Genomic DNA, 72,089 nt, shown 5'->3' with positions numbered 1-72,089 from the left:
GCTCCATTCGTAGAAAGCAAGTCCATACCAAGAATAATGTCAAACGCAGGCATCGGTAGCACAATCAAATCTGCATGTACCACATTTTTCTACAATCGAAGTTCCAAACTCTTCACTATCTGCGAGGTAAACATCTGATCGCCGGAAGGAATCGAAATTTTGAATCCCAAATCCATGGCCTCTGGTATGATCCCTAGTCGCTTGAAAAATGTCTCAAATATAAACGAATGTGTAGCTCTGGAATCTAGCAGGGCATACGTGGATACACCTAAAATAAATATCCTTCATGCGAAAAAACATGCCATCAAATCCCATCATGTTCAGAGTTAAGGAAATTTTCTATCATTAGTTACCCAAAATCCTCGAAACTCTACATTTTAGTCCTAGAGCCCAATTAGAAATAATTATTAAACTAGTGGGCTTGAGTAGAATCAAGTAAGATTTAAATGGTCTCAAATATGTTTGAGATATTTAAATTAAAGTCCATAAACCTTGTAATTGTTACAAGCCCAAACAAATTGCATGCTTGGAATGTGAAGAGTTGGAGGCAACTTTTGAGTTGATGTCATGGCATTCACATGCAACTTTTTGCTTCAACTTTTTCCACAACCAAGAAAGTTTCCTCCCCTTCTCTCCTACACCTAAGGGCCTAAATTTTCAAGCAATATTCCCTTCAATTTTGTTCTTCAATTGTTGAAGAAAAACATTCCCTTCTTAAAGAAAAATTCCTTACATTTTCTAGTGCAAGTGTAAGGTGGATCTTCCTTGTTGGTGGTGGGCTTAATTTTTGCGCAAAGTGTGCTCTTGGAAGCTTGAAGACTTGTCTTGCCATTTAAGATCTTATTTGTCTGACAACTAAGTTGGAGCCATCATCAATCTTTTAAGATTAATAGGTAATTTTCTAAAACACCCTATGAATGTCATTTTGTGTTTTATTGTATTTGCTACACACTATAGTTTAGGGTGCTCGATTTTCTTGCTAGAAAAATAATTTTGAAACTTCCATTGCGCAAGCAAGCACCTTAATCGATCCCCTTTCAGTATCAACCCTCTCCTCGGAAGTCCGTATATCATCCAAAAAGGTAGATGGGTTTGACAAAATGGGGGAAGAATAAAGAAAAGAAGATCAGCAAAAGTAACCTACATAGAGACCTACTCAACCAACTGAAGTATTTGGCAGAATTTTTGAAGATTATTTTAGTCAGTTAGAAGATTATTTTATTCTTTAATTCTTTTACGAATCTGTACATTGAAAGAGTTATCAATAAAAGATTATTTTATCTACAATGAGTTCAATTGATCAGTTCATCTTTTCTAAGTTTTGTCAAACACCAAAAGGAGGAAATTGTTGGAAACTGAATTTCGTAAGTTTGACAAACTAAGTATTTAATAGATTGAACTAACTGATCAATAAGACTGACAGTAACTGATCTAATATACGCAAACTATCGGTTGCCTACAACTGAAGATTAATGTGAAGACAATCAAAGGCAACTGAACTAGCTGACTTAACTACGCAGACAACTGACTAATCATTGGAAACTGATCAGGTTCTACAAATAGTTGTGAGCTTATCAGCTATAGCCTATCAGCTGATCTTTCAGTTGTACAAGTCATCAGTGAAAAGCACATAGCTCAACCACCGACAGATTGTACAAAGAACAGCAGGAACACCGCATTTCAGAAATGCTACAGTGTATGACAAACAGATGAATGTTGACGTGGCAAACAACGGAGAAAAAGATTCAAATCACATTCATTGTTACCGTTGGAAGCAAAGTCTATAAAAAGCAGAGAAGAGCAGATAAAAAAAAGAACACTATTCTATTAACTGAGTTGTTGCTATGCTGAAATCTTTGTAAGATTTCTATTCATATTCTAAGGATTTCAAAGCTCACGCTCATCATATACACTCATAGCATTCAAGGCTATACTTCGAGCTTATTAGCACAAACTGTTATTGTTGTAATAATCGATTTTGAAAATATCAGTTGTGCTAAGTTATTTCAGTTCAGTTGAGTACTGTAAAATGTGTTGTGCCTAAGAGTTTCAGTTTGGCATTGTTAAGTCCAAGACTGAAGTGGGTATGTACAACTGTTTGTATTGATCAAAGTCTTTTAGTGAACATCCTATCTTCGAGATAGAAGGGGTGACGTAGAAGTGATCGAAATCTCAGAACATCCGTAAAATTTTGTGTGTTCTTATTTCAGTTTTTATTCTATCTATCAGTCAGTTTATTTTCGGACTATTACTGTTAACTGATTGATGTCGACTGACAAGATTCCCGAGTTTCAGTTTATCACTAAACTGACTCATCAATATTCGAAAAGGTTGTGAAAACTGTCAGTGTTTATTCAACCCTTCCCCCTTCTAAACACTCTTTCACCCCCTAACCAATCCTATCAAAGGAAAATTGTATTTCTTTAGTGGGCACGTAGAGTCCAATTAGCCAATTATAATCCTGAATAATATCAGCCAATTATAATTTCTAAAAGGTAGAATCCAATTGCATCCTTATTCAACCTCCGTGTGTTTTGCCTCACGTTTAATAAGGACCCAATAAGACATTTATTTTCACACGTCAAACCGACACATCAATATTGAATTGTAGTGGACGGTCACCATGAGTTCTCACAATAATATGAGCTAAATTCATGGGAGTTCCACTCAATTCACATCATATGTTCGGTGGAAGTCACAGCTTTCCGGCGTCTAGACCTCCCAAATAATATGAGCCAGACACTGTCCGCGGGTAGCATTCAACATGCAACCACATTTGATGGAAGACAAGAATAAATTAAACTCTTTTAGTTTTTACTTTTGTGGTTTGATATAAATTTTGAATCTTATTCAAAATTAGGGATTTAAATTTTAAAATTGTCTCATCATTTTAATTTAAAATCGCGTGCCACGAGTTTGTATGTTTGCCGAATTCATGCAACTATATTATTTAATAATATACATACATGCATACTACCATATATCGCATATATATCTGATTAGTGCAATTTATTGCACTTTTATTACTTGTATTTAACTTGGAATTTTGTGATTCTTGAGCAGGTTTTATGTGATTTGTTGTTGTTTTTGTTGTTGTAGTTTGGAAGCTTAGGATGAGAGTTTGGAGTATTAAAATTTTGAATTTAAAAGTGCAAAAGATGCAAAAATACAGAAGCTACAGCGCACCCGCGGTGAAGCACCGCACCCACGACGGAAAACATACTGCACCCGCGCTCACACACCAGTAGCTGCACCGCACCCGCGATGACTTCCTAACCGCACATGCGGTCCTTTCAAGACAGAATCCGAAAAATCTGTATTTTGGTGTGCTACGCATGGAAGTCCAAGATTTTGGTGTGCTGCGAATTGGGGCTTGTCTGGGACTATAAAATTCATCATTTACTTACCATATAGGGTATTGGGGAGCCAAGGGAAGAGTGGAGGCTGCTGCTAGAAGATTGAAGACCCAAGTTCATCAAGTTTTTGAAAAATCTTTTGCACAACTCCAGGGATGGAATCAGCATTTCAAACTCTTGTTCTAAGTTCTTCTTTCTTTTGTTTTTTTCATTTGATATGTCTTTTTTAGAACCATGTTCTGTTGTTTTGCTTTTGTTATTATGAACTAATTTTTATTTCTAGAGAAAAGATGGAACAAAACTAGAAACCATGTATTGGAATTTATGAACTAAGCTATTTAAGCCTTCATATTGTTCATTTGTATTTTTCTAATCTTAATGCTTTCAATTTATTGGCCATAATTTGATGATTTATATGTTTACAATTTATCAATCGGAAGAGGAAATAATAAACAAAAAAAGGGTAAATATGTCAATGGTATTTATAGAGTTTGGAAGGGCCTATAATTCTATCGAAGCCCATAGAAAATCTAGTGCTTGATGTGTTATTTAATTGTAGATTGTTGATAAGGATGTCGCAATCCATTTTTAGATAACTAACATCTACTTATCACTCGCGAGAGGGAATAGATAATTATAGGATTCTTGGCTAATGAATATTAAGGATTTTTATAACATAGCTGCAAGAAATTACACATGGTGAACGGTTGCGTGAAATCGGACCTCTAGATCTTTTATTTCATTGTTATTTGCTAAAATTTTGTAACGCCCTTGACTAATTTCATAAAATAACAGCGGAATTTTAAAAATTTTACTTAAAGGAAAGAAGGATTTAAAATTTCTTGACATGAATATATTTTCAATATATATATATATATATATATATATACAATCAAAAGTATATACGGAATCAGTAAAGTGTTGTATCAAAACACAAAATATCATTTTTAATCATGTCAAAATGCCAACAAAATATCTTTCTTCCTTCCATCTTCTTGTACATATGACCTCGGCTCCAATCAACGTCCTGGCTCGTCAGTCTTATCTGCATCACATGAAATAACTGGAATGAGTATAAAACTCAGCAAGTGGAACTCTTACATAACAATCTATACATATCATACTCTGTAAAACATGACTTTGAAATCATTAAATATCATCTAACTCTTAAAACATGAATAACATAGTATAACATTACAATAACGATGGTATTTCTCTTTTCTCTGGTGGATTGATATCTAAACAGTATCTCTGTCTCTGTACCTATATCCCATCGATGTAACTCGATTACTCTGTTGGGATATAAGCCTATGGTCGTTGATCAACTAATTGCATGCAATCTCTGACTATCTATTTATCAATCCGATAAAACATTTGAACTCTCTCTTGGACATTAAAACAAACACTTTGAATACTCTTTTCATTTATATTCCCTTTTACACAATTGAGACATATAAAAGCCTCTAATATACAACAAAGTGTATCCATACATAACATGAATCAAGTGGAAGGGAATAGCATGTTAAAACCATTGAAATACAATACATATACTTCATGTGAGCACAAGAAATGAATTCCACTTACAACCAATGGAAAGTTTGATTCTAATCTCTTGGAATAAATCCTACAACAATAAACCATGTATTGAACCATTAACAACTTAATAATCAAATAACCATACCATAAAACCCATAAAACCAACACAATCATAAATTCCATAATTTCCCCCAACACCATAATCCAAGAATAACTAAAACCACAAGATTATCTTAGCTCATTAAATCCAAAATGATCTTGCTCTCACTTCAATAACCCAACTAGAAGCTTGAATCAAAGGAACAAAAGAAAGAAATGAGAACCCTAGCTCTCCCTTGAGTTGAAGAACCGAGAAGAATGGAGAAGAATGAGGGAAAATGAGCAAACACTTGTATTTAATCACTTAAAACTTCAAAACACGACTTCACTGTTCACGCACCGTAGGTGCGCTAGTCCTTTCACCGCGGGTGCGCTACGTAGGTTGAACCACATCCAAAAGTCCGAAAGAAACGACTGCGGGTGCGCTGCGTTTTATACCGCGGGTGCGATAGCCCTACTGCCCACTCACCGCGGGTGCGGTAGCTTTCCTGGCGTGGGTGCAGTGTCCCCTGAAGCCAACAATATACTTTGCAACTAGAATCGAATCGCAACGTCGCTTCTCCTCATATTTTTGCAACACTCTCAACAAGAAAGTTGCACCTCTATGTCTTATCTAACCACTACGGTTGGCCTCATACCAATTGGCTCAACATACAAATATCATGAATTTAATCGTAACGCCGCTACAATATAACTACACGTCATCTAAAATCAACAATACTATAAATCATAAATCGAAATTCTTAACATCAAAACTATACTTTAACTTGACCAAATAGTCCATAAACATAAGAAATCTTAAACCGTACCATTTACCAGGCTTGGATATTACAAATTTGGTGTTAAATTTAAATCCATTTTCAATTTATTTATTCTTGAAAGCAAATATTTTAATTGATTATTCTAAATAAATTCAAGACTTTTTTAAAAACAAGAACTGGTATACGTTTATATAAACACTCCTCGTGGGATCGACACTTGTCCTCAAAAATATATTTTACTATAACTTGACGTCGTGCACTTGCGATCAATCAAAAAAATACGCAACAAGTTTTTGGCGCCGTTGCCGGGGAGTGTTTATTTTAAATTTATATTAGTATTATTACCAATTAGTCTAGATTTTAATTTAGAGCTGTTTTTATTGTATTACATTAAAAATTGATTTGTTTCTTATCTTTGTTTGACAGTGCATGCGAAGATCGAAAAATCTTGACTTTTTTATCTTTGATCCTGAGATCGAAAGAACCGCAAGAAGAATAAGAAAGGCGAGAAGAGAAGAGATTCAAGCAATGGCTGACAACAGAGATAATGAAAATCACCCCCTGCAATACCCATCAGAGATCATTTTAGGCATGTACTAAATGCTCATTATTCGGGCATAGCACGAGGGACTATTAATGCAGACAACTTTGAGCTCAAGCCTGCATTGATAAACATGGTTCAATATAACCAGTTTAGGGGAGCCGCTACTGCAGATCCTCATCTACATCTCAGAACATTCCTTGAAATCACTGACACGGTAAAAATAAATGGTGTTTCTGATGATATAATTCGATTGCGATTGTTTCCTTTTTCTCTTAAGGACCAAGCAAGAGGATGACTCCAATCGCTTCCTTTGGGAAGTATCACTACATGGCAGGAGTTAGCAACTAAATTCCTTGCTAAATATTTTCCACCTGCGAAGTCTGCACAGTTGAAAATTGAGATAAGTACTTTTAGGCAGACTGACTTTGAGCAATTATATGAGGCATGAGAACGGTATAAGGAGTTGTTGAGGAGGTGTCCAAACCATGCTTTTGAAGATTGGGTAATGATTGAATTGTTTTACAATGGTTTGAATGGACAAACAAGAGGCACTGTGGATGCAGCAGCTGGTGGCACAATATTTGCCAAATCACCTGATCAAGCATATGATTTTCTTGAACAGATGACCATTAACAGCTATCAGTGGCCGTCTGAGGAGATAGGAGTAAAGAAGACAGCTGGAGTTTATGCCATAGATCCTATTACATCACTCACCACACAAGTTTTAGCTTTAACAACTCAAATTGCAGCTATGAATAAGGCTAGTACAGCAGAGGTTGAAAATGCATCGGTTGTTAATGAAGAACCACATATTCCCGGTGAGGCTCATTATATCAACAATAGGAATTTTGGTGGCTACGGAGGATATCGAGGTAACCCTCCCCCTAACACTTATCATCTTGGTTTGAGAAATCAAGAGAATTTTTCATATGCTAATAATAAGAATGTGTTGAATCCTCCACCGGGGTTCAATACATCGAAGGGGGAAGGAAAGCCTTCACTTGAGGATCTAGTTGGAACATTTGTTGCTGAATCTAGTAAAAGGATGGCTAGAACTGAATCTCGTCTTGATGGCATGGAAACTCACATGGGAAATATGGGTGCCACAATGAAATCAGTGGAGACACAGATTGGACAATTGTCAAATGCATTGAGAGATCAAAATAGAGGTCAATTCCCAAGTAATACCGAAGTAAATCCAAAGGAGCAATGCAAAGCTGTAACTTTGAGAAGTGGAAGAGAACTTGAGGTTGAAAAATCCAAAGAGAATGAGGAAAATGAGAAAAGAGTTGAAGAGCATGAGTGTGAAAATGGAAAAGAGAACGAGGTTGAGGAGTCTCGGATTGAAACTGAAGTTGAACGGATTCCTATACTGAAACCGAATCTTCCATACCTACAGAGATTTAAGAAGAAGGTTATTGATGATCAATTTGCAAAATTTTTGGAGATTTTCAAGAAGATTCACATCAACATTCCATTTGCTGATTCTTTGGAGAAAATGTCAAACTATGCAAAGTTCATCAAAGATGTGATGTCAAAGAAGAGGAAGTTGTAGGAGCTCGAGACAGTGAAGTTGACCGAAGAGTGTAGCGCTATTCTCCAAAAAAAGCTACCACAAAAACTAAAAGATCCAGGGAGTTTTACTATTCCTTGCATTATTGGTGGTACTCATGTTAATAAAGCTTTATTTGATCTTGGAACGAGTATTAATCTTATGCCATTTTCTATTTATAGGGACTTGGAGATTGGGGAGGTAAAACCAACCACTATAACTTTGCAACTTGCAGATAGGTCACTCATCTATCCTTGTGGAATTGTTGAAGATGTTTTGGTAAAGGTTGACAAGTTTATCTTCCCTGTTGATTTTGTAATACTTGATATGGAGGAAGATCAAGATGCTCCATTGATTTTTGGGCGACCCTTCTTAGCCACTGGAAAAGCATTAATAGATGTACACAAAGGAGAACTCACCTTGAGAGTTGGTGGGGAAGCTGTGATATTCAACATCTATAAGGCTATTAAAGGTAACGAATAGGTGAGTACTTATAAAAGCATTGATATAATTGACTCTTGTGTTGCTGAGATTGGTATAGGTCATACAGTAGAAGATACATTAGAAATATGCCTTTCTAGAACTGTCGTTAGATTTGATTATGATGATTGGAAATTGAGAGAGCAACTTTTAGCTCTTGAGGAGTTGCCAAAGGGGAAGGAAGCCGCACAGGAGAAGTTGTAAGAAGAAAAGTGTTCAGAGATAATACCTTCATCCCCTGTTTTGAAGGAATTGCCAAGCCATCTTTGCTATGCTTTCTTGGGTGAGAAGTCGACGTATCCGGTAATTATCTCTTCCTCTCTTACTTTAGATGAAAAAGAGAAATTATTGAGAGTGTTGAGGAAATTTAAAACTGTATTTGGGTGGTCGATTTCTGATATCAAGGGGATTAGTCCCACCATATGCATGCATAGGATTTTAATGGATGAGTCATACGCTCCTTATGTGGATCATCAGAGGAGGCTAAATCTAGCCATGAAGGAGGTAGTGAAAAATGAAGTGTTGAAATTGTTAAATGCTGGAGTTATATATGCTATTTCTGACAGCAGTTGGGTGTCTCCTGTGCAAGTGGTGCCTAAAAAGTGTGGAATGACTGTGGTAAAGAATGAAACTAATGAACTAATATCTACTCGTACCGTGACTGGATGACGAGTATGTATTGATTATAGGAAGTTGAATAATGCCACACGTAAAGATCATTTTTCATTACAATTTATTGATCAAATGCTTGATAGACTTGCTGGTTATTGTCACTTTTTAGATGGTTATTCAGGTTATAACCAGATTGCTATAGCACCGGAGGATCAAGAGAAGACAATATTCACGTTCCCCTATGGCACGTTTGCTTTTAGGAGAATGCCTTTTGGGTTATGCAATGCACCTGCTACTTTTCAGAGGTGTATGATGGCCATATTTGCAGACATGGTGGAAGACATCATGAAAGTCTTCATGGATGATTTCTCAGTATTTGGCTCTTTATTTGATCACTGTTTACATAACCTTTCGTTTTGCAGAAATGTCAAGAAAAGAACTTAGTTCTTAATTGGGAGAAGTGTAATTTTATGATCCAAGAGGGTATTGTTCTTGGACATAAAGTGTCTTCTAAGGGATTAGAGGTAGACAGAGCCAAAGTGGTTGCTATTGAAAAGCTTCCACCACCAAAGAATATCAAAGGGATAAGGAGTTTCTCAGGACATGCCGGGTTTTATCGTAGATTTATCGAAGATTTTTCTAAGATTACTAAATCTTTGTGTAATTTTCTTGAAAAAAAATCCACATTTTTTTTTATGATGATTGTCTGCAGGCATTTGAGAAGATCAAGAAGGCATTGGTGACAGCACCAATCATGATAGTACTAGATTGAAAGGAACCCTTCGAGTTGATGTGCGATGCTAGTGATTATGCAGTAGGCGTGGTGTTGGGCCAAAGGCATGATAAATTTTTTAGATCAATCTACTATGCAAGTCGAACCATGAATGCTACACAGCAAAATTACACAACTACTGAAAAGGAGATGCTAGCAGTAGTGTTTGCATTTGACAAGTTTAAATCCTACTTGGTTGGCACAAAGATAATTGTTTTCACTTACCATGCAGCTATTTGATACTTATTTGCCAAGAAGGATGCAAAACCACACTTGATAAGGTGGATTTTATTGCTCAAAGAGTTTGATTTTGAAGTAAAGGATAGGAAGGGGTGTGAAAATAAGTGGCCGACCACTTGTCACGGCTCGAACTTGAATATAAAAAAGATGAAGGAACCATAAAAGAAGCATTTCCAGATGAACAGCTGTTTGAGGTAAATTCTATACCCCCTTCGTTTGCTGATATAGCTAACTTCTTGTCTTGTGGTACTCTCTCTCCAGATTTGACTTATCATCAAAAGAAGAAATTCTTTATACGCCGGGACGTAATTTTTATCGATGTTGATTTTTCAACAAAAATACGAACGTATTGGCAACTCGGTTAATAAATTCACAAACTTTATTAAAAAAAATTATTTAATTAAATACTAATGGGCTTTTTGGGCCTAATTAGCTTTCCTAATGGACCTAAACTTTTTTTAGAGGTTGTAATTATTATTTAAACTCAAAATTACCCATAACTCTCACACAACCACACGCCCACCTCCCCTACAAGCTCAAAACTCTTCCCTTCACACAAAATCACATGGCACACACATATTTTCTCAAGGGAAAGTTTCAAATTATCAAGAGAAAAGAATCAAGGTTCTTCAAGGAAATTCAAGACATCGTCTTCGTGCCATCGTTCTTCGATTCGTCGACGTTTATTCGTGCGTTAAATACGCAAAGGCACGCCATATTCTTTCCTTCAAACATCCATCACACAATATTATTTTGTTTTATTGAGTTTTTGCATGAAAAACAAGTGCATCATGAAACAATTTCGTTTTTGTGTCATGTGTTAATTTTAAGTCTTGAATTTGATGCAAAAATCATGTTTAATTTGTTAAGGGAATTCCATGAATTAGGATATGATCAAGCATGTTTTTACACGAGTTAGGGTCCTAAGAACACAACTAATATGCTGCACAACATGAAAAATAAAAGACGATACCACCTTTCTATTGCTTGTGTTCGAAGGACTCGGGTTGATGGGGGTTTGTGGCTTGGCGTGGCTGGGGCTGGACCATGGCTGGGCTAGGGTAATGTATGAGTCAAGAGAAGAGTCCTAGACATGCTAGGACTCAAGACCAGGGCTGGGGAGAAGTCCTAGCAAGCTAGGACTCCCACCCGGGAAGCTTCAAGGGGATCGCGCAGGGTGCAGCTCGCGCAGGGAAGGAAGTTGCTCGGCCAGGGGGCTTTGGGCTGGGCTGGGCTAGGTCCTTAGGGTCCTAAGAGGGTTCACAAGGGTCTGGGCAGGGGCTGGTGCGACTTGGGTGGGTGCTGGCTCGAGGAAAAAGATGGAACAGTGAGAGAGCTCATGTGACGCGAGGCTGCTGTCTTGTTCGGATAGTTTTCTGCTCGCGTCTAGGGGCTTGGGCTGGTCTGGGTAGGGTCTGAGCGTGGTCCAGGGTCGGTTAGGGTCATCGTGGTTCGGTGGTGGCCCGACTGGAAGAGCCCTAGGCTAGCTAGGAGTCCTAATGCAACTAGAAAACCTCACACGCACACATGCATGCAATTGGGTCAGTTTCCAGCAGGGTTTGAGCGAGATAAGGCTAAGTTCTATGGGGCAGGGTTGGTCAGGATGGTGCCTAGATGGGTTGGCTCGGGTTTGGCTTGAGGTGGCTTGGGCTTGGCTTGAGTATTTTGGGAGATGGCTCGGGGTGTTCGAATATGTGTCAATTTCGAGATTTTAAAGACTAAAATTAGAACCATTGGTCCACTGGTGTGGGCCATGGCTCACAATGGTAGGATAAATAATAAAAAATGTTATGTTTAAAATATGGGATCAAAATAATGAGTTTTGGATTTATTCGGAATTTAATCGCCTCACGAAGCGTTAATTAATGAATTAATTGAAACTCCTAGATTTAAGCTTAATAAAATTATGAAAAATTATATTTAAGCTCAAATAATTATTAAAAGTTTAAGTTTTTAATTTGGAAATTTTATATTAAGGTTTGGTTTAATTCGGGATTAAAACGCATTAATACGTTATATTTAATTATTAATTTAAAAGTCCTCGATTAAACTAAATAAAATATGAGAAAATTCAAATAAACTTAAATAATTATTTGGAACACGTTACAGTCAATAAAATTAAGAAAATGTCAAAAACGTGAAATTTTACGTCTATGGGCAAAACGGTAATTTTACACCCAAAAATTAGTAAACGTCATGGCAATGTCCTGAATGTTGTTTTATATGCTAATATTATTATTTTAAATGTTTATGGACGTTTTTATGATTTAATATGCCAAAATTTTTATTTTAAAATGTTTATGGATTTTTATATTTTAAAATGTTGATTTTAAATGTTTATGTAATTGTTATGATTTAATATGTCAAAATGTTATTTTAAATGTTATGATTTAATATGTTAAAATGTTCATTTTAAATATTTATGGATTTTATGATTTAATATGTTATGATTTATTATTTTAAATGTTTATGGGTTTTATGATTAAACGAAAACGTTAAAAAACATGTTGCATGCTTGGTTTAAAAGAAAAATGTTATATGCATGTTTAATTTTTATGAAGTGAAGAAAATACGAAATGTTGAAGGAAGTGAAGTAATTGTGACTAATACGATGATATGTTGGAGATATCGTGAGGGAGAAGGTCCCAGTGGGAGCCCAACGATTGTATTTCCATTTATACGAATACGAATACGATGATATGTCAATATGTTAAGGCCAAGGCCCAGTTGATGGGTGAGAGTGTCGCTGGTTTCCCCGCCTCCTAGTACTGTGGTTACATGTTGATGGATCAATCGCCCAATTCGAATACGAATACAAAAGTCACAATTAACTATCTGAATTCAACGAAAACGAATACGAATATTAATATGAATATGTTGATACGAATATGGATACGGATACGAATATGAATATGAATACCTTGATATGGATATGAATATGAATACGTTGATATGGATGTTTTTGTTTTAAGTTTATGCATCTTCATGAAAATATTTACGAAAATATTTATATTTAAAGTTTATGCATCTTTATGAAAAGGATATTTTAAGTAAAAGTATTTTCACTGTTGTATGTGATATGTATATGTAGTATTTGTTATCAAGAATATGTTTTGTTGAGTCTTTAGACTCACTGGGTGTGATTGATGCGGGTGATTATGATAATTATGTTAATGGATGTCTTGATAGTTGACCTGACTGAACTGAAGGTGCACATAACCCGAGATTCGATGCTAGTTTTCCGCACTAGTTATGATTTATGGTTTTAAGTGATGTTAAAGATATTTTTACGACGATTTATTTATGAGTGGTTTTTGAGATGTTATAGTATGGGTTATACTTTTCAAATAATACTTTTAGGTTTGGTAAAACGTTTGATGATTTTATGATTTAAATTATTTTTCTTTGGATTTTTAAATGTTAGTTGGTTGTTTTATTTTAAAAATGGTGTCAAGGTATTTTAATATATATATATATATATATATATATATATGTATGTATATTTCGAATTATCAAGATTAAGGAGGAAAAAAAATTTTCTAGTACTTTTTAAGAAAACGAATAGTGGACGTTTCAGAGGAGATGGAGGCTTTTCGAAAATTTGTGTCATATAGAGGCTAGGTTTTTTGTCACCTATTTAAACCAAGCCTTCATGACTTAATTATCATAATATTAACATTGGGCCCCTTAATTAACATTAATTGGCTTGATTAATTAATTTGACTAGTCCAACTAGTTTAATCAATTAATCAAGGTCCATTAAGAACTTTAATTATTTAGTATGTTGGACTTGTACTCCTACAAGCCCATTAAACATATTTTTCATCATATTTAATTTAATATTTAATAAACTCAACTTTTGAGTTTAATAAATTTTAATCATCAAATTTTATAAATTCAACTCCTTGAATTTATTATCTTCAAATTTCATAAATTCAACTTCTTAAATTTACTATCTCATAAATTCAACTCCTTGAATTTATTTTCTCAAAATTTAATTATTATAAATTCAACACATTGAATTTTTGAATTTATTTTCTCAAAATTTAATTATCATAAATTCAACACATTGAATTTACTATATCATAATATAAATTCTACTTCTTGAATTTATTCTCTCCACGGGAACAAATGATCCAGTGCTTGTGTGACCCTCAATGATTCAGGGATATAGCTAGCCGTTGGTTCACAACTATTTGTGATTCAGGACATAATCTTTTATTCGAGCTTACCCTAATTTGCCACATTCTATGTATCAACAATTGATCATGAGATTGTCAGAAATCATATTTCTGATTAAACCCATCGAATCACGGTAAGATCGTCTAGTAGCGTTGTCCCATGATTCTCTAGGTATAACTGATAGAGTCTGCAAGAACCAGTCGATTATGATTAACGTACAGTACGGTCCCTTCATCTCATATATCCCGATCGAATCTGCAACCATTGGTTCATCGAGGGTTGCATAATAATTCCATAAATATGTGACACATATTTGAGAATAAATAGTGGCATCTCATGTACAATTGGAGAACTCCTTCTCTAACGTATATCTCATACTCTAGCCAGATATTCCATGCACTATTATTTCATCAGATCACATGGGATATTTACACCAGTAGGTGAGCGGTGAATTCCCGATTACAATGCACTGGCTCCTACATGTGTCGCAATTGTACCCAATCTCGCCACCTGATGACCCTTCAGGAGTCGGTAAACGAGTCGAAGCACATCCCTAGCATATAGAGACTCGGTGTTGTCCCGAGTCGTAAGGACTAATGGTGTAAAATCATACCACGAACTTATCCTCTCGATGAATGATAACCACATGAAAAGTCTGAGGGAGGGTAGTTCGGTATAATCATCATATGACTACTCATCTGCATGTTTGGACATCTCTATGCCCTTACCCAGAAACGCGGTACACAACATAACAGATGATAGTCTCGAGTTCAAGCGACATTTATCCACGTTTTAGGCAGCTGAATCGGCTAGGAACGAATTTAGATCATACAGTGTTTACAAATGAGTTTCAACATCGAATTACGATTCATTTATATTAAAGTATAATCAAGGTTATTATATATGTTGTTCACATGGGTATACAGATAAAAAAGTAACAAACTATGAAATAATGAATTATATTAAAATAAAGCTTGTTTATTACAACTGAGTCAATAAATTCTCTAGCCAACAGTTGGCTTGCAGGGCATCTACTCTAACAATATGTATGTACAAAATGTATTATGTAAAGTCCATTGAATAAAACAAGGAATAAATTAAACTGCAAACATTAGCATTGACAAAATTTTATACGCAAAAAATAGTAAATTAAATAGTGTTACGTTCATGTACTACTTTTAACCTATAATATATGTATATATTTTGACATAGGAAAACAAGTATATGTGTGCAACATCATATACAATGGTCTCTGTACAAAATGAACAAGGCAAACATGTCGTATTTTCGGTATTTCATTTGCGAGAAGATATAGGTTTTTGTATTGAATCTCATGTATATACGGACAACTGAAGATTTAGAAATGGTGATGACAAATAATAAAGTGGATAAAGTAAAATAAGTTAACAGGTATCACATTTGAACAATAAATACTTTATTCAGATTATTAAAGCGCAAGCAGAAACAAAGTATTCAAGGACAACCAAAAATCACCATCGGATATACTTTGACATCGAGTGCATCGTTGATGTCTTAGATTTCTGCTTGAAAAAAACCTTGTATGGTGTAGAGCGAAAAATCAACGGTCCACAAACCTGAAAATTTTTTATTTCAAAAACACAAAGGCGTGGAAATGGATGAACAGAAAATGAATAATTAAACATGTTTGTTCTTCTGCACATGTAGAACAAATCGGAAACTTTTAAAAAAAATCGTGTAAGATTTATTTGTAACCCATCACCTTAATCGCCTTTAACAGATCTACATCTGTTCTGCCTCAGATGTCATGAGATCTAACAAATGGCAAGAAGCAACGTCAAGTGACAGAGTAGTTGGGTAGATCTGTACTTTGAGTCAAAAATAGGTAGCCTGATATGTATAGTGGCAGGGGTGAATTTGGAAAATAAATATTGTAGTAGTATTTACCCGGAAAAAATAAATAGAACCAAACATAAATGAAGTTTAATGACTAGTACTAAATGTCCATGTACTAAACTTTCTTATCCCTTATATTATCTTTCAATTATTAATCTCATTCTACATATCAAGCGGTGTCTATGTTATGTATAATCATCAATCTTTGGATATAACTTACTAACAGTTTATCGGATAAATCGGTATGAGCTGCATGAGCTAGTTTTAAAATAGTCGATATGCACGGCTAATTTCAAATTCATTGTAGACAGACTTTTCAACAAACAACTATTATACTCGGAAAACTTCATCCACAATTATCGTCGTTTCATTCAACAAACAACTAATATAATTACACGCGAAACAAAGATTCAGTATACTTTTTCGGATTTCTCAATTCAATTCAATATTTTTGCTCGCAATTGTAGTAATAAAACAATAAATCATTACAAAATCACAAAAATGTGATTATTCACCTGTAATATTGATATCGGCTTCTTTTGGTGCCTTGGCGGTGATGGAGAGAGCATGCAAGCCGGAGTTCATCTCATCGGAGAGGAGGTCATACATCATAAGGTGTCGTTTGATGACACTTTTCCCTTCTGAATCGGTCAACACAATTTTGACGTTGAAATGACTCCCATTAGCTCTGCCGGCCATTTATTTAACGGCGGAGTGATCGGCGTGCCGGTAGGAAACATCCACCACCTCGAGAGCGGCAGCCTGGAGCACCGTTTCAAGCTTCGTCTTGATTCTACTCGCCCTCGACATCAGCGATCGCGAACCGGTTCCGGTTCAAAGTTAAAATACTTAGAGCAAATCCAAACACAAGACTGGTTCGACTATTAATAAACCGGTTCCGGTTCGGGTCGAACCGGTTCCGAACTCTAATTTGTTATATTTTAATATATAATTAAAATTAATAATATTAATGGAAAATTTTTTATTTAGTATTTTAATTGCAAATAATTGTGATTACATAAAAAAACTATAACAAAATAACTTAAACATTTTTTTTACAATTGAACATCTAAAATTCATCATGATTTATTAAAATATATTTTGAATACTCTGGATATTCGTCGGAGCTTGAGCTTTGAAATTCGTTGATCGTCCCAGCGGTCCTATTCTTTTTTTCTATTGCGAACCAATCTTGTAGGAATGTTAGCATGCTAAGTGTTTCTGGTTTAATGTAGTTCTTTGTTCACCGATAATTCCTCCACATACTGAAAATGCTGATTCAGAAGCAACACTTGAACTTTGAACGGCTAGGATATCTCTTGCAATTGTCGCTAACACTGGATACAGTTGAGAATTTACTTTCCACCAATCTAAAACATCAAAATTATCTGTAGTCTCAATATATTGGCTTAAGAAAATTTGGATATCATTGTAATTTTTCGTTTTCACTGATTTTTCTTTAAACTTTAGTTGTTTTAAACTTTGAAAAAAATTTAATGCTCCATTTTTGCCTTTCTCTGTAGGTGTCTCCTCCGCCTGTCGACTTGGTTCACACTGTTCAGTAGCATACAAGTCAAACAATTTTTGAACAGAACACATTATTGACTTCTTTTGATCGTCAACATTCTTCTCCAAAAATTTAGAGTGATATTCAAAAAACATGTCTAGCCCACCTTGACTTTGATTAGGATCAAGTAATGTTTCTATACCATGCACAATTGGAATTTTGTCCCAATATTTTAAAAATGTGTTTTCTATATTTGAAACAAAGTCATGCATAACATCACCACGAAATTCAATAAATCTATAAAGCATATTGAAAATTAAAGGTAGAAACATGGTTGAAGTAGGATAGTTAGTACCAGAAAATTTTTCGGTTGCTTATATAATAATTTCTAACAATGAAACACATTTACTCAAAATATTCCAATCATCATCGGTTAACATTAAAGACTCTATCAGAATATTATTGTAATATGGAGTAACTAAATCTTTAAAACTTAACAAAGTGTGAAGCAAATAATATAAAGAATTTCATCTACTTTCAACAGGAAGAGGAAATTTTTTAAATTTAATCTCGTTTGTTTCCACTAGTGTTTTTCAATCACGTCCATGTTTTCTTTCACGTAATAATTTTCCGCATACTTTGAATTTTTCTATTACATTAGCCATTTGTTCATCGCATGCACATTTTACACATAAGTTAATAATATGACATACGCATCTAACATTAAGCAAATTACCATCTAAAATTTGTTTTAATGAATCTTTAAGATATTTAATCGCAAGAGTATTGGCGCTAGCATTATCTAATGTGGTCGACATTATTTTATTTTGTATCCTATAAATCTTAACAACATTTAACACATATCTAGCTATAGTATATGCTTTGTGTGTTGATTATAAATGATCTAAAGCTAAAAATTTTTTTCGCATAGTCCAAGTTTCATCTATCCAATAACATGTAACAACAAGATAAGATTCATATTTCAAATTAGTCCAAATATCAGTTGTTACTCTACAAGAAAATATTTGAAAAATATGATATTAGTATCTCTTTATATTCCTTATACATATCAAAACAATATTTCTTAAGTGTGTGTCTAGAAATATTATGAAAATAAGGTTGAATAGGACTAGTAAATTCAACAAAACCTTCTTGTTCAGCTATTATAAAAAGTTGACAACATTTTGTAACAAATTTAACGATAATTTTTCGAAATATTTCTTTTGTAATCGTGGAAGCTTTTCCAGATGAAAGATTAATTTTTTTGTTGAGTTGTTTCTCTACCAAATGGTTATAGAGTATCATGGTCAAGCTTATGTACCTTGACTAAATGTTTTTTCAAAGTACCGGTACCATCGAAACCACCACCTGTTTTATAAGTATATCTATTTTTGCAAATTCTACACACAAAAAAATAGTCGTTTGTACCAGATTTTTTTTCAATGTCGAAGTAATCCCAAACTTTGCTTCACTTTGCTCAACCCGTCGTCGTGCTCGTCAGAATGTTTCTTCCTCCGGCGGACAATGATGATCGAAAATTCCCACCACCTTCGTTGGGAAGTTCCGCAACATGTTCTTCGTGACTGAGTTCAAAGTCTTCAAAATCAGAAATGTAGGCAAAATCTTCACCAGAATCTAAATTGCAGTTTGAAGACGACGCCATTGAAAATATATTTTGTAAATATATATAATGAATAATATCAAATAACAATTGTGTAGAAAATATTAATAATTTGATATTGAGTGCAAAGAAATAGGATCTGATTTTTGAGTGAATTAGGGATTGAAAACAAACACATATTTATAATGATGGAAAAAATTACAATTTTACCCCAAAATTAATTGCTATTTGGCCCATTAAATTAGGGGCCAAATTGCAATTATTTTTTATTTTTATTATTTTTTTAGCCAACAGATATAACATTTATCATTTATTTCATTTTTTTATTTTTTAAAAAAATTCGAACCAAAACCGGATCGGATCCGGTTCTGGTTTAGATTTTCGGATCCGTTTCCGAACCTAATTTGGTCGGTGTTTTTAATTGAACCGGTTCACTACATTTATATGCGGTTTTGGATCGGTTCTAGAACCGGTTCGAACAAACCGGATCCGGTTCCGGTTTTTTCGAATCGGTTCCAAGTCGATTCTGGGTCGAACCGACCTAATAAGCATGCCTACTCCAGAGGCCTCTTTTTGTTGAGGATCGGGTTGAGTTTAGAAGGGGAGTTGAATAAACTCAATGGCCAACTTAATAAATTCTTTCGAATGATGTGCTAAAATCCTGTTAGAGATTTTAACGATTCTTGTTCAAGTATAAAGACCAGCAGATCACAAGATAATGTGCGAAAAACGATCTGTTGGTTAGTGGGTGAAAAATGATAAAGCCGAAAAGCAGTAGATAGCACAAGGTTTGTTTCAGGAAGTTCGAAGATGAATCTTCTACGTCTCCCCTTCTTCTGTTTCCAGAAGGTATCACTAAAAGACTTTGGTGAATACAGCACAACAATTGTACACACCCACTTCAACAGGACTTACCCTTTGCCTATTGAAACTCTTAGCTTTACAACTCAATTTCTTGAATGATCTTAAATTCTGGAAAAGACTCTTTTGCAGTTACAAATTCTTCTATCAATGAAATAATGAAGTGAATAGCTTGAGAAGATATAACGAAAATAGCTAGCACAATATGATCTCAATGATCAAGAGTATGCAATGAAGCATGTGCTGCTTTTTCAGTGTTTGAGCTCTTTAGATAACTGAAAGTTCTAACAATGCTCGAATGATGTTTTTCAATTCAGATTTTTGTTCAATGCTACATATTTCTTCACGAAATCCTTCATCTCCATATATAGGCTCTATTCAACGTTCAAAAACTGAACGGTTCTTTTCTTTTTGGTGGTTCAGCTTTATTGCTTAAAATGGACCCTGCAGAATACATCAAAAGTAATCAGTCGAAGTTCATACCAAAAATGGTATACCGTCTTAAATGTTCTTGTATAGCATTTAATGGCATTTAATGAAGCAATAAATGCTGGTATCACGTTAATAGATCAACGGTAATATTTAGAGACTTTGAGATACGCAAGATTCTGTTAGTGTATATTTCGAATTTTATATCCTTCTAGTTCTGGTTTTAGCTAAGAAATTATTTAAGCAGGTTTTAGCGTGATACAAGTACTTCTGGTTTACAACATCTACTGGTTCTACTGGTTTTGTACTAATCCAACATCTACTGGTTCTACTGGTTTTGTACTTAATCCAACATCTACTGGTTTTTCCTTAGCATCTCCACAATAAATTTAATTCTAACAATTTCCCCCTTTGTGGTGATGCCAAAACCTAGATGTTCTGTGTTAGTAAAATAGAGATAAGAACGGATTAGATAATCAAAACAATTTATATCCAGAGAAAATCACATAAAGCATAAATATAAAAGAGACACAAAGAAAACAAAGAAAAATTAGTTTGTTCCAATATCCCTGAAGATGGCTTAATCTGGATTTGGATTTCTTCCAGTTGGTCTGCTGCTACTTGCTCCAATTCTATCGTCTTCCCCCTTTTTGGCATCATCAAGAAGGACCCTAGCAAGTAATTCATCCATTCTCCCAGATAAGTTGTGAATGCCATTTGTCAGCATCTCCAGATAAGGAGTCTGATTAGAAACTCGATCATTAATAGCAGTGAGCGTTTGAGATTGAGAATCAATCTTGGCATCCATCAGGTCCATGGTGGTGGAGATTGATCGAAACATTTCATCATGCTCGGTGATCCTGGTAAATATATGAGATTGAGCAAGCGCGATCTGACTGAAACTTTTGGATATGGCCTGTCGAAAGACGATGGTCTCAGCATGCATTTTACTCAGAGATTCCGCAGTGTTCTGTATTTCCTTAGACATGCGTTCTGGGAAGAATTGAGCATCATGAAATTCGGCGGCATTTTCATAAGATATCCGCTTGACAAAGTCTGAAAGATTTACAAGATCCCTTTGGAGAGCATCAATTTGGAATTCTAGATCAAATGGTTCCATAGCTGGGGAAGGAGTCCTTGCTTGCAATCTTTGTCTAATTTCCTCCATTCGTGCAATGCGCTCAGTAGACTGCAAAGAAGGAATAGAGAATGGTGCAGCTTCTGCTTGAGTCGTAACAGCTGGTTCTGGTTCAGCAGAAGGTCCTTCTGAAGCAGTAGAATGTTCTGTTGGCCCTTCGTCTGGTTGCTGCAAAACAGCAGCAGGTACAGATACAGCTTGTGGCTCAACAAAGAGGGTGAAGTATTCAACAAAATTGCCATATCAGCTTGGTGAGCTTCTGAAAAATGCTCAAGTGCTAGAAGAGACGATGAAGCAGTAGTCATAACAGTAGCACTGGCAGCAGCAGTTGCAGTAGCAGTAGCAGATTCTGGAGAAGGATCAGTAGTAGTAGGAATAGCTTGAAGCAATTCATCTTGTGCTGTTTGGGTCGGCATAATCGATTCGATTACCTCATCAACAGAGGCCAGATCATGTACAGAGATCAGAGATGAAGATTAAGTAGGAACTTCTACTGGTACAGGAGTACTAGAAACCTTGACTTCAGGAGAAGCTTTGGTCGGTTCCTCAACTGTCTGATTCTTCAAAATTGCGGAGACAGAAGTGAGACTGAACTTTGGAGGCCGAGAAAAGACCTTTTCCTTATCAGCAATTTGTTCAGAAAGAATTGTCAGCTGCTCCGACAAAATTTGAATGAAATTCTGGTCATGAAAAGCAGTAGGACTTGCAAAGTCAAAATTTGACTTTAAGGTTTTCAGAACAGTGTCCATCTTCTGCATTTTGAATTTTTCCAGAATGTAATTGCGACGATTCATAGCTTCTATCACATTTCGTGTCCCGGCAGCATCAAAAACCTTTTTCTCATTTTCTACTGTTTGAGCATAAACACCAGTAGTTTTCAAAAATGTGATTGGGTGGTAGACTCGTACCTTAAGTCAATCGTCAAAAAATTTCATATCTTCTCTGGTTGAGATCTCAACTTCTTCCAGATGTAGATTTATTGCTGTTTGAATTGTTGATATTGCCACCGGTGACTGAGACAACTCAGTAATCTTTTCTTTCCCTTTTTCAGAAGTAGCAGGGACTACTGGTTTAAAAGCAGAAGAACCAGTAGCAGATTCTCTAATGACCACACCAGAAGTTGGTCGGAAGCTTTGAGCGGTGAGGGCCCTGATTCAATAGGTTTGGCTTTGGTGGATGAAACAACAGATGGAAAAACTTGGCGGAGAGGAACATTCTCCAGTTCAGACAGAACCGCTGTTTTCTTGATGCGGATTGTTGTGCGAGGCTTCTTCTTAGCTGGGGTGGAAGGCAGTGAAGCTTGCTGAGTGGGTGCTGCTGATTCTCCAGATTCTGTTTTGTCAGAATCAGACAAGACCACAACTCTTTTTCGTTTAATTTTCTTCTGCCCCTCAATTTGAGATTCTCCAATCTCCTTCTTAATGGCCACAAACTCACCGACGGTTAGCTTTGGCCTTAAAGCAAGCACGCTATCAGCATCAGTCATTGTTACCGAAGAGCCATCCTCTTCTGCTGTTTCAGGAAAACCAGCATCTTTCAACATTTTACTGATTTGTACAGCAAATCCAGTACTTTTCCTGAGAATCATATCCTTCATAATGCGAAACAGAAAACGACTCCAATCCACTTTCTTTTCTGAAGTGATGGCCACCATCACTTGAACCTTTTCTTTGGTCAGTTTGTCGAATGTTCCAGCCTTAACCAACAAGGCTTTTGCCACGATATCAGCGAGTACCTGGTACTCAATTTTCAGTAGTTTCTTGAAGCAGGAGGGTGAAAGTTCTTCTCCAGTGGCTGAAAAATTTGTCAAGGCGATGGACATGTCTTCCTTTGAAATGTCCAAGAGCTCGGAAAGGCCAGAAATCGGTAGGAAGAAAGTGGAACCCAGAAGTGCGGCATCAATAGAGATCGATGCATCTCCCTGTGCATAGGTAATTGCATCTCCCTGTGCATAGGTAATCTTGCCTTCCACAACTTCTGCTTTGGCATAGAAATCCAGAAGAACAGACTTGTAGATAACAGCAGGCGATTCCAAGAATATTCGAAGCCCAGACTTTTCCAATGATTTAAACATCTTGACAAGATTCTCATCCTTAATAGTGAGAACAGAAGCAAAATTCACCTGATAAGCATTCAACGTATATGCTGCGGCCATTTCTAAATTTGAAAGAGAATAGAAGTATGTTAGCAGTAGATGCGAAAAAGCAGTAGAGAGAAGGAAATAATCCGAGTTCGTAAAGCGTAGTAAAAAAATGAACAGTTAAAGCAAAATATACAGCCATCAGTGAACATAGGGACACGTGTCGATATGTTAGAAGAGAGAGAGGCAACAGTGTCAGTTACTCTACTCATTTTAAAATATTTTAAAAATTGGCGGGCTGTCCAAGGCGGTTGCTAAATAAACAGAAGCTGATTTGTCATTTTATGATAATATCTACTGGAAGTGGATAAGATGCTGAAACAAATCCAGCACTTCAACAACTTCTGGTAGGTATACTGTTTTATCGAAAGGACAATTCAGTTTCTAATATAAATGCCATAAAGATGTTCCCCCTCAATTAATGCAGTAGTAATGGATATTAAATACTAAACGACTCTTGGCAATCTTTCAATTTAAACCGTTGAATTTGAACAGTCGCAAGGATCCTTATCTCCTTTGAATATCACTATAAATACCTGTAAGGGTTAAACAAGGTTAAGTAAACATAAAAATCAAATGAAAGAAGAGGTAACAACTGATCCGGAAGCGGAAGCAGAAGCAAGAATGTTCAGAAGACAGCTTGCTGCGATTTCTAAGAAGATGTTGGAAAAAGTTGTTCTGCACATAATGATCCTTGGATCATACTCCTGGAGTTGTAATATTAACAATCAAAAAGATTGTTTGCTTTCATTGAGATTGATATGTAGCATCGATCCCGTCCAGAAGCATGCTAATGCAATAAGAGAGTGCTGGTGGATCGATAATGCTCATATCATCTATAATGCCCTGTAAAGTATCCGATTATACATTAGTGCTGACAAGACCCAAGCTTGCTAGATTCTTTGCAAGACCTAAGCTTGCTGGATTCTTTTCGAAAAAGACTCTCCTTCTTCTGCTGAAGTACTTTGCAAAAAAATACTACAAGCTGCTGATATTACTGAAAACATAAGCTTGATTAATCTAGAATTTTAGAAGACGTTTCGATTGTCTTGAGATTTCTGTAACTTTTGCTTTGTTTAATGTACTGGAAAATTTCTAATAAAATTTCAGTTGAAGTACTTGATGTTCCTTTATTCCTTTCTGCAAACAACTCAATGTTAGAAGAATAAAATGAATAAATGATTAAGTTCAGAAGGAAGTAAGTCGTCTTATGATAGCTTCTACTGGAAACTGAAGAAAGCCTTGTTTTGTTAATGAGACAAAATACCTTCTGCATCTGACACAAAATCACAGAAGATCAGAATAAATTTCTACCTAAATTAGTGCAATTATTAAATGAAAATACTTGGTAACTGAACCGATGATAGCTTGATATGGGATGTTTCATATATATATCTACTGTAGTCAAGACTTTCTCGAGCTTTGGTGCCTGATTTTCATCTATAAATATGAACATGGGGTAAACCAGATAATCATTCTTTAAGAAAAATGGCAAGAGATAATAGTCCTGATTTGGCTGATGAGTTCATGAGGGAGGTGACCGCTGCAAGAAAGAAAGCAATAGAAGACAAAGTGCTAAAGAAGACACTTGCTACCTGGACTAAAATCCAGGAGCTTAAGTCCTCTTTCGAGAGTGGGCGAGCATCTTCCACCAAGGAGTTGTTAATGATGAAGAAATATTTTCGACGTCTCCATAGTGCTGATAGTGCAGACGTCGTCTCTGATGATGGCGTCTACCTTCTCATGCTCTTAAAGGAACAAAAGACTCTGAAAAAGATTGCTTTTTCAGAGGAGTTTCTATGTACCTCTACTGGAGAGCTGACCAATTGGTTGGCATTCTGGAGAGTTTACGTTAAAACATAAGTGAGAAATGTACGCCCCCGCTTCTATTATTTTTAATGAAATTTTATGTCTACTGATTATCTCTATCGTTCAGCTTTTTCCTTCTGCAACATTAAAAAATGAATAATCACAGAGGAAAAGTTAAGCCATAATATCAGATGATGATAAATAATCAAGTTAAATCTATTAATCCAAGTGTATTTCGAAAGTAAGAAAATTTATTCTCAGGCAGAGGTTTTGTAAAAATGTCTGCTGCTTGCTGATCAGTAGGAATGTATTCTAGACGAATGTTCTTCTTTTGCACATGATCTCTGATAAAATGATGTCTGATATCAATGTGCTTAGTTCTGGAATGGAGTACTGGATTATGTGATATAGCAATTGCACTGGTATTGTCACAAAATATTTGTGATTTAGAGGCTTGAACTCCATAGTCTTTGAGTTGTTGCTGTATCCAAAGTATTTGAGAACAACAGCTTCCAGCAGCCAGATATTCAGCTTCTGCAGTAGACGTGGCTATGGAAGTCTGCTTTTTGCTAAACTAGGAGATCAACCTATCACCAAGAAATTGACAAAAACCACTTGTGCTTTTTCTATCCAGTTTACATCCTGCATAATCAGCATCTGAGTATCCAATAAGATTAAACGACGAGTCCTTGGGATACCAGAGGCCTACATTTTGAGTACCCTTAAGATATTTTAAAATTCTTTTACCAGCAATGTAATGTGATTGTTTAGGGTTTGATTGAAATCTAGCACAAATGCAAACAGCAAACATTACATCTTGTCTACTGGCAGTAAGGTATAACAATGAACCAATCAAACCACGATACTGAGTTACCTTTATTGAAATTTCCCCTTCATCTTTATCAAGTTTAGTAGATGAACTCATAGGAGTGGAAGCAGCAGCACATGCTTCCATCCCAAACTTTTTCAGTAGTTCCTTTGTATACTTAGTTTGGTTTATGAAGATTCCAGTATCAAGTTGCTTGATTTGAAGTCCTAAGAAAAATGTTAATTCTCCCATCATGCTCATCTCGAACTGGTCCTGCATTAACTTAGCAAAATTTGCACATAATTTGGGGTTAATTGACCCAAATATGATATCATTAACATAAATTTGAACTAACAATATGTGTTTGTTTTTGGCTAAGGTAAACAAAGTCTTATCTACAGTACCAACGGTGAAACCATGATTAATGAGAAATTGTGAAAGTGTGTCGTACCAAGCCCTAGGTGCTTGTTTCAGACCATACAATGCTTTATATAATTTAAAAACATGATTTGGTAACAAATGATTAGAAAAACCTGGAGGCTGTTCAACATAGACTTCCTCTTGTAGTAGACCATTAAGAAACGCACTCTTTACATCCATTTGATATACTTTGAAGTTTTTGAAAGCAGCAAAGGCTGAGAATATTCTGATAGCTTCGAGCCTAGCTACTGGTGCAAAGGTTTCATCATAGTCTATTCCTTCTTCTTGTCTGAATCCTTGTGCAACCAGTCTTGCTTTGTTTCTTACAACTGTTCCTTCCTCATTTAGTTTGTTTCTGAATACCCACCGAGTTCCAATGACAGCTTGGGGAGAAGGTCTAGGTACTAGAAACCAAACTTTATTCATCTCAAATTGATTCAGCTCTTCTTTCATAGCTTCTATCCAACTGGGATCCAGAAGAGCTTCTTCAATCTTCTTTGATTTATCTTGAGAAATAAAAGCAGCATGCATGTATTCATTTATCATCTGTCTTCTAGTCATTAGTGGAGCTGCTGGATTTCAAATTACCAAAGATGGAGGATGAGATTTTCTCCAAATAAAAGGATTTAGATTGTCTTCATATAAAGCAGTAGATTGTTTTGGAGTATCGACTGCTAGTTCTGGAATGTCAGCTGCTGGTTCTGGAGTATCAGCTGCTGGTTCTGGAGTATCAGCTGCTGGTTCTGGAATGTGAATGTCTGGTTCTGGATTTTGAATATCTTTGACACTTGCTTCTGCATCATCTTCACTGTCTAATTCCAGATAAACGCTATCTAATCTTTTACTTAAATTAGATATGTTAGTAATCTCGGGAACACTGTTGTCTTCATCAAAGACAACATGAATAGATTCTTCAACATTAAGAGTTTTATTATTGAAAATTCTAAAAGCCTTACTAACTGCTGAATATCCAAGAAATAAACCAGTGTCAGATTTTGAATCAAAAGCAGCTAAATGATTTTTGCCATTATTGTGCACAAAGCATCTACAACCGAAAACATGAAAGTAAGATACGTTCGGTTTACTTCCTTTCCATATTTCATACGGAGTCTGATTGTTTCTCTTGTTGATCATCGTTTTGTTTTGTGTGTAGCAAGCTGTATTAATAGCTTCTGCCCAGAAGCGCTGAGAGATGTCTGCATCTGCTAGCATTGTTCTAGCAGCTTCTTTAAGTGTTCTATTTCTCCTCTCAGCTACTCCATTTTGTTGAGGCATCCTGGCAGCTGAATATTCATGATGAATGCCCTGTTCATCTAGATATATCTCAAGAATCTTGTTAGTAAATTCAGTACCTCGATCACTTCTGATTCTAATGACAGAAACTGATTTTTCATTTTGAATCTTTTTCAGAAGTTTGATCAGGAGGTTACTGGTTTGATCTTTTCCAGCAAGAAAAATTACCTAAGTAAATTTAGAGAAATCATCAACAACAACAAGGGTGTATCTCATTCCTCCTAAGCTTATGATAGGGATTGGACCAAATAAGTCCATGTGTAATAATTCTAAACATCTTGAGGATTATTTGCTGCCTTTATTTTTGAAGCTAGATCTTACTTGCTTACCAAGTTGACATGCAGAACATACATGATTCTTAATAAATTTTATGTCTGGCAATCCATCGACTAAGTTCTGCTTTTTGAGATTGTTGATAGATTTAAAATTTAGATGATTCAATCTTTTGTGCCACAACCAGTGTTTATTACTTAGAGATGCAACTAAACATGTAGGAGCAATGATATGATCTATGTTCCATGAGATTTTATAGGTGTTGCCTTTTCTTACTCCGGTTATAACAGTAGAATCATCAGCATTTTTAACTGTGCAAGTGTGCTTCTGGAATGCTACTGAAAATCCATTATCACATAATTGACTAATACTGATCAAGTTATAACAAAGATTTTCAACTAAGAGCACATCCTTAATAGTGATGTTACCATGGATAATCTTACCCTTACCCACGGTTTTACCTTTTGAGTTATCCCCAAAGGTTATCTCTGGTCCAGCACAACTTACTACTTCTGATAGTAGACTTTTCTGTCCAGTCATATGTCTTGAACATCCACTGTCCAAATACCATGTTGAGCTACTGATCTTGGTTTTCTTCACCTGTTTCTGCAAGCACAAATTTTAGTATCTCGTACCCAATCTATTTGGGTCCAAGCCTTATTAGTCCCTTTGGAACCCACATTTGTACAATTTTTATACGTCGGTTATCCATGGAGGTGTGTGCAACAGAGGGTATGTTGTTTCTAACGTTGTGCATCTTAGTATGTTGTTCTTCCTTTCTATTTCTGTTGTCTAGCCTGTATCTCTTCTGAACAGGTCTAGAATTGTAGTACTGGTAGTTTTTAACCTTCATAGGAGGTTGTCTTCCTGAGTTGAATCCTCTTCTGATTCTAGAACTCTTGTCAACTTTTTCCTCAGGTTCAACATAACCCAGACCATAATGCATCCTTTTGTTCATCTGATTTACATTCCTTTCTACTGAAACAGTAGGTACTTCTGGTTTCTGTACCACACTGGATTTCACAAAGTGAATATACTTCCCTTTGCACAAATCCAGTTTTGGCTTAGTATTCGTTTCAGAAGTGCCTTCATTATTACAAAATCCGAGACCACTCCTATCTCCAGATTGTTTTTGTAATTCTTGCATTTTTTCCAGTGAAATAGAGGACTTGTTCCAAACATTTACCAGTAGTGATAACTTCTGGTTTTCAGAAAGCATCTTCTGGTATTCTGCTTTTGCTCTTTCATTCTCCGTTTTTAATTTACTCATCTCAACTTGTAAATCATTAGAGCTGTCTACTTGCAAGCAAGTTAACTTACTGTTCTGATCTTTTAAGTCCTGATTTTCGATCTTAACTTCCTCGAATGATTGAGAAAGTCTAGAATACTCTTCTACCATGTCGTGTAATGCTTTGACTAACTCAGTGCGTGTAAATTCATCATAATCAAAGTCAAATACCTCTCCATATGTCGAGGTTGAATCAGTATTTGCCATCAGACATTTGATCTCATCTTCATCACTTTCACTCGAATGGCTTTCAGAACCAGAAGATTCAGAACTTGAGTCTGCCCATTTGGACTTACTTTCTTCTGCAATCATTGCCTTCATGTCTCTTCTGGTCTTTTATCATTGCGTTTGACACCCTTCTTCCTCTGGTCATCCTTCTTTGGTTTTGGACAATCAGCAATGAAGTGTCCAACTTTTCCACAGTTAAATCATGCCATATCACTAGGTGATGATTCCTTTTTGAAATTGCGGTTGGGACTTTGAAATGTTCTATGATTCTTTCTCATTAATCTTGAAAACTTCTTAACAAAAATGACATTGCGTCATTGCTTATCTGTTCAGCACTTCTCTCAGAAGTATTCTCTAAAGCAGTAGCAGAAGATGAGCTTGGAGCAACTGTAGTAGTAGAGTTAACAGTAGCTGCGAGAGCTTTGGTTGGTGGATTTGCTAAGGGCTCTTCTCACTTCGAACTTCAAGTTCAAACTCATATGCCTTTAAATCCGAGAACAAGTCGTGTAGTTCTAACTTGTTGAGATCCTTGGAAGCTCTCATTGCCATTGTTTTGACGTCCCATTCTCTGGGTAGGCCTCTCATTATCTTTAATGCAATTTCTCTATTGCCAAAGTCTTTCCCAAGAGCTGAGAGTTCATTGACGAGGCTGCTGAATCGTTCATCAAATTCATTCATAGTTTCTCCAGCCCTCATCTTCATATTCTCAAACTTCTGCATGGCTACAGACAGTTTGTTTTCTTTTGTTTCTTCGTTTCCTTCACAGATCTGAATTAATTTTTCCCAAATTTCCTTGGCACTATGGCACGTCTTGATTTTGCTGAAGGTATTTTTGTCGAGTGTCTTGTATAAAATGTCCTTCGCAACGTTGTCAAGATTGGCTTTCTCCTTGTCCTCACTTGTCCATTCATATCTTGGTTTTTCAAGCATCTGAGGTGCACCTTCGGTGATAGCAATAGCTGGATTTGGCTTTAAGATCTTTAATGGACCATCAGTGATGACATACCACATGTCATCATCTTGAGCCGCAAGATGAGCGTGCATTCTGATTTTCCAATCATCGAAATCTTCTTTTGAGAACATTGGAACTTTGCTGAAATAAGACATGTCTATTAAATATTTTTCAGAACAAGAATAACTCTGCTCTGATACCACTTGTTGGGGATCGGGTTGAGTTTAGAAGGGGGGTTTGAATAAACTCAATGGCCAACTTAATAAATTCTTTCGAATGATGTGCTAAAATCCTGTTAGAGATTTTAACGATTCTTGTTCAAGTATAAAGACCAGCAGATCACAAGATAATGTGCGGAAAACGATCTGTTGGTTAGTGGGTTAAAAATGATAAAGCCGAAAAGCAGTAGATAGCACAAGGTTTGTTTCTGGAAGTTCGAAGATGAATCTTTTACGTCTCCCTTTCTTCTGTTTCCAGAAGGTATCACTAAAAGACTTTGGTGAATACAACACAACAATTGTACACACCCACTTCAACAGGACTTACCCTTCGCCTATTGAAACTCTTAGCTTTACAACTCAACTTCTTGAATGATCTTAAATTCTGGAAAAAACTCTTTTCGAGTTACAAATTCTTCTATCAATGAAATAATGAAGTGAATAGCTTGAGAAGATATAACGAAAATAGCTAGCACAATATGATCTCAATGATCAAGAGTATGCAATGAAGCATGTGCTGCTTTTTCAGTGTTTGAGCTCTTTAGATAACTGAAAGTTCTAACAATGCTCGAATGATGTTTTTCAATTCAGATTTTTGTTCAATGCTACATATTTCTTCACGAAATCCTTCATCTCCATATATAGGCTCTATTCAACGTTCAAAAACTGAACGGTTCTTTTCTTTTTGGTGGTTCAGCTTTATTGCTTAAAATGGACCCTGCAGAATACATCAAAAGTAATCAGTCGCAGTTCATACCAAAAATGGTATACCGTCATAAATGTTCTTGTATAGCATTTAATGGCATTTAATGAAGCAATAAATGCTGGTATCACGTTAATAGATCAACGGTAATATTTAGAAACTTTGAGATACGCAAGATTCTGTTAGTGTATATTTCGAATTTTGTATCCTTCTAGTTCTGGTTTTAGCTAAGAAATTATTTAAGCAGGTTTTAGCGCGATACAAGTACTTCTGGTTTACAACATCTACTGGTTCTACTGGTTTTGTACTAATCCAACATATACTGGTTCTACTGGTTTTGTACTTAATCCAACATCTACTGGTTTTTCCTTAGCATCTCCACAATAAATTTAATTCTAACACTTTTTCTTTTTCAACTTTCTATCAATTATTTTAATTTAAAACTATTAAGTATAGATTAATTATTTAATTGGGTTTGACTAATCTTATTGAACTTATAAGTTTTTATATTTTATAAGCTGTTTTAAGATATTATAAGTTGTTAAGTCTTGTTTTAAAAAGTTACGCATGAACGAGCTCACTTATTTAATAAATTTGAATTTCAATTATTTACGAATTTTAATATTTTATTTTAGATGATGAATATACTTAAGTTACACAAGCTCACTATTTTGATTGACAATTTATGTAATTTTTTTTAAATTCAAGTATTTATAAATAATACAAGTTGAAGATATATAATTACATGAAGTGATATTAATTTACATAATAAAATGAGACAATTAAGTGTGGGTGTATGTTCGTACATTTTTAAAAAAGTGTCGCTGTATTAAATTGGTAATTTTTTGATTGAATTAATTAACTATATAAATATAGAGGAAGAAAGATGATCAAAACATTTAAAAATCTTTAGATTGGACCAAATATAAATTTGATATTTTATAATTGTACATTGATCAAGAGAGTTAAAGTCAAATTAATCCATAAAGTTATGGAGCGATACGACTAAATATAGATACATAATTTCTTAAAAAAAAATAGCAAAAACATTATATACACTTAAAATTGAATAAAAAAATAATTATTAGATTATAAATTTTCTAAATCGCATGCCCTAACTTAGAGTCTTAACCGCTCCTACACGGTTGAAAAAAAGAGCTTTGACAGATAAAAATATAATTTTAGTTTTGGACAAAAACTTATGTGAGACGGTCTCACGAGTCGTATTTTGTGAGACGGATCTCTTATTTGGGTCATCCATGAAAAAATACTATTTTTTATGCTAAGAGTATTACTTTTTATTGTGAATATTGATAGCGTTGACCCGTCTCACAGATAAAGATTCATGAGACAGTCTCACAAGAGATCTACTCTTAGTTTTGTAAATTAATTTGTTTTAGATTTTAATCATATAATTTGTCAAAATTTAATTTTTATCTAATAACTTAAATTTTTTAGGTCAATTTTTTTGCCATTAAATCTTCTTAAAAAAAAAGAAATAAATTTATTAGATGAATAATGGAAAAACAAAATGTTGGAACTCTTCAAGTTCGCAATCTTGATTTTGGTGATAACAAAACCTGTTAATTACGTTACTAATGATTTATCTTAGTGTGCAGCATCTATGATCACTCACGAGATGTTTACATCGCAAAACTAAAGACCCAACTGATCGCATGAAATGAATCAGTCTAACTTATTACGTCAATTGAGCAGTCCAGCTGATTGTCCAATTGATAGGTGATTCAGCAGGAAAACCTCAGAAGTCTGGCCAGCCGAAGGAGGGTTCAACTGATGAAGAAACCCATATGATCAGTCCAACTGAACAAGTGTGAAAATCAGTTCCACTGACGAGTCAACTGATTTCACCAGCCCAACTGAAAGATCAGTTCAACTGACCAGTTCGAAGCATCAGTTAGAATCTTTCAGTTATGGATGAAGACAAACTCTTTCAAGTGGAATCCAGCTGTACGTGAAGGTACAAAGCCATTACCCAGTCAAAGGACAGTAATGGACGTTGCATCAGAACATTAAAGACAAAAACGTTTCAGAAGGTCAGTCAAAAAATCGAGACACAAAGTCCGAGAAGCGAGTTCAAGATGCAACAGATACAATAAATGAGTCTACTGTACGATCAATTTTTCCGCCTATATAAAGAGAAGATCAATGAAGACTCAAATAATATACAACTCAAGAGAGAAAAGAAAGGGCACGCTTCAAAGTCATATCAGCTTAAAGAGAGAAGCATTCAGCCCAGTCGAGGGAACTCTTCACATATATATCAACTTAGATTAGAAGCGCATTTCTCTCAGTGTGTGAGAACATCCTTGTTCAGTTCTCACACACAAACACTCTCATCCACTCAAATACAGTCTTGCACAAAGATGTTAAACTTGTGTATGTAGTCTTTCTCACATAGACATTAAAGAAATGTTGACTGGAAGGTGCTGCCTTCAGCTAAGTCTAGGAGTTCAGTTTAGGCAGTGGTGTAGGTCCTAGCTGAGTGGGTTTGTACAAAGAGTTGTATAAATCAAAGTCTTCTAGTTGATCCTACCCGAGGCGGTAGAAGGGGGTGACGTAGGAGCAGTTGAAGTTTCCGAACATCCATAAACATATCTTGTGTATTTAACTATTTAACTATTGTTTTTAAACTGTTTGGATCAGTAAGAGTATCCATTAGTTCAGATGTCACCATAACTGAACTGATGAATGCAAAAACTAATATATCCTTTTTTGATTATTCAGTTTACATAAGATAAAATGCTTTCTAATATAACAGTCTTCTTCATGAAGGATTACTTCGAGTTTCTTCCGCTTGGTTTTAACCAAACTCGATTTAATTCATCGGTGTTAATATTATTAGAACACGAGCTATTGCAACTCATTGGAGAATATTTTTTTTGAAACATCTGAAAGAATGTTCAGCAAACGATCCTTCAATTGGTATCAGAGCCGGTTGTTCTAAGAAGAACATTTGAAGAAAACTGTGTTTTAAAAATCTTACTTTAAAATAGTGTTACTAGCTATTTAAAAGTATCACATACGATTTTCAAAACTATTTGAAAATATTTATATGTCGCTCTTTGATAAAGAGTTGAGAGGATTGGTTCTGTGACTAATATTGCAGCCACTTCTTTAGACTCTTTACTTAGGGGTTTTAATTAGTCTGCAGGGGACTGAGAATCATCTGCAAAGATGCACAGCTAAATTGCTCCTTGAACAAGTCTTCAGTTGCAAGCCTACCAGGTTAGCTGTTCTTCAGACGAAACTCATCCATGCTAGGACGTTGGATGATTAAAATCACCAGCTGCATTCTAGTTGAGCCTAGTGAGATTCTGCTCGACCGGTTAGTCTGCTAAGAAGTCAAGTTCAAGTAGTTTAACTCATTTCTCTAGCAAGATAAACTCACAACCGATGCAGCAGTTCAAGCAGTCAAGCAACCAGTTGATGGTATATCCAGTTCTGTCACACAAAACAACTGACATCTGATGTTGTTTAAAATATGCTACCATTGTAGTAATCTTTCTTGTTCAACTGATGTATATACTCAGATATAAATAGAAGGAAATTTATTTAAAGAAACATCGTATTTGTTCAGCTCTGTTTTATTGTGACTGAATGAATATTTCCAAATCTCTTGTCTACATTGCTTGAATGATTATAATCTCTGAATGAATGACTATATAAATATCTTTCAGATACGGGTTTTTTATTCAGTTTTTGAGGGGGAGTTTCTCGTTTTTCTCTCAATCTAAAAAGTATTATTAATCGGTTTTAAAACTCAGTTGTTAAGAAAAATTCTTTCCTTTTCATCAACTGAAAAGTAGTTTCTTAATTTTGTCCATCTCTTTTAAAAAGGTTTTAACTCAGTTTGGAGATGAATTTTTGGTTATTTTAATCTCATTAAATTCAGTTATAAAGGGGGAGCCTTTAATGATATTTGAACTTGCTAACCCTTGAACTGAATATATTGCGCTTAACTGCTCATGTTTTGTAATCATAAAAAAGGGGGAGATTGTTAGAACTTTTCAAGTTCGCAATCTTGATTTTGGTGATAACAAAACCTGTTAATTATGTTACTAATGATCTACCTTAGTGTGCAACATCTAGGATCACTCACGAGATGTTTATATCGCAAAACTAAAGACCCAACTGATCGCATGAAATGAATCAGTCTAACTTATTACGTCAATTGAGCAGTCCAGCTGATTGTCCAGTTGATAGGTGATTCAGCAGGAAAACCTCAGAAGCCTTGCCAGCTGAAGGAGGGTTCAACTGATGAAGAAACCCAGCTGATCAGTCCAACTGAACAAGTGTGAAATCAGTTCCACTGACGAGTCAACTGATTTCACCAGCCCAACTGAAAGATCAGTTCAACTGACCAGTTCGAAGCATCGGTTAGAATCTTTTCAGTTATGGATGAAGACAAACTCTTTCAAGTGGAATCCAGCTGTACGTGAAGGTACAAAGCCATTACCCAGTCAAAGGACAGTAATGGACGTTGCATCAGAACATTAAAGACAAAAACGTTTCAGAAGGGCAGTCGAAAAGTCGAGACACAAAGTCCAAGAAACGAATTCAAGATGCAACGGATACAATAAATGAATCTCACTGTACGATCAGTTTTTTCCGCCTATATAAAGAGAAGATCAGTGAAGACTCAAATAATATGCAACTCAAGAGAGAAAAGAAAAGGCACGCTTCAAAGTCATATCAGCTTAAAGAGAGAAGCATTCAGCCCAGTCGAGGGAACTCTTCACAGATATGTCAGCTTAGAATAGAAGCGCATTTCTCTCAGTATGTGAGAACATCCTTGTTCAGTTCTCACACACAAACACTATCATCCACTCAAATACAATCTTGCACAAACACTCTCATCCATTCAAATACAGTCTTGCACAAAGACGTTAAACTTGTGTATATAGTCTTTCTCACATAGACATTAAAGAAGTGTTGACTGGAAGGTGCTGCCTTCAGTCTAAGTCTAGGAGTTCAGTTTAGGTAGTGGTGTAAGTCTTAGCTGAGTGGGTTTGTACAAAGAGTTGTATAAATCAAAGTCTTCTAGTGGATCCCATCCGAGGCGGTAGAAGGGGTGACGTAGGAGCAGTTGAAGTCTCCGAACATCCATAAACATATCTTGTGTATTTAACTGTTTAACTATTGTTTTTAAACTATTTGGATTAGTTAGAGTATCCATGAGTTCAGCTGTCACCATAACTGAACTGATGAATGCAAAAACTAATCTATCATTTTTCGGTTATTCAGTTTACATAAGATAAAATACTTTCTAATATAACAGTCTTCTTGACAAATGATTACTTCGAGTTTCTTCCGCTTGGTTTTTAACAAAACTCGATTTAATTTATCGATGTTAATATTCTTAGAACACGAGCTATTGCAGTTCATTGGAGAATATTTTATTTGAAACATCCGAAAAAATGTTCAGCAAACGATCTTTCACAAATTTGACCAAAAAAAAAAAAAACATGCTAGAATCCAAAACACATCACGTATTGGATTAAATTGAAATTTTAACTACAGGGAATAATAAAACGCGTGACGTGTTTGTTCCGTCCATGACTCCATTCCCAAACCACCCACCGTCTGCACTTTGCCGAGACGGAGAGACTTCCAGGTTTACAGTTTCTTTCTTTTTTCTTCCTTTTGTTTCATTATTATTTTTTGCACAATACATGGTATCAGATTCGTCACTCGTATCTGTCGATTTTTCTTCTTTGTTTTCTCAGCTCCAGTAATCGTCAGAAATTCGTTGCCAAAAACTGAGGTTTGTTCTTGCTCCCCATGTTTTGAGCTCTTATTTTCGAAGAATAATGTTCTTTTTGGCTTGAGAAATGTGGTACAATAGTGTTTCAGTGATTTTATCCATGGTTTTCTTTCATGGGTGTTGAAACTTTTTCCTTCGGATGCCTCAACATTTTAGGATGTCTGTTATTTTTGAGGTTGTACAGTCCGGCGGAAAACCCATATTTTCTTTTAAGTTGTAAAGATGTTTTTTCATTGACGTTTGCTTTTATTTTTTGCTCTACGGATTCTTTTAGCCGGTTTGCTTGCTTACTTGAATCGTTGGCTTATTACTCACAGATTCATCATCTTTTTCCCCTTTCCATCAGATATGGCGGTATTCGTGTTATGATTTCTTATATTTTGAAGTTTAGTATTGGGTAGCAACACTGTGTTTGCTTAGCGCTAGTTTGGTATAGTGGCGTATCATCTAAACTTCTTATTTTTCCGAAAAATACTTGAAGCTCTCGTTGTAATTTCGCGTTTCATAGTATAGAAGATTGGTTTGAAACCACTGCCTACGAAATGCTACTCAGTTTCTCCTCTCTGTCACAATTGAAAGGAGACTGACTAGAACTGCCGTATTTATTACTACTTATGCAGTGTATGTTCTCAGATATATGCACTCTGTAAAAATTTATATGTTGGTATTTGACGTCACCCAAGATGAAATTTCTTCTTGCAGTTTGTGGGAAATGAAGGGGCGTTGGTTTTCTGACAATGATATCCCCATTAATGTACTATCCCGACTGTCAGCTAGAGCATTGCATCGGTTGAAGTATGTTTCGAAAGAGTGGTATGATCTTATATCGGACCGGTCTTTCATTCGCCTCCAGTTGAAAAAGACAGAATACGTGTCAGGACTATTCTTCCAGGAGGTATATAGGTGGTCTGATAAGGATATTGAATCGATCAGCTATATCCCAATTGAACTGGAAAGTGTTAAAGTGTGGAACAACATTTTGAGCTTTCTCCCCGAAAATGTTGTCATTTTGTCATCGAACAACGGCTTAATTTGCTGTCGAAGTTGTTTCCCTACTCCCACGCCTATAATATATGTTTGCAATCCATTGATTAAACAATGGACGCCTGTAAAATGGCCTAATCTGCCCAGAAGCAGCAGCATCTCCCTGGCTTTTGATCCTTTTCGGAACCCCATTGATGCTTCGACAGATTTCACATTAGTGTCAGTCTGTGCTACAGAGACAGAGGCCAACAAAGAAGAAGAGAAGGAAGAAGAAGAATCCTGTTTTGTTCTTGATATATATTCCTCAAAGACAGGGTTGTGGAGAAGATCACAAGAGTGTTGTAAATGCAATTACAATCTGGCTAAAAACAAAGGCATCTTAGTTGCAGGAATTCTGCATTGGCTCACAGATGGCGACCAAATTCTGATGTTTGACCCTAACAACGAGATATCGTGGTTGATAACGGTTCCTGTACCTGCATCACAATTGTCCAGCATACCGGAAATGTGTATAGGAGAATCCCAAGGTAAGCTGTATTATGTTATAATCTCCGAAGATGGTCTCCAACTATGGGTGCTAGAGGATCACTTCACATCTCAGTGGGACCTAAAATGCTTTACGTCCTTGGAAGAACTCGAGAAAGAAAATTCAAAAGTATTATACGACATACCAAAGAAAGTGGGAAGCCGGTTATGCAAAGACATGCTTTCTTGGATTGATCCTCTTGCTTTCAAAGATGGAATAGTGTTCTTAAAGGTGTCGGCTGACATATACTCGTACCAATTCGAGACAGGGAAACTGAAAATACTCTGTGATGCTAAGACACTTGGGCCAAAATCCATGCATTCTCCTATTATCGCTACGTATACTATGAGCTTGGTGCCACTTGATGAGTAGGAGATATGTGTTGGTCTTGTTTTAGCTAGATTCTGCAAATGTTAGGAAATGGTGTGTTGAAATTCAAAGATTTTCGTCTTAGCCCTTGTTTTACGAAGGTTGGAAAAGTGGCAGTGATTTTAGATTTCTGTATAAATTAATTTTGTCGACTCAATTTTTATTTTTATTGGAGTCTTTGAACCTAGTTCAGTAAAAATATTCCGGGAAAATTTCTACTTGACATGGCAAGGTTTAATAAATCCATGGTCCTAAAGAAAATATAGCTTCATTTGTTTGAAATGATGAAGTGGCATCTTAACTAGCTGCTGGAACACGCTAGCAGTTTTTCCCAATTTTCTCTATTTTCACCGAGTTTGGAACCTGTGCAGTTCAAACTGATATTTAATCAACTAACTTGAAGTGTTAAAAGCTTTTATAGAAAGTATCAAGGAGATTCAAATGCATCCATGACCACTGAAGGAAACTTCAATACAAATGTTGGGATAATATCCCTTGAATACATAATAAGTTAATTCCAAATACATCCGATGCTTGTGTACTCTTTTATTAATCATCTAAGAAATCTTGATCCGTTGAATTGTGAAGCGGCCAGAGCCACTGGGAATAAATCTAAACAAAATTCAGCCCCAATAACTAGCATATAAGCTTACTTATGTTTGATAAAGTCACCTCATGAGCCAATGAACCCTCCTCTTCTGTCCTGGAACTCAGCTGCCCTCTCCTGTTTCAGTTTCTGCAAGATTTCTCGTGTGGCAGAATCATAAAATCGATCATGAACAAACTTCCTTTCCTCAGCCTGTATCTCCTTGATAGCACTCGAATATGGATTTGGAGGTGGGCTCCTTCCTTGAATCCGAGCAATTTGTTTCAGCCGAGCAAATGCCTTCCTTTTGGCTTTTCTCTCATTTCGATATTCCATCTACCCACAAAGAAACCACGATTCAGAGGGGGAACAAATGGGATTTCATTTTCAAGTTTGACTGCTTTATTTATGACAATAAATGAGAGTAGGTGACAGAGAACAAACATCGGCAACGGCAATAGCATCCTCATCACTAATTCCGTGCTCCTTTAACTCAAGCACCCTCCAAGCAAATACACGGGCAGCAGGTGGATCAAAACCAGATATCCTGTTCACGTGCAAGAATCAGTGATTCATATTCACTATCCTGAAAAATGGACATACTCTTCTCTAAACCGTCTCTTAGTTAAACTCGATCACTAAATAAGATCAAACAGAAGTCTAACATGCAGAACTAAAACCTTTTCTTCCTTATGAACTGGCACACTTTGTTCCATAAAGCACATATTTCACCTAGGAGTTTCATTTTCCTTTTGTATATATTTTATTTTGATATTTGGTCCTGTCAATTATATTATAAAAAAAAAAGGTATCTTCATGAACGACGTTTTTGGAAAACAACAAGTGAATACGTTCAATAACTAAAAAAGGTCTTTGAATAACAAATATGAATATAAACACAAAATATAACGAATGCCATTTTTGTATTTAACGTATCAACTTCAAAATCTTTCATATGTGTTAAGCCATTGACCAGGCAACCGTAATTCAATCCATCATTGGCCAAAGAATAATCATGCATGCACATCAATGGATACTTGGAGTATAATTATTTGTTCACTTGTTTGATTTTTATGTGACATAGATATATCTTATTGTATAATATAAAAAAAATATCATAATATCGCAATACAAAAAAAGTGTGAAGTACATAAAATAAAACTTCCTGAATTTCAATGCGTGAAAAACTCTCACTCTCACGAACATTAAGATTTACTGCGACATTATGTTATTCATCTCTCAATTAACCAAAAATAAAAAATAAAAAACAGATCCCAATAATATCACCAAAAAGGGCAAAAATAGTGAGTTCGTTAGTTAAACCCAAGACTGAGTCCTATATACCTTCAGCATCTTCTCCACAAAATCGTCGCAAACCATTCTTTCCTCAAGAGTTATTTTTTTCCTCCAAAACCCAGACACCACGGCACACACAATACACCAATGTACATACAGTATTAATTGAATCATACTTTATAACTAGTATTATCAAATAAATACAGAAATGAACAATTGGACCTCTAAAAGATTTTTTCCGTAATAGAGAAGCTCAGAGTCCCTGAACTATGCTTCTAAATATATATTGAAAAATTATATCTCTTGTCAGCACTGGAGGCAGCGGATTAAGAAGTTGGATACATGGAAGTAGTCACAGGTTCATCGACAAACATATGTTGTGTGCATATGTCCTTTATATCAAACCCCATTCATTAATCTGAAGGAAATTATCATTATTAATTACCAAAATATCTCAGGTGGTGTTAGCTTCGAAGAATCAGTGTGATGTAAAATTACACAAAACACACATCTGATGTTAGCAGTTTCCTCAAATGATGAACAAGAGTCTTCTTCTTGCCATCATAAATAATCGTGAATCGACAAAAAAGGAAAAGAAATTCGATACATCCAGATCTATATGCATCGTGTTCCACAACACGTTTTGTTTTCGGCCTCTTTGTTTCACCTTTGTGGGTATAAATAAAAGGGACTATTAGGCATCATGACATGGATCGAACAACATGAGAAAATATGGATCTGTGATTAGGTAGAAAAAAAGAGTGAAATTGCTGAACATATTCAAAGAAACATTATTTAATCATGTTAAAAATTAATGCAAGAAATAACTAATATGATGGTGATTGTCATCAGGCAATAGTACCTGCAATCGGCTTAATCTTGACATAAGCTAAAAGGTTTTAATGGCAATAAATTTGAAGAAAATCTATGAACTCACAGTAGAAACACAATCTTACAATCCAATGAGCAGCTTACTCAATATCTAATCCTCAAATCACACATGATATCAAAATTAAAACATCTCCTGTGTATAACCAAGAATCAACCTATTCCTTTTTTTTTAGCCATCTTCCATAAAATACCGTAAAAAATTTAACACAATGAACATCTTAAACGGAAAAAATGGAGAGAAAAAGGGATCTAGCAAAATACACGATCGCCCCCTCATGCTTAGAATCGGGATGCTTTTGAAAAAACTTATTCACATAAACATCCTCGGGTAAACTTATGGACTTCAGCTTTTTCTCCGCCCGAGGAAACGTCGCAGGCGGTGCTCTACAAAATATCACAAAAACACAAATCAAAAATCAAAATTGTGAACCAATAATTTCTTCATAAAATTGAAGTAAAAGAAGAAAAATCGACGTACTTTTCCATGGCTTTAAGCCACATGGGCTCAGCTCTGGCTAGCCCTTTGACGAGTTTCCTAGTTTTTGCAAGCAAATCTCCTCTCATATATGACATTGTTGAAAGTGCAGCTGCTTCTATTTCCAACAAAGAAATGTATCAGAATTGAGAAACAGGGCGAGGCTCGGATAGAGTGGATACGGTGTCGTATTTTGGGTGGTTCCGAGTGAGGAAGATTGGTTGAACCGAACAGAAGACGAGACCTGGATAACACTTTTGGGCCGATAAACAAACGGGCCTATATTTTATGGGTTATGAATTCGTACAGGCCCGTGTTGATTTTTCTTAGTTTATATGTGGATGCTTAAAAATTAAAGTTGTATTTGGAAGTATAGATTTGAATTCAATGAGTTTTAATTATATTTTTATTGTTAACATTGAAATAATAGATGAAATATTAAATTCAATTTACTTATTTGCATATTAGTTATATAAAATAGAATGAATTTAAAATATCTTCATTATTAATGAACTTGAAATCTATCATAATTAATATGAAACCCTATAAATACATTGAATGAATGAATTTGAAATTTATGGTCTTACTTATCTAAAACTACAAAAATACATTTGAAATACATCAATCCAACTTGATTTAAATTTGGAAATTTAAATATGTAAAATGTAATTTTAATCTTGTATTTTTTGTTGAATCAATTATAGTAATGTAACTATGTTTTGACAATAGATTTTAGTCCTTATCGTCAAAATCATGTAATTAATTGACTAATTTTATTGTTAATATTTTTTTGTAATTACGTTGTTAAACATGTGTACATATCACGAGATTTTTTTAAACACATATTTATCAAAATTGAATATGATATTAGTTATTTAACTACCGATTTAGATGAGAATGATTGTAACTAATAATTGAAATATAGTTATATGACTAAAATCGAATAAATAAAGAATGTATTAAAAATTTTAAACATTAATATTAATACAAAAATTATTATGAGATCGTCTCATAAATCAATTTTGTGAGACGAATATCTGACTCGATCCATCGATTTTTTTATTTTGTCTTTTGGAATCAAAAATATTATTTTTCGTCACAGGTACTCTGTTTTCCAAAAGAAAGTGTCCAGCAAGACAAGATCAGGATCATTTGAAAGAGCATGTAAATAATTAATGATTTTTTTACAAGATGAAGATGTTCTTTATACCCACATACGCGACTGATTTTGTAAATTTTGTGGGCTTGGGTCGAGTTTCATAGCTATTCATAATGGGTCGGGTTTCATAGCCATTTATGTTTGGGCTAGTTCTCAGGGTCGATTTTAAGCATCATGGGTCAGGTTTCATAGCCATTTATGCTTGGGTTGAGTTCTTAATTAGGACCGAGTTTAAGCATCATGGGAGTGTCATCATGCATAGTTCTAGTTTTTGTATCACCTTCTAATCGATATTCTGTATGCATGGGTCGAGATATTTAAGTACGCATGCATCGGTAGGAAACTCGTCAAATGACTAGTTCTTAAGTTTCTTTTATCATACTTGTATTTGACATCTATATAAATTTATTTATATATGTTAGGCCTTTGAGTACGATGGTGAATGAGAAAGTAGTCTCAATATAACAATATTTAAGTGGTGTTCATGGTCTAGTGGTAAGTGAAAACCGTCTCTATAGTAAGCGACAGTTATGTCAAATACCGTCACAATATTAAGCCACGTTTTTGTCAAAAACCGTCGCTATAATTAGCGACGGTTTTTAATCAAAATACTACAACATATTTCATAAATAAAATACTAAGAAAAAATTAAATATTAAATTTTCTGTAAAAAAAACACTTTAAAAACCTTACGTACGCGATATGCTAATCCACGTAACGTTGGAAGATCACACCGATGAGTAAATCTACGAAATTAATACGAAAAAATGTTAGTACAAATTAAAAAAACCGAACTTTGAAAAAAATTGATAGATTTTCGTTACTACCAGAGAAGAAAGGCGAAAATCGCTGAATAAAACGTTCGCGAAACTCGGTATATATAGAACAATAGCGAACAACATTTGTCTAAAACTATCGCTCTTCTCTCGTTCAAATGACTCTATCTACATTTTAAAGAAGGTAGCCACAGTTTGTGTAAGCTAAGCTAGCAATTGAGAACCATAAATGGCCAGGCTAGACATAATATTAAAATTTCTTGAACCCTGATGGAATTTGTGTTGAAGCCTTTTTTCCTTTGGTTACAGGTTTTGGCGAATGTGACGAACAGTATCTCATAATACTAATATTTTAATATTTATGAAAAAAATTAAAGTTTTTTTATTAAATATGAGACGTCTGCTCATTTTAAAAGTGCTGAATTTTTTTTTTAAAAAAACTAACATTTCGAAATAACCTTTAAAATAATCATAAATTTGACAGTAAGAACAATGCAATTTAAATTAATCAAATTTATCCAAAAATCATACGTAAACACAAACGAGTAAAAATCGTCAACGTATGAAAATATGCATCCCCTCTCAAATCTCATAATCAAAATGCGGAAACATGCGGTCCTCGGGTCGTGTCACCGCACCAGGTCTACCTACTCAGAGTTCGGCACCTCCAGTCTCCTCATCGTTTAGCTCACCTGTATCGCACACGCCTTGTGAGTCTAAATACTCAACACACATGTACCAGAAATAACAGGTACATATACATGGCACACAGCAGTAAAAAATATCATACTCAACATATCTTCCATGAACTTAAAAGTATAACATAAACGTGTCGTGTAAAATCATCTCGTGTCAAATCATGTCATCATATACGTATATATTTTCATTCTCGTTTCAAATCATGTCATCTCATGTCATCATAAACGTATACACTTTCTTTTTGATTGAATTCAGTTCATTAGTTGTGACTTTGCTATCAGCTCTATTCGATGGATCCATCTATAAAACCGTGGTACCCGGCGGCGGGGACATCAGCGACAACATTACCTGTCCACTGAGCCTTGGCCTCAGCTCATCATATCTCATGTCATCGCATACATATACATTGTCAGTCACAACTAATTCACATCCTTCAAAAATATCATCATATTCATCACTTAAAAAAAACATGCTTATACGTAACTTTTTCCTTAAAACCAAGCATGCATTATATTTACCATAATTTTTATAAAAATCATAAAAGTGATGCATGAAAATTTAAAACATGATAAAATGTGCTCAGGGCGCTTTCATGACAAAAATATCACCCCGGGTTCAAAATGACCATTTTGCCCCTGGAAACCCAAAAATTACCGTTTTACCCCTGGAACTCTAAAATTGACTCGAAGCTTACCAAACTCCTTAAAATGTCCCAAAACATTTTTAAAAGCATTCGTAGACGTAAACTCGAGTCCATTTTATAACTTAGCCGATTCGTTTTAAAACTTGGACGAGGTCCCGGTTTTAACCCGAATCGTACCGAAACTTAACCAAAACTTTCCCAACTTTTTATCACACCTTAAAAACATCTAAAAGGTCCTAAAAACTCCCAAAACCAAGCTCTTAAACATTCGGACCACTCCCGCCCCGCTGCTGAAAAATCCAGCACCTACCTTAACTACAAACCCTTGTCCAACTCGTCCATTCATGCGCTCTAGCTTACGCTTGAGTGATCCAGCCTCGACTCATCCCTATTTAGACCATCTTAGGACATCCCTACACCTACTGGACCCACACAAATCATCCCAAGCAAGCCGCAGCCCCCTACAAATCGCTATTCTCCCAGAACGGCTAAACCGAAGCAAATCCTCTACCTTCTAAATCCACAGCACTTGTGGTGGTTCCAGCACGAGCCAAGCCCTTCCAAGCCTTGTCTCAGACCCACCAGGTGTTGGGTCATCGTATTCTCGCACCCAAGACGCAGCGAAAGTTTAAAAATTTTGTTCTTGGGCGTCGCGTGTTTAAAAACATCCATAGGGTGTTTAGAATTATACCTTTACGTTCTTAACGCTGGACTCCAAACTATTTCGGTGTTTAGACGGATATAGCCCTTCTTGTAATTCCCTACGAACGTCTTGCCTCCTTTGATCGTCTAATTAGGTCCACGATCAGAAACTATGGTCCTCGCTTGGATTGCACTAGTAATTCCAAACAATTCTTGCGTTGAGATTGTATCTCCGAATTTCCAAAAAGACGGAGACAAAACAACGACGGTGGTGCTGCGTGATGGAATAAAACAATTGGCCAAATTTTCTTTCCCCAAAAATTTGGCCGTGAGTTTTGAAGGTTTTGGATAGCTTTTTTCTCTTTTTGTGTGCAAATTCATCATATCAAACAATGAGCCCTAATGATGTATTTATGAGTGAGACTCATACTCTAATTAGCAGTCCCTATCCCACAAGGACTCTAATAATTTCATTATATTTAAAATCTCATATAATTAAAAAATAATGTATTTATTAACATTTAATAATACATTATATAATAATATCATATACACATATTTTATATCAGCATATAAAATATATACATGTATATGTATATTAAATTAAATAACAATTATTTAATTTATTAACTAACTTCTTGGTTAATTTAATTCTAGACTCCTCTAGAATATTTATGAGAATTTGTGCATGTTAGTAGTCACCACTACTAGCACAATCATTTAATTAGTAAATTCCAAATTCACTAAAAAAAATGATTCTGAACTCATTATAACCTCGATCGACGATCAGAGAGCGCCGATGTATCAAGGATACAAATTTTGTTCATATAATGAAAATTGAAAATTTCGAAAATCAAAATTTTCACTTACCATGTTAAGCAGCTGCTAGTTTTAGTGAACTCCTTCACAAAACAGGCAGTTTCACTCTCCTTCCTTATTTAGCAATCATGCCAACTTCCATTTCTTCCATCCTATGGAATCAGATCATAAACTCCTTTATAAGCTTCTTGTTTGATCTCCATCAAACTATATTCGTCAAATTCCAACTCCTTGAGATTTGACTATCTCAACGGGAACACATAATCCGATACTTGTGTGACCCTCAATGGTTCAGGGATACAGCTAGTCGTGGGTTCACATGTCCATGTGATTCAGAATAACATTTATTCTTATTCTGGTTTACCCTAGTTAACCCCATTCTTTTCATCAACTCCTTGATCAAGACAAAACTCATTTCTGATTGCACCAATCGGAACATGGTAAGAGCGTCTAGTAGCATTGCCCCATGATCCCCTAGGTATCACTGAAAGTGCCTGCAAGAACCTTTAGTCATGGTTAGCGTACAGTACGGTCCCTTCAACACATGTATCCCGATCGAATCTGCAACCATTGGTATATCGATAGTTGCATATTAATTCAATAACGATGTGATTTATCTTTGAGTACTAATAGTGGTATGATATGTGAAACTAGGAAAACACATTTTTCCTAAAACACATTTCTTGCTCTGGCCAGAGACTCCTTGCACTATTAACTCATCAGATCATAGAGGATATCTTCATCCGTAGGCGAACGGTGAATCCCCGACTACATTGCATTTGCTCCTACGTACTTCGAAACTACACCAACCTCGCCACCTGATGACCCTCGATGGAGTCGGTAAATGGATCAAAGTGCTTGCTAGTACGTATAGCCCCTACATTGTCCCGGGTCAAAGGACTAATGGTGTACAATCATAACTTCGGATTATTCCACTCGATAAGTGAGAACCACTTGGACAGTTCGAGGGAGGGTTGTTCAGTGCATCATCATATGATCACCCATCTGTGTGAATGGACATCTCCATGTCCTTGCCAATGAAACATGGCGTTTACACCACAAATGCTAGTCTCAAGCTCGAACAACCTTTATCCTTGTTTTAGGCGGCTGATTCGACTAGGAACCTGTTTAGAATATACGATACACTTCCTAATGAGTTTCATGATCTTACGTTGCGACGCAGACCTCATGGTACCTCTTGTATATTCAAGGACTTTATCTATGCAGCTTACTCAAGTATACAGATAAAGTATAATGTCATAATCGAATAAAATCATAAAATATTATTAAAATAAAGATTGTTTTACATTAGAGTCAATAAAACCTGAGCCACAAGTTGGCTTGCTAGGCACCTACTCTAACACCAGGGTCTGGTCTAAGCCTCGGCTAGGTCCCTGCGATGCTGGTCTAACCCTGCACGCTGAAGAACCAAAGAACGAGCCACCCCCGATGAACCTTCCTCTCGTCCCTTCACCTGTAGGCGTCCAGCAACATTCTAAACCCCATGAAAGCATCTTGCCACCACTAGCAGCCCATAAACAAACAAAACCGCAGCCCCCTTGCACCAAAATTTCAGCAAAACGTGAACAACGATCATAAGATGCAAGAAAATGCATGGAAACCGAATTCCTTGCAATGACATTCTTGGATCGGAAATCTTTATGCATGAACACAAACATCAGTATAAAAACGTGTATGATACGTAAAGAATGATACAAATGCGTGCCTTAAATGTTATAGAAGCGAGGGGATCGAAGAACGGGTGCCGAAGACTATTTTTTCTTCAAGAATGGAGCTTGGCCATGGCTTACTAGCTGAAACTTTGCTGAAACCGAGGGGGGTAAGCTTCTGAATAAAGGGAGTTTCGGCTGGTGGGGAAGGGTGTTAGGTTATAAATTAATTTAGGTGTTAGATTAAGATTAAATAAAAGGGTTAATGGCCCTAGTATAAAATTAAAGGGTAGGAAATATATTGGGAGTCCATTAAGCTTAAAATTAGGCCCATTAAGTTCAAACACAATCCCGAAAAATATTTCGTTTAGGTAATTTTTGAAAATGTTAGCCGAACCCTCAAAAAGTTCCCTGGTTCGATAAAATTTGCGTACCGTTAAAAATTATGCTCTGGCAGGTAAAAATACCCAACAAAGCCCATTTCTTGAAAAAAAAACCTTTAAAACACCTTAAAATAATTAATGAAAATTAATCATGTAATTAAAATATTTTTTCTGATAATTCCCCGGTCTCGGGCGCGAAATGAAACTTAAAAATCATAGTGCATGAACTTTTAAAATTTAATGAATTAAATCCTATCATGCAATAATAATGTTGGAAACTAAATTCCAGCGTTTGAAAAAATATGAACCAGCTGATACGCGCAATTCAGCAACTGGACTTAACAACTGAAATCAGCTGATCTAATAAAGAAAACTGATCAGTTGGAAACCGATCAGTTGATACATTCAGCCGTATGCTTTTAAGCTAAGCATCCTTCAACTGAACATGTCTCGGGAAAGAACATTCGACCGACATAGAGACATAGAAGACTGCAACTGAATATGAAACGCCGCACTTCAATCAATACAGCTTAGAACAACGCATTTCGGCTAAAGCAGTTAAGATGCCACATGACAATAAATGAAGCAAACAATGCCCAAGAAATAATGAAGTGGCAATCAACGGATACAAAGATTCAAATATATCTCAAGTTACCGTTGGAAGGGAAGCTTATAAATATGACAGAAGAACAACTTAAAAAAAAAGAAGATCACTCTATTCAAAGCTTGTTGTTACTCTGCCAAAATCTTAGCTCACTCTTACTTGGTTTATTCGTAGCAGTCAAGGCTACAATTTGAGCTCACTAGCACTTTGTAATAATCGTTAAATTCGATAGTCCTAAGATCAGTTACGCATTGAGAACATTTTGTAATACTAAGAGTTTCAGCTTTTGGCAGTGATAAGTCCAAACTGAAGTGGGTCAGTACAAATCTTATATTCGATCAAAGTCTTTTAGTGGAAATCATATCCTTGAGATAGAAGGGGTGACGTAGGAGTAATTGAAATCTCTGAACATCCAGAAACAATCCTTGTGTATTTTATTTCAGTTTTGTATTCTATTTGTCAGTTAGTTACTTTCCGCAACTACTTTAGTTTAACTGATTGTCATTGACCAGCAAGATTCCGAGAATCAGTTCGTCACCAAACTGAACTCAACATTCAAAAAGATCAGTTTTAATTGTGAGTGTTTATTCAACCCCGCTTCTAAACACTCTTGATACGTTAATCGATCCTATCAAGTGGTATCAGAGCGGCTGAATCTTGTTCTTGAATACTTTTGATCTATAAACTTGCTAGCATGACTTCATTCAACAAAATTCCTATGTTCTCCAGAGAAGAATTTGATGATTGGAAAATCAGAATGCAGGCTCATTTAGCTGCACAAGATGATGACATGTGGTATGTCATAACTGATGGACCCATGAAGATTCTAAAAACAAATACAGCAGTTGCCATAACAGAAGGGGCACCACAAAGAATAGAAAAGCCCAGAGATGAATGGACAACTGAAGATAAAAGAAAAGCAAATCTTGATAATGTGGCTAAAGACATTCTGTACAAAACGCTGGACAAAGTAACCTTCAGCAAAATAAAGATGTGTAAGAAAGCCAAAGAAATTTGGGAAAAGCTGATCCAGCTACGTGAAGGAAATGATCAAACCAAAGAAAATAAACTTTCTGTTGCTGTTCAAAAGTTTGATAACATCAAAATGAAAGCAGGAGAATCAATGCACGAGTATGATGAAAGAGTAAGTAGTATCATCAATGAGTTAAATGCACTTGGAAAAGTGTATACTAACAAAGAGATTGCACTGAAGGTAATGAGAGGTCTTCCCAAGGAATGGGATGTCAAGATCATGGCAATGAGGGAGTCCAAATATCTAAACCAGATTGAACTTCATGATCTGTTTGCTGATTTAAAGGCTTATGAATTTGAGCTGCAGACCAGAGAAGGAGAACCATCTACCCCTGCAGAGCCACAACTACTCCAGCTGCTGTCAGAAAGAACCAATCAGTTCAGTCGAGAAATCTGCTGATCAGTTGAGCAGTGATGCTATGTCATTGTTCATCAAAAAATTTGGAAGGTTCATGAGAAAGAATCAAGGAAACTTCCAGAATCCATACCAAAGAAACAGCTCCAAAGATGAATCAAATGCCTGCTACAAACAACTGTAGCAAATCAGGTCACTTTATTACTGATTGTCCTAAACCCAAGAAGGACAGTCAAGGCTCAACTGATAGAAGAAAGAAATCATATGAGCACAAAAGAAGACCCAAGGAAGATAAGAAGTCCTTCAGAAAGAAACATGAGGTACTCTTAGCTGAAGAAAACAAATCTAAATGGGCAGAAACTGACAGTGAGGAGTCAGAACCAGAAAGCTCATGCATCTCTAGTGATGATGAGGAAGTCAAGTGCTTGATGGCTAATGATGCAGAAGAAGAATCATCTAGCCAACAAGTATTTGATTTCAGCTCAACTGATTTCACACGAGAAGAACTTATTCTAACACTACATGACATGGTAAATGAGTATCAAAAGCTTGCATCATCATTTGAAAAAATCAAAGCAAAGCAAACTGATCCCACAGACAATAAAACCAAAACTGATGAATCAGTTGATGGGTTGAGTCTAAAAAGAGAAATTGCTGAGTTAAAAGCAGAGAGAAACAAAAATCAGTCATTAATCCAGAAGTTGATTCTTGAAAACTCAAAACAGACTGAGCTCATTCAGTCTTGGAACAAGTCATCTACTGCACTGAATGAGATGCAGAATTCACAAAAATCAGTTTCTGATAAAACTGGTTTAGGGTTCAACACTCAAGGAGAAATGTATCCAAATGATACTCAACCAAAGCTAAAAACAGACAAAGGGAAATACATTCACTTTGTCAAAACAACAGTGGTACAAGAACAAATTGAGCCCAGTAAACAGATTGAGCAACCTAATGAGAATATGAACAAGGCTAGAAGATATGGGATTTGTTATAATAAAAAATTCTCAACTGATTCACAAAGTCAGTCATCAAAGAGGTTTCACAAGAACTATTCGAATAGCTATTTCAATTACTATAACTGCAAGCCAGTTCAGAAGAGATATAGACTGAAAAATCAGTTGAATAAAGCTAAAACACATATTGTATCATCTGTACACTACACACCAAGCACACAAAAGCCGAGAAAAACCATTTGGAATACAGCTACTGGAAAGTCTGTTAGACTAATCCAAGTGTGGGTTCCTAAGGGACTAATCAGTTCAGGACCCAAATAGATATGGGTACCAAGTTATATTATGTGTGTGATTGCAGGTAACAGGTACAAACAAGAACTCAATATGGTATTTGGACAGTGGATGTTCGCGACATATGACGGGAGATGCAAGTGCGTTATCTCAACTGATCAAATACAGTGGTACAATCATGTGAAGGCCCTCGAACTCCTTGCTTGAAATTTTGCGGAAAATTAAAAATTTTCTTTTTAAAAGAACTTAAATGGCCTCATTCATAAAATCACTGGTGAATCAAGTTCAATATTTCAAAATACTGCAGCGGAAGAAAATTAAAGTTTTGCCAACAACAACGATTTAAAAATATCCAACAACTGATAAAAATTGTTTGCGAAGAAAATAACAACTGCTGCTCTGAGGTCCTCGGGTGCCACTACTGCCGACCCAAGCTGGCTCACTGGTCCCCGCCCTTGGCCCTGGCCTCATCAGTACCTACAACAATCAAGTCTAGTGAGCCTAAAGACTCAGCATGCATAAATCGCAGGTAACGAGTAAAAATCTGAATTTAAAATATGCATGAGTTAACATATCCTGTCCTGAGGCATACTGAAAATAATACGTACTGAGCAATTATAATACGTGCATAACTGAACTGGAAATCACTGTAAAAATATTTGCTCCTTGGAGCCTGTACTGAAATATCTGGTAAAATTTTCTGTTGAGATTATGTTTTACGCCTGTGGCCACTGCACTAAGCTGAACTGATCGGTAACTGGCTACCGGGGAGGCTGAAACTGAACTGAGCTGGCCGATCACTGGCGACCGGGTGGTACCATACTGAACTGATCGGTCACTGGCGACCGTATAAAATAACACTCCCACATAGTGAATGAACCACAAGCCATATCGCATAAATCTCAAAAATAATCATTTTCTATTTAATGCACGTAAAATAATTAACTGGCATAATGAAAATTCCTGTAATTTTACCAACTGGATTGGATGGGATCGTTTCCAGGCTCGCTGCAACCTAACTGTGCCATGAAAAATATGCAATGGCTTAAACATGACCAACTATGCAATTTACGTTCAAAAGATGCGACTATGACGCCTAATGACTTCGCATTTAATCATGACTCCGAGCCAACCTGAACCGACACTGAACCGACGTATAGTCATGATTAAAATACGCTGAAAAATCATAAAATAATGTTCCTAAAATGATAGGGTCGAAATCTAGGTGGAATGGAGGCCAAAACACGAAACGCTCTTTCGAGAGTCAATTTGGCACATTGCACCGTAAATTCTCGTACGACCTCAAAAATGATCCAAATGACAAACGGTCGAAAACATGACCTTCCTAACTCAATGAGGCACTGTCCAGTCCAAGGCCATGGGCTAAAAGCCAACCAAGAACTCAAACGACGCTTCTGAACAGCAGCATACTTGCTGTCAAAAATACAGCAGCTGCGCACTACAAGACTTGCATTGGTTTCGAGACTATCGGCCATTAAGGGAGTGAACCACCGACCAGAAACTCTTACCAACATCCCAAGGAATGATTTGAACCATGGCTAAGGGCCCTAGGCCAGCCACAATCCGCATCACACCAAATCTTAACCGAAGGGTCCAACCGAGAGCAACGTGCATGCGTGTGTAGTGTTTATGCTATGATCGATGTCTTGCATCGTTCCAGTGGCCATTTGATTGACCATGGCATGATCTAGACATCTAGGAGCATGATATGAACCGTGGATAAGGGCCATAGGCCAACCAAGATCCACACCAAGCCAACCAACTCGAAGTACATGTGCTGTCAAAACCGAAGGGCCGAGAGGGGAGGGGGCTGTTGTGACGTTTTGATTAAAAACCGATGAACCATGGACCAAGCCACCAAAAGGGCAACTTAGTCACGTCTTAGACATGCTAGGGAAGTGATCCAACCATGGCTATAGGCCCTTGGGGCAGCCAAGATCAGATCCAACCCCTTGACACAAAAACTGAAATTTCGAACCACCTTTTTCTGCACCTAAGGGACTTGCTGTCATTCTGAATTTCCAGCAAGCATGGGGCTGGTTTGAATGGACCAACATGGTCCTAATGCATCCTACTACATGTATACAAGCCGCCTTGGGAGCCTGGAATCGAACCAATCACCTGAAACCACAAAACTCAGAAAAACGTGAAGCTTGTCATGAAAGGGCCGAAATTCTGCATGTGTGTTCCAAAAATAATTTGACATGTATCTCGGTTTTTGCTTGCTAAAACATGATCATGTACTGAAAAATAAATGATAATATGACTTGATTGAGGTTTGAAAGAAATCTAGACATGCCTGGTTTCGTTTGGAAAGAAAACGAACGAAACAACAACGACGCGGCACGGAGGAGGTGGAGCGCTTCTCTTGCTCTTTCTAGTTCTCGATTTTTCTTGCCTTCCCTCTAGCTAAGACTCACGATTTTTCTACACTGAAAATGGATCTGAATGGTGAGGTATTTCGGTGGAGAGGGAGAGGGATTGAGTGGTTATGAAGGTGAGGAGAAGGGTGCACAAAAATAGGATCATATCAAGACCAAGTCCACTCCCCTTTTGAATTTGAATTTTGAATTGATATCAAATGAGTTGGTGGATGATTCTAGGAGGTAGTGGCCGAAATTTTGCTTATTTTCTAGTCTAGGATATGTCCATTAATTAATTAAATTGTGCTCCCAAAATCCTAGAATTATCCTACAACTTACATGCAAAGAAATGGTCAAAAGGTTGATGAGTTGGCAATTAAATTGTCTAGCAACTATGGGGGCCGAAAATTGCAATAAAATGAAGGGGAAATATTGTTATCTAGTCAACTAATAATCCTTGAAAGCCTTACTAATCCTTTAATTAATTTAGTGAACTAACCCCTTAATTAAGTAACTTAAATGAGCTCATTTCTTAATCACCTCCAATAATTAAATTAAAATCCTTAACTAACTTAAATAATTCCTTAAACTTCTTTTTTAACTTAAATGAACTTACTTGCTAGCTAAATTAACTTCTGGAAATATTTCTCAAATCTTAAATTCTATCTCAAAACTCCAACTCCAGTCCGGCCTCACTGAAATAACTGAAATGCTAAAAATCAAACTACTGAACTGAAGTAATGAATAATTAACTTCAAATAAATGCATTTAAAATAATTATGCAATGAAGTCAATTAAATTTAAAAATCTAGAATTATGCATGGCTTATACGTCTACTGATTTACGGGTCCTACAATCCTCCCCCCCTTAAATAAATTTCGTCCTCGAAATTAGAACTCACCGAATAACTCGGGGTATCGACTTCTCATCTCCGGCTCAGACTCCCACGTAGCTTCCTCCTCTGAATGGTTGAGCCATTTGACTTTGACTCGCTTAACCAACTTGTTCCGAAGTTTCTTCTCCTGTCTGTCTAGGATCTGCACGGGTCTCTCCTCATAAGATAAGTTCGGAGTAAGCTGCAACGGCTCGAAATTCAGCACATGCGAAGGATTTGCCATATACTTCCTCAGCATGGAGACGTGAAAGACATTGTGTACTCCGGCCAGATTTGGCGGAAGAGTTACACGATACGCTAGCGTCCCAACTCTGTCGAGGATCTCAAACGGTCCAATGAATCTCGGACTGAGCTTCCCTTTCTTGCCAAATCTCATGACACCCTTCATAGGTGCCACTTTCACGAAGACATGATCGCCCACTGCAAACTCTAACTCTCTCCTCCGCTGATCGGCATAACTCTTCTGTCGGCTCTGGGCAGTCCTCATCCTATCACGGATCTTGACTACTACATCTGCTGCCTGCTGAACAATTTCTGGACCCAACTCTGCTCTCTCTCCTACTTCATCCCAATGAACAGGAGATCTACACTTGCGACCATACAGCGCTTCATACGGAGCCATACCTATAGACGACTGGAAACTGTTGTTATAGGTGAACTCTACCAATGGTAAGTTCGACTCCCAACTCCCAGAGAAATCAATGACGCAAGCACGGAGAAGATCCTCTAAGATTTGTATAACTCGCTCCGACTGTCCATCTGTCTGCGGATGGAAAGCTGTGCTAAACAGCAACTTCGTACCCAAAGTCGAATGCAAACTCTTCCAAAACGAGGAAGTGAATCTGGGATCTCTGTCGGATACGATAGAAACTGGAATACCGTGGAGTCGGACTATCTCTCGGATATACAGCTCTGCATACTGAACCATGGTGAAAGTCGTCTTAATGGGCAAGAAGTGCGCTGATTTGGTAAGACGATCTACAATCACCCAAATAGCATTCGATCCTCTGGCTGACCTCGGCAATCCGGTCACAAAGTCCATGGTAATGTTCTCCCACTTCCACTCGGGAATAGGAAGAGGCTTGAGCAAACCTGCTGGTCTCTGATGCTCCGCCTTCACTAACTGGCAAGCCAGGCACTCGGATACAAAACGCCTGATGTCCTTCTTCATCCCTGGCCACCAATACAGTAGCTGCAGATCTTTGTACATCTTCGTACTCCCAGGGTGAATAGAGTACGGGGACGTATGGGCCTCTGATAAGATGTCTGCTCGGATAGAATCACTGCTAGGAACCCATATCCTATCTCGGTATCTCACAATACCGTCGCTGACTGAATACAAAACACTGCCCTTAGCTTCATCTCTCTTCTTCCACTGTGCCAACTGCTCATCTGCTGCCTGACCGCTGCGAATACGGTCAAAAAGAGAGGACTGGATAGTCAAGGTAGATAAACGAGGAACTCTACCTCGAGGATAAGTCTCAAGATCAAACCTCTGCATCTCAATCTGAAGAGGTTTCTGCATCGTCAAATGAGCCATCACTGCGACTTTCCTGCTCAAAGCATCCGCAACTACATTAGCTTTACCCGGGTGGTAGCTAATGTCACAATCGTAGTCTTTCACAAGCTCCAACCAACGTCTCTAACGCATGTTCAGCTCCTTCTGCGTAAAGAAATACTTGAGGCTCTTATGGTCGGTAAAGATCTGGCACTTCTCTCCATACAGATAGTACCTCCAAATCTTCAAAGCAAAAACTACGGCCGCTAACTCCAGATCATGGGTGGGGTAGTTCTTCTCGTGGATTTTCAGCTGTCGAGAAGCATACGCTATCACTCTCCCATGCTGCATCAAAACTGCACCTAAACCAAGCTTCGAAGCATCGGTATAAAGGACAAACTCACCAGATCCTGACGGTACAGCCAAAACGGGTGCTGAGATAAGAGCTTGCTTCAAAGTATCGAAGCTCTTCTGACACTCCTCGCTCCACACAAACTTCACATTTTTCTTTGTCAGTGCTGTGAGTGGAACGGCAATAGAGGAAAATCCTTGGATGAATTTTCTGTAATATCCTGCTAGCCCAAGAAAACTGCGGATCTCTGATGCATTTTGAGACACAACCCAATCTCTGACTGCTACAACTTTCGCCGGGTCTACCTCAATGCCACTGCTAGAAACAATGTGGCCCAAGAACGCCACCTTCTCTAACCAGAATTCGCACTTACTGAACTTTGCGAATAATTTGTGCTTCTGCAATGTCTGCAACACTGCGGTCAGATGCCTGCTGTGCTCCTCCCGACTCTTGGAGTAGACGAGAATGTCATCTATGAACACTATCACAAACTGGTCGAGGTACGGCTGAAATACGCGATTCATTAGATCCATGAAGATCGCTGGCGCATTCGTCAGACCGAACGGCATCACAAGGAACTCGTAGTGGCCATAACGAGTCCTGAAAGCTGTCTTCGAGACATCAGCATCTCTCACCCTCAACTGGTGATAACCAGAACGCAGATCTATCTTGGAGAAAATCGAAGCTCCCTGCAACTGGTCAAACAGATCCTCAATCCTCGGCAGTGGGTATTTATTCTTCACTGTAACCCTGTTCAACTCCCGGTAGTCAATGCAAAGCCTCATCGAACCATCCTTCTTTTTCACAAATAAGACTGGCGCGCCCCATGGAGAAAAGCTCGGGCGAATGAACTCCTTGTCGAGAAGTTCCTGGATCTGCTTCTTAAGCTCTGCCATCTCTGTCGGTGCTAGTCGGTATGGCGCTTTGGATATCGGAGTCGTACCTGGCATAAGCTCAATGGAAAACTCGACCTCTCTCTCTGGTGGCATACCAGAGACGTCTTCGGGAAAAACGTCTAAGAAATCTCTGACAACCGGAACATCTGAGGCTGACTGGCTGGGTTCCTCGGGGACAGATAAAAAGGTTGCTAGAAATGCCCGACACCCTCTATGCATGAGCTTCCTAGCCTGAACATAAGGAATAATGCGCGGTAAAGGAAAGTACCTGTCCGGCTCAAATAAGAACTGCTCCATTCCAGGCGGTCGGACAAGAACGGATCTCCGCTGGAAGTCTATCAACACTCTGTTCCTCAATAGCCAGTCCATCCCTAGGATGATGTCAAATTCCGGCATCGGTAGCACAATCAGATCCGCATAAACAAGATTACCGTGCAGCTCAAGGTCTATATCTCGGATAACATTGGTAGCTGCCATCTCCTCGCCTGACGGCAACACTACTGAAAAGGCTGTATCTAGCCCAATGGTCTGGATCTTGAGAAAGTTTGCAAAGATCTCCGAAATAAACGAGTGAGTGGCCCCTGAATCTATCAAGGCCTTGGTAGCGGAACCAGATATAAAAATTCTCCCTGAAAGAGCGGAGCTCTAAGTTGAATCCCACTACAAGATCTAAACTTATAGACACACAAAGGTCTAGGTTCCTCTAGCTTAATTTCCCCGAAATAAATCTGAGTAGAGCATGCAATCCTATAACAGTTCTAAGTTCAAAATCTAAATCCCAATTCCCAAAATGCTGAAATTCGAAGAATAACTTAAAGTTTAAAGGTACCTGTCAACAACATAGTCTCCGGGTTGGCTTCCGCGGCATGGAGAGCAAAAACTCTGCCTTGGGTAGGCAGATTCCTCTGAGGGCACTGCAGCAACATGTGGTCTGGACTGCCACACTTAAAACACTTTCCTGAGCCAGCCATACATGCTCCAGGATGGCGACGTGAGCACCTGGGACAGACTGGGTGCTCCTGAGTCCTCGGGGCTGGGCGTCCCCGCTGCTGCTGCTGCTGCTGCTGGCCTCGGTTCCTGGGCGGTCCATAAAAAGGCCTCTTATTCTGCTGCTGATGCTGATGAGGAGGAGGGCGGTGCGGTGCCTGGACTGGGCGCTTGCCCTGGCGATCCCTCTCGATATCCCGCAGATCCTGCTCTGCGGCTAAGGCCTTGGAGACGACAACCTCATAAGTAGCAGGGTCAGATACCCTAACATCCCGGCGCAAGATCGGCCGTAAACCCACCAGGAAGTGCATCAGCTTGGCTCTGGCATCATTCGCTATCAGGGGCACAAAGTGACAGCCCCTCTCGAACTTACGGATAAACTCCGTAACCGACATATCCCCCTGTCTCAGGCTCATGAACTCGGTGGTCAGCCTGGTGCGAACCTCCTCAGCAAAATACTTGGAGTAGAAGACCTCCGTAAAGCGGGTCCAAGAAAGTGTAGCCAATGTCAGGGCTACCGAAGCTCCTTCCCACCATAAGCGGGCATCTCCAGTGAACAGGTAGGTGGCACATCGGACTCGGTCTGCGTCCCCCAGCTCCATAAAATCGAAGATAACCTCGAGGGATTTGATCCATCCCTCGGCAACCATGGGGTCAGATGTCCCAGAGAATTCCTTCGGGCACATCTTCATGAATCGCTCATACACAGCCTCGGGCCCTGTCGGCCTGGCTGCGGCTGCGGCTACGGCTGCGGCATTGCCCCCCGAAAACTGTGCGAAGAACTGTGCCATCCCAGCTAACATCTGGGCACTCATGTCCGGTGGGGGCGGTGGAGGAGGTGGTAGGTCTCCCTCTGGTCTACGCTCCTCCCTGTCCTCTCGGCGAGGCTCCACCTCTCTGTTGCGCTCTAAGATGCGTCTAGGGGGCATACTGTTCCAACATAACCAATACGTAACTAACATGCATAATTCCATACTTTATTTTAAATGAACTCTGAAACACTGAAAATCTGGAAGCATGCTGACAAAATAATTCATGCTTTAACTAAAATGCTGAACAAAATGCTGAACTGAAAAACTTACAGACCAAAGGCGTGGCTTCGTGAGCTTCTCGCGGTCAGTAGTAGTGAAACCCTATACAGAACCACCGCTCTGATACCAACTGTGAAGGCCCTCGAACTCCTTGCTTGAAATTTTGCGGAAAATTAAAAATTTTCTTTTTAAAAGAACTTAAATGGCCTCATTCATAAAATCACTGGTGAATCAAGTTCAATATTTCAAAATACTGCAGCGGAAGAAAATTAAAGTTTTGCCAACAAAAACGATTTAAAAATATCCAACAACTGATAAAAATTGTTTGCGAAGAAAATAACAACTGCTGCTCTGAGGTCCTCGGGTGCCACTACTGCCGACCCAAGCTGGCTCACTGGTCCCCGCCCTCGGCCCTGGCCTCATCAGTACCTACAACAATCAAGTCTAGTGAGCCTAAAGACTCAGCATGCATAAATCGCAGGTAACGAGTAAAAATCTGAATTTAAAATATGCATGAGTTAACATATCCTGTCCTGAGGCATACTGAAAATAATACGTACTGAGCAATTATAATACGTGCATAACTGAACTGGAAATCACTGTAAAAATATTTGCTCCTTGGAGCCTGTACTGAAATATCTGGTAAAATTTTCTGTTGAGATTATGTTTTACGCCTGTGGCCACTGCACTAAGCTGAACTGATCGGTAACTGGCTACCGGGGAGGCTGAAACTGAACTGAGCTGGCCGGTCACTGGCGACCGGGTGGTACCATACTGAACTGATCGGTCACTGGCGACCGTATAAAATAACACTCCCACATAGTGAATGAACCACAAGCCATATCGCATAAATCTCAAAAATAATCATTTTCTATTTAATGCACGTAAAATAATTAACTGGCATAATGAAAATTCCTGTAATTTTACCAACTGGATTGGATGGGATCGTTTCCAGGCTCGCTGCAACCTAACTGTGCCATGAAAAATATGCAATGGCTTAAACATGACCAACTATGCAATTTACGTTCAAAAGATGCGACTATGACGCCTAATGACTTCGCATTTAATCATGACTCCGAGCCAACCTGAACCGACACTGAACCGACGTATAGTCATGATTAAAATACGCTGAAAAATCATAGAATAATGTTCCTAAAATGATAGGGTCGAAATCTAGGTGGAATGGAGGCCAAAACACGAAACGCTCTTTCGAGAGTCAATTTGGCACATTGCACCGTAAATTTTCGTACGACCTCAAAAATGATCCAAATGACAAACGGTCAAAAACATGACCTTCCTAACTCAATGAGGCACTGTCCAGTCCAAGGTCATGGGCTAAAAGCCAACCAAGAACTCAAACGACGCTTCTGAACAGCAGCATACTTGCTGTCAAAAATACAGCAGCTGCGCACTACAAGACTTGCATTGGTTTCGAGACTATCGGCCATTAGGGGAGTGAACCACCGACCAGAGACTCTTACCAACATCCCAAGGAATGATTTGAACCATGGCTAAGGGCCCTAGGCCAGCCACAATCCGCATCACACCAAATCTTAACCGAAGGGTCCAACCGAGAGCAACGTGCATTTGTGTGTAGTGTTTATGCTATGATCGATGTCTTGCGTCGTTCCAGTGGCCATTTGATTGACCATGGCACGATCTAGACATCTAGGAGCATGATATGAACCGTGGCTAAGGGCCATAGGCCAACCAAGATCCACACCAAGCCAACCAACTCGAAGTACATGTGCTGTCAAAACCGAAGGGCCGAGAGGGGAGGGGGCTGTTGTGACGTTTTGATTAAAAACCGATGAACCATGGACCAAGCCACCAAAAGGGCAACTTAGTCACGTCTTAGACATGCTAGGGAAGTGATCCAATCATGGCTATAGGCCCTTGGGGCAGCCAAGATCAGATCCAACCCCTTGACACAAAAACTGAAATTTCGAACCACCTTTTTCTGCACCTAAGGGACTTGCTGTCATTCTGAATTTCCAGCAAGCATGGGGCTGGTTTGAATGGACCAACATGGTCCTAATGCATCCTACTACATGTATACAAGCCGCCTTGGGAGCCTGGAATCGAACCAATCACCTGAAACCACAAAACTCAGAAAAACGTGAAGCTTGTCATGAAAGGGCCGAAATTCTGCATGTGTGTTCCAAAAATAATTTGACATGTATCTCGGTTTTTGCTTGCTAAAACATGATCATGTACTGAAAAATAAATGGTAATATGACTTGATTGAGGTTTGAAAGAAATCTAGACATGCCTGGTTTCGTTTGGAAAGAAAACGAACGAAACAACAACGACGCGGCACGGAGGAGGTGGAGCGCTTCTCTTGCTCTTTCTAGTTCTCGATTTTTCTTGCCTTCCCTCTAGCTAAGACTCACGATTTTTCTACACTGAAAATGGATCTGAATGGTGAGGTATTTCGGTGGAGAGGGAGAGGGATTGAGTGGTTATGAAGGTGAGGAGAAGGGTGCACAAAAATAGGATCATATCAAGACCAAGTCCACTCCCCTTTTGAATTTGAATTTTGAATTGATATCAAATGAGTTGGTGGATGCTTCTAGGAGGTAGTGGCCGAAATTTTGCTTATTTTCTAGTCTAGGATATGTCCATTAATTAATTAAATTGTGCTCCCAAAATCCTAGAATTATCCTACAACTTACATGCAAAGAAATGGTCAAAAGGTTGATGAGTTGGCAATTAAATTGTCTAGCAACTATGGGGGCCGAAAATTGCAATAAAATGAAGGGGAAATATTGTTATCTAGTCAACTAATAATCCTTGAAAGCCTTACTAATCTTTTAATTAATTTAGTGAACTAACCCCTTAATTAAGTAACTTAAATGAGCTCATTTCTTAATCACCTCCAATAATTAAATTAATATCCTCAACTAACTTAAATAATTCCTTAAACTTCTTTTTTAACTTAAATGAACTTACTTGCTAGCTAAATTAACTTCTGGAAATATTTCTCAAATCTTAAATTCTATCTCAAAACTCCAACTCCAGTCCGGCCTCACTGAAATAACTGAAATGCTAAAAATCAAACTACTGAACTGAAGTAATGAATAATTAACTTCAAATAAATGCATTTAAAATAATTATGCAATGAAGTCAATTAAATTTAAAAATCTAGAATTATGCATGGCTTATACGTCTACTGATTTACGGGTCCTACAAATCATCAGTTTCGGGGACAATTCCAAAGGTAGAACTGTGGGTAAGGGTAAGCTTATCCATTTTAACTTTACTTTTAAAGATGTTCTATTAGTAGAAAACCTGAAGTATAACTTGATTAGCATCAGTCAGATATGCAACAGTGGATTCTCAGTACAATTTGACAAAAACTCATGTTCAGTCAAAACTTCAACTAATGAAATCATACTAACTGGCAAACGTTGTGAAAACACATATAAAGTCAGTTGGAATGATCAAACTTATGCACCAGTTTGTTTTATTGCTTCCAAATCGTCTAAAAACTTGTTGTGGCATAAGAGACTAAATCATTTAAACTTTAAAACCATTGCCTATCTGAGTAAACATGAACTTGTAACTGGTTTGCCCAAAATAGACTTTTCAAAAGAAAAACTTTGCTCAGCATGTCAGTATGGTAAACAAGTACGATCATCTTTTAAAAACAAGGGCTGTAAATCTTCATCCCGATGCTTAGAACTGTTGCACATGGATCTCTTTGGTCCTATATCAGTCATGAGCTTAGGAGGAATGAAATACACCTTGGTAGTCGTAGATGATTTTTCAAGATTTACTTGGATTATTTTTCTCAAATCTAAAGACCATACTACTTCGCAACTCATAAAGCTCTTCAAAAGACTTTTAAATGAAAAATCAGTTGGAATTGATCGAATCAGATCTGATCGAGGAACTGAATTCATCAATCAAACTCTTTCAAATTTCCTAGAAAATGCTGGAATCAAGCATGAGCTCTCAGCAGCCAGAACTCCTCAGCAAAATGGTGTAGTTGAGAGGAGAAATCGGACCCTTAAAGAAGCTGCTAGAACGATGCTTGATGATTATGATATTTCTCAAAGATTTTGGGCAGAGGAAGTAAACACTGCGTGTTACACTCAGAACAGATCAATGATTAATAAAAATCATATGAAAACACCATATGAGATCTGGCATGGAAGAAAAAGTATAATTACTTATTTCAAAATATTCGGCTGCAGATGTTTTATTCTTGATAATGGTAAAAATTATTTAAAAGCGTTTGATGCTAAATCTGCAGAAGGAATATTTCTTGGATACTCATCAGTTAGTATAGCTTATAGTGTCTTCAACAAGAAAACCCTAAATGTTGAAGAATCTGCTCATGTTGATTTCGATGAAACTGAACTAACTGATAAGCCAACTGATCAAGTTGAGCTAGTTGATCGATTTACAGATATCAGTTTGGAAGATGATGACAAAAATGAAAGTCATGGCAATCAAAACATACTTCAAACACCTGAACCAGAAGTACTGGACCAATCAGATGTGCAGGAAGTCGTTGCTGATGATCAGTTGATAGAGCATAATGATAACATTCAAATACCAGTTGACGAAGCACCAACTGAGACTGAAAACTGTGTTCAGTTACCAACTGAAGAAATTGCTGATACAACAAATACTGAGTACAGATGGAGAAAATCACATCCACTTGAAATGGTAATAGGAAATCCATCTGATCCAGTAAGAACTCGCAATCAAATGCTAAATTTATTTATCTATTCGGCTTTTGTTTCACAACTAGAACCGAAGAAAACTGATGAAGCTCTTGCCGATCCTAACTGGGTAAATGCAATGCAAGAAGAGCTAAATCAGTTCACTTATAACAATGTCTGGAACTTAGTTCGAAGACCAATTTCAAAAACTATTATAGGTACAAAATGGATATACATAAATAAACTGAACGAGGATGGTTCAGTTGGACGCAACAAAGCAAGATTAGTGGCACAAGGATATAGGCAAGAAGAAGGAATTGACTATGATGAGACGTATGCTCCAATTGCAAGACTGGAAGCAATCAGAATTTTTCTTGCTTATGCATCACACAAGAACTTCAAGGTCTATCAGATGGATGTAAAGAGTGCATTCCTGAACGGTCAACTACAAGAGGAAGTATATGTTGAACAACCCCCAGGTTTTGTAAATCACAACTTTCCTGATCATGTATATCATTTGAACAAAGCCTTATATGGTCTTAAACAAGCTCCCAGAGCTTGGTACGAAACTCTTTCAAAATTTCTAACTGATCATGATTTTTCTGTTGGATCAGTTGATAAGAACTTGTTCAAATTTGCTAAGAATGATCGCATTTTATTAGTTCAAATTTATGTTGATGATATCATATTTGGGTCAACTAATCCCAAATTATGCAAAAATTTTGCTAAGCTAATGCAGGATAAGTTTGAAATGAGCATGATGGGTGAACTGACATTCTTTCTTGGACTGCAAGTGAAGCAACTGGAGACTGGTATATTCATCAGTCAAACTAAATATACAAAGGAGCTGCTGAAGAAATTTGGCATGGAATCATGTTCAGCTGCAAATACTCTCATGAGCTCATCAGTAAAATTGGACACTGATCAAGGAGGAATACCAGTTGAGGCGACATTATATCGAGGTTTAATAGGTTCATTGTTGTAATTAACTGCCAGTCGTCCTGATATTGTATTTGCTGTCTGTATGTGTGCTAGATTTCAAGCAAATCCTAAGCAATCACATTTCTCAGCTGCTAAAAGAATTTTGAAATATCTTAAGGGTACACAAAATGTTGGGTTATGGTATTCTAAAGACTCTACTTTCAATTTTGTTGGATATTCAGATGTAGATTATGCAGGATGTAAGCTTGATCGTAAAAGTACAAGTGGATCTTGTCAGTTTCTAGGAGACAGACTGATCTCTTGGTTCAGCAAAAAGTAGACATCCATAGATACCTCAACAACTGAAGCAGAATACCTTGCTGCTGGTAGTTGTTGTACACAACTGATCTGGATCCAGCAACAACTGAGAGATTATGGAGTAATACCAAATGAATCGTCCATATTTTGTGACAATACGAGCACAATTGTCACCACCTATAATCCTGTTCTTCACTCAAGGACCAAGCATATAGATGTCAGGCACCACTTCATTAGAGATCATGCTTTGAAGAAGAACATTAGACTGGAGTATATTTCAACTAAGCACAAAGCAGCTGACATCTTCACCAAACCATTACCCGAGACTAAGTTTTCTTACTTTCGCAATATTCTTGGTTTAATTGACTTGTCTTAAAATTATTATTGATGTTGTTTTACTAATAAAATTCTCTGCAGAAAATAAGAACACAACAAAAAATTGGAAATGATACTTTATTAAGAATAAAATCTATTCCATATTACAGAAGATAACTTAGGACCAACTGAATCTTGCCATTCTGTAATCCAATTATTCAACTCATAAATTCGGATTCTAGAAAAAGATTCAGTTGTAGAAATCTTCTCAATCACATGCCATTCCTTCCATAGCATTGCTTGTAACAGAACATTGTCATCAACCAGGTCTGTAACATGCCTGACTTCAAAACGATCAATGTATTTTCTTGCTGTTGCTGCTTGAGCACGAGAAGGAGCAGCACCACTACTACTTATCCTCTGCAAATCATGAATTTTGAACCATGTTGACATCACTTTCATCAAGACATATTCCTCCATCGTTTTCTTCAACTCTTCTAAATACGGACTTAATTGTTCAGTAACTTGAATATGCGTACTGCTGCATGCATCAGAATTACTTGAATCCGACATATTGAACTGTTATTGTCTCACATTTTATCTTTCTCGTCTTATTTATAGACAAATGACATTAAATGTTGAAGAAACCAAAGAGTCTCAAGTCAATCGAAGCGTTTTTCTCATTTACCCAGGCTTCTTATTTATCAGTTGTTCATTATCAACTGATATCAGTTTGTCATTTATTACTTAATGCTTAACTGATTTCAGTTCATAGTCAACTTATATAAGTTAGTCTTTCATCAGTTCATCTGTTTAAGTTCGCAATTCATATATAACAACTGATGAAATTTATCATTTGCAGGAAAGAGAAAAACAAAATTAAGCTCATATAAATAATTCATTCAACCATAAACGTTTGCACGGATTACATCATCATATTTTTCCTCTACAACAATTATCCACATTTTCAACCAAGTGGATAAAGGTGCGGTAGATGTCTTGACAAAGCTCTGAGAAACAGCTATGCGCTTAAAGATTTTCAGTTCCTTTCGAAGCATTAGCTGATAGATATGACCATCCTTAAAGATGTCCACCCACACAGCTATGTTCAAGTGCTCCCGCACTCTTTTCAACTCTGCCACCAGTTCGGGAGTGGTAGCCTCTCCAGTATTATACAGGAACTCAAGCTTCTGTAACTTTTCCCAGTAGTGAAGACTCTTATAGAAGACTTCATCTTCTATAACAGCCTTCCTGGTCTCCAGAGCAAACGGCGAAGCACTCGAGCTACTCGTATTTTCTTTTTGTCTTGAATATTTTCACCATATGACTGAAACTAACCGTGTTACTTCTATTTATAGCCGAAAATCATGGAAGCTGAAGGGCCGTCAACGTTTCAGCAAACGATAATCTTTCTGACCTTTAAATTTATTTTTATATCGTCACTTTAATTATTCTATGCACCGATTAAGGGGGAATATAAGTTTTTAAGAGATTAACTGAGAAGACAAATGTTAGTAAACTCTCAACTGAAAGGACACAGTCTTACAACTGATCGTTCAGTTGGGTATTTCACTAATCTTCTCACATAAGTTAACTAATTAATCATATTATATTCCAAATCAAGTGACGTGACTGTCTGCTATCTAATGATGAATCTTATTTAAAAAAAAAAACGTGGAAGAATTTGAACCGTTTAAATTGTACACACGCTTACAGCACACGTTTTTATTCAAAATTTTGATGGACTGACACGTGTCCAGAATTTAAACAGTCACATACATATAAATAATTCCCCGCTTCAATTCAGTTTCTTTCTTATGCGTACATCATCTCTCAGAGCAAACTCATACACTCAGAGCTTGAATTTCGCAAAATCTCAGGTTTCCTTACTCTCAGCAATGGCAACTCAGATCCCTGCTCATATATTGAATGCTATGGCTATCAACTTTGAATCAGCTTTATCAGTCGAAGAAGTCGATGTGAAAAATGTATTTCTGAAGCTTGAATCAGCTGGGCTGAGGATATTCTTGGGGCAATACTCGCAGGAGATTTACCCAAAAGAACTCCAGGACCTCTACTCAAATGGATATATCAACTGTGATGGAAGCATCATTTCCACTATTAATGGTCAGTTGGTGACCATTTCTGAAGATTCTTTCGGAGAAATCTTTTCATTACCTTCTGATGGACTGGTACACCTTGCTGATGTTAAAGCATCAGATATTGAAGAAATGCAAACTGCACTCTCTGCTGATGGACGGAAAATCAAAGTTTCCGATCCTAAGAAGGAACTGAAGCATGAGGTTCAGTTGCTGGCTGATATTGTAGCCAAAGGGCTATTGGCTAAGGCAGGATCGTATGCCGCCCTGACTTTGGAAAAGTTTCAAGCTATTATGGTTATTATGGCTGGAAGAAAATTCAACTGGAAGCAACTTATTTTCAGTATCTTGAAGAATATGTTTTCCTCCACCAAGCAATCCAAAGTATTTGCAGTGCCGCTGAGCTATTTGATGAAAGTCAAAGGGTTGGTGGCTGATGATTCGGAGCGATTATCTAAATTCAAAATTTTCAATGGGAAGAATGTTCTGCCACCCAAGACTAAATTAGATATCTCTCCTAATCAGTTCGTGAAGATAAAAAAGGAGATTGGAACGCAACAGGCTGCTCCAAAATCAGTTAAACAGACCAAGTCATTGGCTCAACTGAAGAAAGTTAAAAGAAAACTGATTATTAGTGAATCCGATTCCAAGAAGACGCCATCTCCAAAAGTTGCCAAGAAACCAAGAACACAAAGAACAAAATTACCAACCACAGTAGAATCTATTCCTACTGAAAGGCTGAAATCTTCGGATGCTTAACAGCCTATCAAAGCAGTTCCTCTGAAGATCATCCCACCAAAAATCTCAGCTGGTGCAACAAAGGAAACAGTTAGGATCAAAGCTCCTCTAATCCATATCAATCGTCCTGCTGTTCTAGCACCTGCCAGACCCAAAGGTATAAAGATTATAGAACTGGTGGATACTACTCATACTGGATTGGAAATTCCACACATCCTCAGTACTGAAAAAGGCAAGGGCAAATTGATTGAAGAGCCCAGGCCATCCAATCATATTCAAACTCATATTGACCTTGTTTGGGAACAGGTTAATAATTTTGCAGCATCAAAACTTCAATCTTATGATGCCTGGACCGCTTACAGAACTCAGATTTTTGCTAAGCAGCTGAAAAAGAAATCCCAGCTGAACAAGTTTATCAAACTGGAAGCAATTGTCCTCAAGATGGTCAAAGCTGCCACAATTGTTCAGGCTATGGAAAGGAAAACCTATTTTTTTGACCAAAATCGAGCTAAGAAGCTATCTCAACTGCTTGAGAAATTGAAGGCAAACTACATTCCCACCAATCCAACTGCTTATAATAATCGAGCTGTGATCACTCAGCTAGATACAGATCTTACTAGCTTGAAAGCTCAGATAAAAGTGTGGGAAATGGATCAGGAGTTAGTTCTTCCTGAGGAAGCCTCTGAAGAAGAAGAAGAAGAACCCTCTTCTCAGCAGAAAGAGCCACCCTCAGAACAAACTATTGTTACAACTGAAGAAACAGTTCAGGATGTGCCACAATCATCTGCTGTGGAATATCAGCTGTACTCTGAAGCCGAGTTGAATTTTGCCAACATTGATGAAATTATTCAAGCAGTGGTGACAGAATCTGTTATTAATGAACCTTTATCAGTTGATCACTCCGCTGATCAAGCAGCTGAAGAGAATTCCATCTTAACTGAAGAGCCAGTTAAGACCGCCATTTCTGAACCAAATGATCAAAGAATGATGTCTGTTCAATCACCAGATCAACAAATTTTTGAGAATCTGGAGGCTCTGTTGCCTACTTCTGACAATCCTCCAACTAAAGAGTCAGCTCGAATCTCAGATGACTATCAAGCAGAAGCATCAGTTCATGACTCACTAGCTGAAGATCCTGCAAACTCTCACATTCAACAGGAAAGCTCAAATGCTGAACAACATCAGTCTTCACCTCATCTGGTCCAAGTGGCAGTAACTGAAAAAGATGTTCCAGAACCGAATATTGCTGAAACAATGATATCTGAAAGAACCATGGTGGTTTTTGATCAAATCTCACAGGAAGCTGGAGCGTCGGATCAGCCAAATCTTAACTCCGCCAAAGATCTTGATTTTGTTCTTGCAGAAATTCAGGAAATTCAGCATGATATACATAGAGTGATTAATGATCTGTACAAGATTCAGCATACTCAATTAGAACATTCTCTGAAGCTAGAACATTCTGAGGCATTCAACTCAGAGAAACTGAAAGCAATTCAAGAAGCCTTAAACTCTCTGTTTCAATCAATGGAAGCAATTAAGAAGAACAAAGGTTTGGCTGAGAGTCTCTCCATCACTCAAAACGTTATCAGCAAACGAGTTGAAAATCTAGAGACGCTTGTAACAAGAAAAATAGACTCGTTGCAAAACACAATGCTCTCTGCTGTCTCTAGCATATCCACTACTATCAATGTTTTATCAACATGAGTTCAGACGTTCAGCTATTATTTACTTAGTTTTGTCAAACACCATAAAGGGGGAATTGTTGGAAACTAAATTCCGGCATTTGACAAAATATGAACCAACTGATACGCGCAATTCAGCAACTGGACTTAACAACTGAAATCAGCTGATCTAATAAAGAAAACCGATCAGTTGATACATTCAGCCGTATGCTTTTAAGCTAAGCATCCTTCAACTGAACATGTCTCGGGAAAGAACATTCAACCGACAAAGAGACATAGAAGACTGCAACTGAATATGAAACGCCGCACTTCAATCAATACAGCTTAGAACAACGCATTTTGGCTAAAGCAGTTAAGACGCCGCATTACAATAAATGAAGCAAACAATGCCCAAGAAATAATGAAGTGGCAATCAACGGATACAAAGATTCAAATATATCTCAAGTTACCGTTGGAAGGGAAGCTTATAAATATGAAAGAAGAACAGCTAAAAAAAAAGAAGATCACTCTATTCAAAGCTTGCTGTTACTCTGCCAAAATCTTAGCTCACTCTTACTTGGTGTATTCATAGTAGTCAAGGCTACAATTTGAGCTCACTAGCACTTTGTAATAATCGTTAAATTCGATAGTGCTAAGATCAGTTACGCACTGAGAACATTTTG

At 37.1% G+C, this 72,089-nt stretch overlaps 2 protein-coding genes across 3 annotated transcripts; one reads left to right on the top strand and one right to left on the bottom strand.

Moving 5' to 3' along the window:
• The first annotated feature begins 37,242 nt into the window (after nt 1-37,242).
• LOC142541076 (F-box protein At5g49610-like) lies at nt 37,243-39,660 on the top strand. 2 transcript variants are annotated; one of them, XM_075647622.1, is made up of 3 exons: nt 37,243-37,332; nt 37,445-37,482; nt 38,185-39,660. In XM_075647622.1, exon 3 carries the CDS (start codon nt 38,195-38,197, stop codon nt 39,362-39,364), a length of 1,170 nt encoding a protein of 389 aa, XP_075503737.1. In that variant the 5' UTR covers nt 37,243-37,332; nt 37,445-37,482; nt 38,185-38,194; the 3' UTR covers nt 39,365-39,660. The 2 variants fall into 2 exon arrangements, with proteins under 2 accessions (XP_075503737.1, XP_075503736.1); XM_075647621.1 differs by lacking the exon at nt 37,243-37,332 and having other exon boundaries at nt 37,391-37,482.
• A 133-nt stretch (nt 39,661-39,793) lies between these two features.
• Nucleotides 39,794-44,582, bottom strand: LOC142541077 (uncharacterized). Its single transcript, XM_075647623.1, has 5 exons — nt 44,462-44,582; nt 42,613-42,727; nt 42,396-42,518; nt 40,392-40,494; nt 39,794-40,283 (listed from the first exon to the last, which is right to left on the bottom strand). The coding sequence occupies exons 2-5, from the start codon at nt 42,705-42,707 to the stop codon at nt 40,035-40,037; spliced, it is 570 nt and encodes a 189-aa protein (XP_075503738.1). The 5' UTR covers nt 42,708-42,727; nt 44,462-44,582; the 3' UTR covers nt 39,794-40,034.
• Between the last annotated feature and the right edge of the window lie 27,507 nt (nt 44,583-72,089).

This window comes from Primulina tabacum, chromosome 3, assembly GCF_025594145.1.
Source record: "Primulina tabacum isolate GXHZ01 chromosome 3, ASM2559414v2, whole genome shotgun sequence".
Taxonomy (NCBI): Eukaryota; Viridiplantae; Streptophyta; class Magnoliopsida; order Lamiales; family Gesneriaceae; genus Primulina; species Primulina tabacum.
Note: the sequence above shows the minus strand (reverse complement) of the source record. Positions and strands in the feature narration are given on the sequence as shown.

Bases quoted from the DNA above. Each gene is read 5' to 3' on its own strand.
- LOC142541076 (XM_075647622.1), top strand. From the start codon at position 38,195: ATGAAGGGGCGTTGGTTTTCTGACAATGATATCCCCATTAATGTACTA.
- LOC142541077 (XM_075647623.1), bottom strand. From the start codon at position 42,707: ATGTCATATATGAGAGGAGATTTGCTTGCAAAAACTAGGAAACTCGTC. The intron at 42,519-42,612 runs GTACGTCGATTT...GATATTTTGTAG, and splicing joins TGGCTTAAAGCCATGGAAAA to AGCACCGCCTGCGACGTTTC. The intron at 40,284-40,391 runs GTTTGTTCTCTG...CTTTGTGGGTAG, and splicing joins ATGCTATTGCCGTTGCCGAT to ATGGAATATCGAAATGAGAG.